Raw genomic sequence first — 67345 nt, 5'->3', positions numbered from 1 at the left:
AATGTATTATATGATATTATACAAAGGTTAAGTACAAGATTGCATGTTTTAAATGGGTTAATGATAATGATAGATATCATGCTAATGATGTTGATGTTGATAATGATGGCATATGTACATCCATGTATTTTGTTATATGAAATATTCTATGGTTTCTATTATATGTTTTATATGCATCACCAAGTCAACGACTTAGCGTGTGATTGTTTCACACGTAGGTTCTGAGAAGAAGCAGAATGATAAAAGTTAAGCAGACAGGTTAGTTTCTCCTTTCTAAAGATCAGATCAAAAAAGAATTGAATAGTATGTATTTTGTAATACTGATTGTAGCTGGCATGTAACTAAATATTTAAACGTTTATGCGCTAATAAGTTTTATAAACCGCTTTGAGATAATTTATGTAAATTATTCAGTTTTATTTAGTGAATGTTTAAAATTATTCACTATTTTGTACAAGTAAAATGTTTTGAAAAGTCAATGTGACACCTCATATTTGTATCCGGGTCGGGTACGGGTTGGGGGTGTTACAATTAATGGTATCAGAGCTCTGATATTTTTCATGATGTTGAATGATATTTTGATGTGTTTTTCAATTTTATGCTTCTTTAACTTATGGTATGAATGTATCGAAAGAGTTAAAAGGGTTAAGAGCACCCGAGTTCAATGGTGAATTTGACAATGATATGAAGATAATGTTAAAAGGGTTTTCACTACTCGAAGTGGAGAAATTAGATGAAGTAGTTTCGTTACTATATGGACAAACTAGAATATGGTGGACAAATATCACCATAAGAATGATTTAAAAGAGTCTTCCAGCCATCATTAAACTCTTTTTCCTTTGTAAATTTGTAACCATAAATTTAGGTTATACGGACTAGTAAGGCGTGCCCACGCCTTAACTGAAGACTTTATCTGCGATAGCTCAGGATGAATAAGTCGTGCCCACGCCTTATGCGAAAACTTCTTCTGGTCTTGCCAACTTCTTGAATTCCAATTTTTCCTCCTTAATTTGAGGAAAATATCATAGAATATATGAGCTTAAAGCAAGGGAATTATACCTTGTATGGGTATGAATGTAAGCTTAATAAGTTAAAGCATATTTGTAGTTGAGTTATTAGTGATTATGAGTTTGTTTGATAATAGATATTAAGTTTTATGGACTTGATAGAGTTACCCTTTGAAGGTAAATTTACGAAAATGGATTGTATATCATTTCATGTTGCAATGAATTATTGTTTAGATTGAGATGGAAACTCAAGAACTTGAAGAGTGTCAAGTTCATAATGATAAGAAAAAGAGTAAATTTGATTACTAGTGTGATTTTAGCATTAACTGCTATGAAGTTATTGATACAAATTGTCAATTCTTCTTATTGAACAACGTGGACATTTAGAGTTTCATTTGATATAGAAAATGTTTCAATTGTTTGAGAATAATTTCTATGGATCTGGAAAAGTTATACAGATTACCATAGGAATGAAATGAGGAATTCTAAAGTAGAGATATTCAATTCAACTTGATAAAAAGTGTTATTATGGCTGAAGACCTATGGGTCATGATACAAATGTTAGTCGGACAAATAGTAAATGTCCGATAATTACCGGTAAATCTTATGGGATTATTATTAATGAGTTTTAGATCATTTTGATCATAAGTTGGTTATCTCTGCATTAAGATTGGGTTAATGGTCGCAAGAAGCGATTAATATAGAAAGATGCGGAGAAAATAAAAATTTTAATGAATGATGAAAAAGTGAAATCATCACTAACGTGATATCAACAATGGTTGTGATTAAGATGATGTGAAAAGGATGCATAGCTTTTCTAGCTAAGGTGATAGATACTCAAGTATCTGAAATAAGATCATATGATATTTTCATAACTCGGGAATTTCCATGTCTTTTTAGATTTATTATTTGGGTTACCTTCATATTGAGAGGTGAAATGCAATATTTATGGTTATCAAGGCATTGATTTGTATCTATGGGTTTGTATCGAATGGTTGTGATTGAGTTAAGAGAATAAAGAACCCATTGCAATAACTGCTAGATTAAGAATTCTTTAGACTGAGTATTTTACCTTGAGGTGCGCGGATGTTGTTTGTGAAAAAGAAAGATGGATCTATGTGATTATGCATAGATTATCTACAGTTAAACAAAGTAACTATCAAGAACAAATATCCTATTTTGAGGATTGATGGCTTGATAGATCAGTTTAAAAGAGCAACAATTTTCTCTAAAATTGATCTTCAAATGGGATATCACCAGTTAAAGATTAAAAAGGAAGATGATTCAAAGATAACTTTTTTAGAAAACGATATGGATACTACGAGTTTGTAGTAATGTCGTTTGGCTTGATAAAGGCTCTGACAATATTCATGGATTTGATGAATCGAGTATTTCAAATTTTACTTGGATTAATTTGAGGTGGTTTGTATTGATGACATTCTGGTATACTCGAAGACAAAGATATAGCATGATGCTTATCTTCGTACTGTGTTCGAGATACTTAAGGGTTAACAACATTATATGTCAAACTGTCAAAGTGTGAGTTTTGGCTGTCAGAAGTTGTTATTTTTAGTCATATTGCCTCTGGAAAAGGCATAAGAGCTAAAAAAAGAAGAAAGAAGAAAAATAAGAAAAAAAGAAGAAAAACAGAAAACAAAATGAAAAAAAAGAAAAAAAAATGGGAGATGCTTAAAAATATTTCACTTATGAAAAGGTGAGACTAAAGATTTTGATGTCAAGTCTGATGGGTTTCTATTTTATCGAGGAAGAATTTGTATTCCTCATAATGATGAGTTGAAGAAATATATTCTTTCTGAGCCACATTATAGTCCACTAACTATATATCCAGGTGGGAACAAAATGTATCAGGATGTAAGAGTCATTTTGGTGGTCGATTATGAAAAGAAACATTACTTAGTTTATTGCTAGATGTTTTATGTGTCAGCAAGTTAAAGCTGAACATCAAGTTCATTTAGGATTATTGCAACCAATCTCTATTCTCCAGTGGAAAAGGGAGAATGCGACGATGAATTTTGTGACGAGGTTACCTCTAACTCTGAATAAAAAAGATTCACAATGTTTTCCACGTTTCGATGTTTCGAAAATATAGATATGATCCTTCTCTTATTGTTGCACCAGAAGAGATAGAAGTTCAAAATGATTTGACTTATGAGGAAGAACCGATGTAAATCTTAACACATGAAGTGAAGCAGTTAAGAAATAAAGTGATTCCGTTGGTTAAGGTGTTATGGAGAAATCATAAAGTTGAAGAAGAAACATGGGAACATGAAGAGGATATGCTTAAACAAACCCCCATCTCTTTGTGCAGTGAAAATTCGAGGACAAATTTTCTTAAGGGGGGATTTTTAACGTCCCAAAAAGCGGGCTAGTAACCAAAATGCAAATTTTGAAAGTTTGAGGATCAAAGTAGAAAATTGTGAAAAGTTTAAAGACCTAAATGGTATTTTCCCAAAAAGAAATTTATTCTATAAATTGATTTAGTTTGGTAACCAAATTATAAGATTTTAAAAGTTTGGTAACCAAAGTATAAACTTTGAAAAGTTTAGGGACCAAAATGGTAATTTTAAAAAGTTACAATTGATTTCGAAAATAAGGAAATAAATATAATATTTTATCATTTATAAAATTTGGAAAATAATATTTAATGGTTTAATTCCATGTTTAATTTGGACCTTTGGATGAAAGTGACAGGATTGTAATTTTTAGAAATTGCAAGGGCAAAATGGTAAAGTGAGAAAATATTTTGTTCATCTTTGACTATTGGAAGATAATAAGGTTGATGTGGCTTGGTGTTGATGTAAATATCAAGTTCATTAAGGGTAAATTAGTATAAATATTTTAATTTCAAGGGTAAATTGGTAATTTAGTATTTAATGAATTTTAATTCATTAAATATTTAAAAAAAGATGAAGAATTATCAAAATTTCTTCATCTTCCCATAAAAGAACGTGAGCTTCTCCCAAACGTAAGAAAAATATTTGTTTTCCATTTTTGAGCAATTTTCTTTGGATTTCGGGTTATGTCGTGAAATAGAAAATTGTTTTACGCGAAAAACGTTATCATTTGGTACCAATATTTCTTTCTAATCTTGCTGGATTTCAAAGATCCCAAATCTAAGGGTTTATGTTCATGATTGGGTTCATGAAATTGATGATTAATCTTGATGATTTAGAGGGTGTAGATCCATTTTCAAGCTTGATTTATGGTTAAAACATGATCAATCTTTCTAGAAATTATTCTTTAAATTCGGCCAAAAGAGGAAATTATAGAACCTTTTTTCTGATGAGAGATGATTAGGGATTTTATTTTCGAGATGTTAAAAGGTTGATTGAAAGTTGATTTCATGCTTGAATCGAATCAAAATCGAGCAAAATCATGAAATCATAGTTTTAAAGGATAAAATATTCGGCCATGATGTATTTGATTAAGAAAAATTATGGAAAAATTATATAAGGTCTAGAAATGATGTAGGAAGTATTCTACAAGACTTAGAAAATTTGGGGACCATTTTGTAATTTTTTAAAAGTTAGGGGACCAATTCGATAATTTTGGAAAAAGTTGTGAATGGTTACATAATTGTCTAATAGTTGATTTATTATGCTGGAAATTTCTGTTTTGGGATTGAAATGAGCATTTAGATGGGAAATATGACCATTTCAAAAGTTTAAAAAGATTCGTGATTTAAGTTCAACATTCACATAGTTGGGGTGCTTAAATGTAATTGTACCTTAGTAAAAGTACTTGTTTGGTAATAATTTCAGTACTAGAATTTTTTGTATTTAAAATTTAAGTGATAAAATGGTGAATGAACATTTTGTGTAAATTGAAAAAGTTGATGCCAATATTAAAAGGAATTATTAAGTGTTAAGTATTTTGATAGTAAATGAGTTTCAAGTATCATATGGATTTTGTTTTGGGGATGTGTTTATGTTAGTACAATACTAACATATGTATCGTTATGAAATTGTGATTTGTACAGATCGTGATTGATTTGTGACTAAGACAATTATAAAAGGGTTGTTGTGGATTATATTGATTTGTTTTCCATTTTTGAGAAATTTTCTTTGGATTTCAGGTTATGTCGATTTTGATGTTTATGTGTGCAGGAGTACATGAAAATGCGTATATGTCATATGTTATTATATGTGACATGATTTACATGATTACATGTATATGCGATATGTGATACTAAACTACATGAATATATGATATTAGTTGTGTGATTGTCTGACATGTTATTTTATGTGACATGATCGATGTGAACATATGAGAATAAAATATGAGATACGTGAATCTAATATGTGTGAATACATTCATATGTGAGCAAGATATGTCATACGTGTTTATATGAACACATGAGAAATGATATAAGTTATATGATACAATCTACATGATTACATGCACATATGATATATGTGATATGATATGAACCTATGTGATATGAGTTATATGAAAAGGGATCTATGAGATCATACAAGAATGTTACACAATGAGCTATGAGATCATACAAGAATGTTATACAAGCTACATGATAATAAGTTATGAGATTACATGTTTATTTGATACAAGTGATGTGAACTGTTATAAATGATAATGCCCATGTTATGTGATATGAGAGCTAATGGTATAGTTGGCATGCCAAGAGTCGAGGGTTACATATGTCCTTCGAGACATATGATAGGTCCTTCGGGACACAGATGACATCCTTCGGAATGATAGGTCCTTCGGGACACAGATTTCACATGCCACTCAGTGGATTATTATATGAGCTGTGGTGACAACATACGTGTGCACAACCTCAAAGTACTCGCATACCTTAAGTTCTCAGTAATGTACATGGGCTTATAAAAGATATCAAAAGTATACATGGATTAGTACATGAGTTATTAAAAATATAACATAAATACACTGTATGTGATGTGTATGCTTTGTTATATGAAATGTATTACATGATTTATGTGCGATATTGTGTTATTGCTTGGTGAAATGTATTATATGATATTATACAAAGGTTAAGTACAAGATTGCATGTTTTAAATGGGTTAATGTTAATGATAGAGATCATGATAATGATGTTGATAATGAGGGCATATGTACATGCATGCATTTTGTTATATGAAATATTCTATGGTTTCTATTATATGTTTTATATGCCTCACTAAGTCAACGACTTAGCGTGTGATTGTTTCACATGTAGGTTCCGAGAAGAAGCAGAATGATAAAAGTTAAGCAAGACATGTCAGTTTCTCCTTTCCAAAGATCAGATCAGAAAAGAATTGAATAGTATGTATTTTGTAATACTGATTGTAGCTGGCATGTAACTAAATCTTTAAAGCGTTTATGCGCTAATAAGTTTTATAAACCGTTTTGAGATAATTTATATAAATTATTCAGTTTTATTTAGTGAAAGTTTAAAATTATTCACTATTTTGTACAAGTCAATGCGACACCTCGGATTCGTATCCGGGTCGGGTACGGGTTGGGGGTGTTACACATAGAATTATAACCATAAACAAAATCTCAATTTCTTCAAGGCCACTGTAATCTCAAGAGACTTTAAAACCTACATTAACATATAATTTTGAGATTAAAAGTGAAATTTGACTTAGAGATTTTATAGTTGAAGCATGAGTTAATACAAGAATTTGAAAATTTGAAAATCATATGACTAAATATATTGAAATTAGAGTATGCACCTAATACAAGGACTATTTAAATAATTTTACCGAAAAAGACAATTAGACACGGGTCGCGCCAAAACAACTCAAACTCCTCTCCATTGTTTTCTTTATCTCACTCTTTATTTCAGTATTAAAAAAGAGGACAAATCAGAAACGTGATCCCCCGATCTTTCCTTACTGAAATTCAGGACTACGATTCCTAACGCTCCCATTTCGCATTTCACTCATTCCTCAATTTCCTCTCTAGTTCTTAGGGTTTCAAGCATTTCTTGGATATGTTTTCCTCCCCAAATATGACTGCGTTGCCGCCGTCTCTCCCTCCCTCTCATTCCCAGACCACTTGCGCTTCTCTCCTTCAAGAATTACAGGTTTTGTTCTCCGACTCTCACTTTTTTTTTGGATTTTTTTTTTGAAAATTTTGACTGAGAAAGTCAAACTAAATGTTGTTTTCGCTATTGATTTTGATACTAGGTAATATGGGATGAAATCGGGGAAAGTGACGTCGAAAGGGATAAGATGATGTTGGAATTGGAACAAGAGTGTTTGGACATTTATAGAAGAAAAGTGGAAACGACGAGAAAGGCAAGGCTGATTTGCATCAATCTTTGGCTCAAATTGAATCCGATATCGCCAAACTCGTCACCGCCCTTGGAGAGCATTCCTTCTCCTTCTCAAGGGTTTGTTCATTTTTCTTTTCTTTTCTTTCTAACGTTGGTATTGTTATGGAATAGTTGTACTTGTTTTTGCAATAAATCACTTTCTCAACATAGATATTATTAAGAAAAAAAATGTAGTATTGCATAAAAGCAGAGGATCTAATGCTATGGCTTTTATTTTGCGTTTTTGGCTATCTTATGTTGTGACTAGATATCATGGTTGGTTTTTTTGCAATTGACCACAGTAGCATTTATCATGTCCACAACCGCCATAAACATGATGAAAATATGTCTATGAGAGACTGAGACTCCTGCAATTTAAATCCTTATATTTTAGGCACAGAAGCTTTCATTTTCTAAGGTTATGTTTGGTTGCTGCTTTGAATGCAGAAGCTAATAATATTATAGTAATTTTTTAATGATAAACTGCATAATTTGGCTTTTATATAAAATAATTATGTTCAGTTTGGTTTGACCTTTTAGTTATTTACTTTTATTAATTTATAATTTTTCTTTCCTCTGTCCTCTAAGAAGCAAAACAAATATTTAATGAAAGTAGCTACAGCTACAGCCATTATTTTTTATTGTTGCTGCTACTTCTCCTGCAGTAGAAAATGGTGCATATTTGACTGTGAAATAAATGAAATTATTGTAAGAAACCAGTAGAGTCACCACTCACCAGAAAAGTTGCTCCTTTTTTTTTTTTTTTTTGCGTAAGTTGAATAGTGTATGGATAGAAATTATTAAAAAAATAGTCGTTATCTTTTACTAAGTTTACTAAGGACATGCTCTGACAACACGCTGGAATAATATCCACCTTAGTGAGAAAAGGTTACAGCATTCTTGTTGTACACGTACAATTGTATAGAAAGAAAATTAACTTCTATATACACTATCTTAGGGTATGTATTTGCCTTATGGTTCTTGTTTGAATTCCTCCTCCTGATTGTGAAATTTGAATTGTAAAATGACACTCTTAAGCAGCAAGTACCTGCTTTTCGGACCTGTTTGGGTTTCTCTGGTACTATTCTTAAATCTCAAGATTCGAAATTTAATTCGTTATTTGGCTTGGAAAGAAAAAGAATATCTTAGAAAAATTGTTATAGCATGGGAAAGATGATGATTTATGTGCACGATAATGTGGGAAATGGATGGAAACTACAAAAGGATCTTTTCTTTTAAGAGCTTATTGAGGATGTGGTGAGCACAGTAGTATAGTATGATCTGCATGACCAGCCCTATGTTATCTGTAAAATTCATTATAAGAAACTATACATTAGCAACTATCTTAGGATATATCCACTTAATAGCATTTTTACCCTTCATATTTTCTGTTAACGTGACTTATTTCTCATTCTGCAATCTGAGAAGGGAAAGGGCACTCTCAAGCAGCAAATATCTTATATAAGACCTTTTTTAGAGGAGCTGAGGTTGAAGACAAAGCAAAGAATGAAGGAATTTACTGAAACCCAGTCACAGATTGCACAGATCTGTGCAGAAATTGCAGGCACTAGTCAATCTATGCTGCCTTCTGATCCAGAAGTATATGAGCGTGATTTGACAGTCAAGAAACTTGGGGAGATTAAGTCTCATCTACAGGAGCTTCAGAATGAAAAGGTTTGTTGATATCTACTGTCTGGATCAATAATTCTCTGGCTTGTCTATTCTACTGAATTTTATTCTTTTAACCAAATCTCTAGATTATCCGGCTACAGAAAGTTAACAGCCATATTAGTACGATTCATGAGCTGTCAGTGATGATGTCCTTTGATTTCTCGAAGAGAGTTAGTGACATTCATACTAGCCTGATTTATCCTGCAAACGGTCAATCAAAGAGCATCAGCAATGATACTCTTGCTAAATTGACAGGTGCCGTTAATTCACTGCAGCAAGAGAAGCAAAAAAGGTTACAAAAGGTGACGTCTTAGGGATTTCATTAATCCTTTTCCTCTATTGGCAGTCTGGCACATTGCAAGTCTCCTTAAGTAGATACCCTTATATGTATTTGTATACTCTTATGCATATGGATGTCTGTACCTGTTGGGGCTTTATATGGATGTTTGTACCTGTTGGTGCTTTATATGGATGTCTGTACCTGTTGGTGCTTAGTCTTGCTTAATAATTAATTTAGTTTTTCTTTCCTTCACATTAAAATTTCTGCTATCATGGTATGCTATGGTGTTTTGAGATGGAAAATCTTATTTAAAATTTGCAACAATACATAGTAACGAGAACATGTTTTTTTCAAAGGATTACAATTATGAAAATTAATTTGCTTTCTGCACTTTGGCAAAGCTTAAGTCTTCTCCAATTTGGATTCAAATTTTTCTTATTATGTATTGCATAAAGTAGAGCAGCCTTCAGCACTAAATTTTAATGCAAGTCAAAATCTCAAGTAGGATTCGATTACTTAAGGTGTGGGAACAGTGCTATACAATGAAAACACCAATGATTTTTTCAAGCTAGGTGCATTTGATCAATTGCCTTTTTTTGTAAGGTCATCGGTGCAAAAAAAAAGTTTGATTGAAGTTCTCTTGCATTTCTTTTATCTAGTGTAGCCATGTTTGTTGGTTGGCCATACAACTTGATGAACTGAGTTTCTTATTAACCTAGTGCTTTTTTTGGAGCTTTTGTTGAGAGTGGATTTCTAAATGGCAAAGGCTCTAGTGTTTTATAGCATTTTAAATGGGAAAGGAGTGTTTCTGGGTTCGTTCTCATAAAGAATTGGATCCGGTCCTCCTAATATGGCATAATTGATGGCAATGAAGAGAGGATTGAATCTGTTTTTGGATTCGGGGTTGTCGGCGAACCAAAGGCTTATTTTGGAATCCAATAGTGCGGTGGCAGTGGATTGGATAAAAAATCCAGCTAGCTCCACCCCGATGTTTCTTTCCATAGTTAAAGATATCGCAGAGTTTGTGGTTGATAAAAGAGTCATTGTACGTCATGTGGCGAGAGCAGCTACTTGTGAAGCGGATGAATTTGCAAAACTAGGGATTGGTTAATTGGAGGGGATTTATTTGTGTTGCTGATTTTGTTTTATTGGGTTTAGGTGGAAGCTTTGGACATTGTATATGTTTGCCTCTGGTTGAGTAATCTAGGAAGTAGTTTTTGTGTAGGGTAATAACATATGTGTGTATGTAGTGCAGTTTTGCACAGTGTTGAGTGGGCTGCCAAAGGTTTTTTGGTGATAGTGTGTTCTTATTGTACTTGGTACTTATACAATAAAACTTCTAAGGCACTCTTTTCCACCTTCCAATGTCCGTTGAGTCTTTGTTGATTGACGGATATGAAGGGGGTTTTTAATGAGACCTTCCTTTTATAAAAAAAAGTCTGAGTTGGGACGATTATTTTCCAGTATCTTATTTGTTTTACTGATGCCTGAATTGCTGCACTTTATAATTGGTTACTATTGAATCATTTGTTAAGGTTTAATGTTGTGATCAATTTATTGATGAAATTCCTTTTCTAGAAGAGCAAGGATGTTTTATCTCTATCTTCTGTAATTTCAATAATTATTGAGAAGGATCATTTTCTGATTTTAGGCGCTGTGCAACTTCAACGGGAAAAACTGTACAATCAATAATTGTGTTGGACCGTAATGTGATTTTAAGGCACATCCAGAGAAGTGCCAACTGGGAGGCGGATAAGCTAGCTAAATTAGGCATTGGTTAACTTGTTTCTCTCTTGTATTGTGGGTTTGTTATTGTTTCTAGTTATTTCTGTTTTTGGCTTGGTGTATGTTCCTAGCTAGGTTATTTCTCTTCTTTGTTGTACTGAATTTGATTCTCTAATAAAATTTTGAGGTACTCTTTTCCTCCTTCCAATGTTCGTTGAAATACTGTTATGTATGTAGACGGATATGAAGGGGGCTTTCAACGAGACCTCCCATTTTTATCAAAAAATCAGTAAAGCTGACTTGTTTAGGTGTCCCTGGTTTTAGTATGATAATGTGTAGAGCTTGCCCACAAGGATGTTTTTACTTTTCTCTTAATCTTCCGTAGGTTCAGACGTTATTGAGAAGGATCATCCTCTGTTCCAGCTATACAGTCCGAAAAATGTTTTTGGTAAGCTGTTCCTAGATTTAGGATGATAACATGTATAGGTTGTGAGAAAGCCAGCTGCTAAGAATAGGTATAGATGGCAGAATTTGAAGCTCTCTTAGTGCAGTTGGTTTCTTCATACCTTACAAGTTAAGTCGTTAAGCAAGAGGCCTTGCTTGCAAGTTCTTACAAGTCAAATTTTGGTTTTCAGTGTTAGGTGATTAGCTGCCAAAACAAGCAGTATAGTGTAGTTACTTTTTTTTTCCTTGAATGCTTTTTGTTGCTTGCTGAAAGACTTAATCATCCCATGTCATAACATAGAGTCAAGGAAATATAAAACAGTCTTCATTTTAGCTGTTCTGTTCTACCAGGATTATTGTCTCTTTTATAGTGTAATTTCATTGTATTCTTTTGAATAGTTGAAGAGAAGTTGAGAACTGAGGCTCTCTCTGTAAGCTAATAGTTTTGACTGTCCTCCAAAAGCTTATAATATTGGCTCTCTTTTTCAGTTTGCATGAGGGATGGTTTGTTTCTATTCCTGCATGTATATGAGCGTTAACAATTTGTGTTATTTGTATGTGGACCTCCCTAAAGCTTTATTTATTTTTCATATCTTTTTGTTTTACACGTAGCTTCAATATCTTGGGAGCACTTTGATAGAACTATGGGATCTCCTTGATACACCACCTGATGAGCGAAAGAGATATAAGCATGCTACTTCATTAATTTCTTCATCAGTTGATGAGGTTTTGAGACCAGGATTCTTGGTCTAGATATCATTGAGCAGGTACCACCCCTTCTTTTTTAATTAGAACTGTCAATGTTGCAAGATTATTGTATTTTTCCCTTAATGCTAAACATTTATTATTACGTTCAGGTTGAGGTTGAAGTTCAAGGTTTGAATGTCCTGAAGGCTAGTAAAATGAAAGAGTTGGTATTTAAGAGGCAAAATGAACTTGAGGAAATCTATAGAGGAGTCCATATGGATGTAAATAGTGATGCAGCACGGCAGATTCTTATCAACCTCGTAGAATCTGGTTCTACCAAATTATCTCCATTTTCTAAATTATCTACATCTTGAAACTATTTAATGTATCTTTGTTAGCATTGCTATAAACATCCAGTCTTCATCTTCATTTCATATATTGATTCATTTCTAGTTACCCACAGTTTTTCTTAATAACTATCGGGTGAGGTGTAATTTTTTGGGCATCTTTGATGTTATGTGCTTCTTTGGAAAAAAATATTTCCTTATGTAATTTTCTTTTTGTTTTTTGTAATAATGGATTCAATTGTTGATGTGTAAATATTTTCTTAATATATTATGTGATTAGTCTTCCAACATGTGTATGCAGATAATGTTGATTTGTCTAATCTGCTTTCGAGCATGGATGATCAAATTGCAAAAGCCAAACAGGAAGCTTTAAGCCGGAAGGATATTTTGGACAAGGTAGATAAATGGAAACATGCATCTGAGGAGGAAAAATGGCTTGATGACTATGAAAAGGTAAATTTTATTTGAGGAACTATTGGAATCTTTTCTGCTGCATTCAGTCTTCAAAAGAATTTCTATTTAGAGATCCTTAACGTTGCCTACACCAAAGATGCTCTACAAAATTTTAACCATTATCCCAAAATTATAGGAGCATTTTAACAGTGTTGTTAAGGTGTTGGGTGAGGTGCATTTGATCAAGCACGCTTTTCTGCGGTGCTATGAGCACACAAAGAAACTTGCATTATTGAAACCCTCTTAGTTTTTTTTAATTGTTAACTGTACCTTTACTGGTAAGAAAGGAGATAAAATCAAACTATGCAATTCTAAATGTTAGAGTATTTAACAACAGACACCGGAATCATAAGGAAATCATGCATAATGATCAACAAAAGAAAATTAAAATTTTAAATTAAACCACTCTTAGAGTATCATAATCATACATCTTAATGTTTCTGTCACATATACGTTTGGCAATGTCTGGTGTGTCTAGGCATGCTTTTTTATTCTCTGTACATTTACTAGTAAGAAAGCGGATAATATTAAACTATACTTAAATATTTGAGTATTCGGTAACAAACAAGGGACCATAAGACAATCATGCATACTGGCCGACGAAAGAAAAATAAAATTTTACACTATTTGTAGATAGTGTCCGTTTCATGTCTTAAGCTGATTTTATTCGCACATGGACACACATATAAAGACATGTACACGTATTGCCCTTTGTGTATGGCAAGTGCTTTTTTGCACCTTGCGTCTTAAGTAATATAAAGGTCTCTAGTACCTAGAATATATGTAGTGCTCTTGACAACATTTGGCTTGCCCTTCATTTCTTTTTTTTTTTTTGGTGGCTTCAAGTTTGTATTTCTTGAACTGTCAGCTTAGAGTTATATTTACTGGAAGGGAGCTTATTCTTTCTAGAAGAATTAATAATAGTTTTATTTTGTTCTTTTTTCTGCTATTAGTCAGTAGCTACTGGTCCTATAATAAAGAATCAAATTGTCGTTGAGTCAGTGTAGTAAATAACTTTGAATCAATTATCCTTGAGATAGAACTGTATCAATTTTCCTCTTTGAAATGGTTGCTTTAAACAGTGAAATGTTCTGATAATTTGTCATCTGTAAACTACTCAGAGATGGTGCAAGTTATTGATGTTCAGTTTGGACTTTGGAGCTATAACTTCCATTTTTATTTTATTATTTTTCTTTTATACAGGATGAAAACCGGTATAGTGCAGGAAGAGGAGTGCACAAAAATCTGAAACGTGCAGAGAAAGCTCGTAGTCTGGTCAGCAAATTGCCATGTAAGCTTATAGTTATCTTACATCATGAAGTATGTTGCCAAAGTGAGTGCTGTAGTTCCACGACACATGTATGATGTTTATAACCATGTGCACAAACATGATAATTTCATGGATTGTCTATTAACTAAAGAAAATTATATTGAAAATATAAGTTCCTTGGTCATGTGACTATTGTGAAACTTTACCAAAAGATAGGCTTGCATTGCTTATTGTATGCATATGCTCTAATAAGGTTGAACGGCCATCATATAATAAATTAATAATACTCGATCTTCTTTTTTGTTGGATAGCTCTCGTTGAAAATTTGATTGTGAAAGTAAAAGCTTGGCAGGTCGAGAAAGGAATCCCTTTCCTATATGACAAGGTACATTGGCTTGTGATTCTTAGTTTTGTTTTAAGGGCAAAATCGATAAAAAAAAAAAATGTGTCTTCTGCTTTGTTACTTTGTTAGCCTTGGCGTTCCAATTGCATGAAATATGGGGAAGATGCCAGGTGGTCCGTGCGCCTTTCTCGGCACTGTAGCAATCATCCCATCTCAAAAAATATTTACCCCCACCCTGTACGAGCCAATTTTTTTTCCAGTGCCCCATTTGATCGATTTTGCCTTGTTTTAAGCTCTACGCTGGTTTATAATTGTTGGTCAGTCTCAGCTTGTTTATCATTGCAGACTTCACTCTTAAACATGTTGGAGGAATATACGGTGTTGCGCCAAGCAAGAGACGATGATAAACGTAAATCTCGGGTACGCTTCCAAATTTTACTTTTTTTATGTATTGATTTGTAAAACTTGAATGAAGAGCTACCTCGTCTCATCCTCTGTCGCTGCTCCTTTCGAACTCTCGTGTTCGAATGAAGATATACATATATGGACATGACACTCATCTCTGCCATGAGATCAGATGTTATTCAACTTGCTATGGGAATGTGGATATGGCATGAAATGACCTTTATATCTTTGCAGGAGCAAAAACGGCTGCAAGAACAGTTTGCTGCAGAACAAGAGGCACTCTTCGGTTCAAGACCGAAGAAACCGTTGGGTCCAACCAATGCCATGGTTGGAACACCAACTGGCCGCCGGATTTCTACTCCGGCAGGTAAGCATGCTGTTTCGGGTTTAAAGGAACGTAGAGAAACTGGTAGGGCTAACAATGTAATACCATTGAATTTCGTTGCCCTCCCAAAGTAAGGCCCCCATGTCTCGGGGCAATTAGGGTTGCCCCAACACCCTGTTGGTAGGACGACATCGTAAATGATGCACAGCAGAAGTTGGAACTCTTTATCCCAGTGCATTTTCATATGATAATATGATTAAATTTGATTTTTGGTTTGATTCATAAACATCTCTATTATAATATGATATATTTAACAAAGATCAAAATCTGAATAAAATTTTGAAGATGATATTATTGGACCACAAGTCAGGTCAATTCGAGATTGATTCGGTTAAAGTTCAAGTTCGAATTCATAGTGAGCCGAAATGAATTTTTTGATATTATTTGATTTTTAATATTCGAGATTGTTTTTTTAAATTAAATTATTAATAATATTAATATTTATGTGTTATTTTTTTTCAAAAATCAATATAAAGTTTTCATGTAATTAAGTTTAATTTCAAGTTTGAGGTTGTAATCAAGTTAAGTTTAAGATTTTTTCTCACTTTTTCAAACCTCAATTTATGATTTTGATTTGAGTTGGGCTGGGTCAAACTTCATTTTAAAATTTTTGAATCGAACTCAACTCGAAAATTGATTTGAGTTGGACTGGGTCAAACTTTATTTTAAAATTTTCGAATCGAACTCAACTCGTTTACAGCCCTACCTCAGATGGTGATGCGTTTAGAATATACTCTGATGTATAAAACTTTATATAAAAGCATACTATCAGCATATTAATATACATAAAATGCAAACTAGTTTAATCGACCATTTGGGACTAATTTATCTTTGCCTCTAATTGTTTGAAGTTTGTCAAAAACCTAAAATTATTGTCGATACCGTTTTTCGCTCGGGTGAAAAAAAACTAGTTCGATTAAGGGGTTTCTTTGAAAACGTTTTTGAAATGATTTTATGAAATGTTGGAGTCGCCACTAATCATTTTAAGGTGTGATTGGAACACTATAAAAACTAGGCAATTTTAATAAAATATTTTTATTTTTATTAAAACACTAAATTTGGGGTATGTAAAAACCAGAAAACAGGTTCTGAAGTCAGTTAGTGCGGGGAAGGTTTAGCACCCTCACAGTGCCCAAAAATTGGTACCTAGTTGATTACGCTATATTTAAAATTGGAAGTTTTGAGTTTGAAGTTTTATTTAATTTAGAAATCAATATGGATGCATAGTTGAAGAGGGTGCTCGTTTATTAAAGCCAATAATATTCACCTCTAGCATGAATGTGGGAGATCAATTATTGTGTCCAATAACCAGATATTGCCTCGAGATTTAAAAAATGAAGGGGTTTTAAAAGGATGTTAACCTACTTTAGGAATCACCAGTGGTAGCCCCAGATGGCTGGGACTATACTATTGATTCACTAATAATCAACATTACCTTGTATTTGAAAAAGAAATGCAATCAATCAACATATTTAAAAACCTAATTATGCTAGGTGAGTTTATTAAAGGGTTACCTAACTTAAAGTGTCAAGTTATGAAATTAAAGAACCTAATGGACTAGTCCTAAAGTGAGGTTTCTAATATTAATCCTACCACTTTTATTATCCAATTATGAAATCGAATAATTGATTTGAGAAATCAGACAGTTTCATGTGAGAGCCCAAATGAATCATCCCCTAATTAAGGGACTAAAATGGAATTAAATAAGGTGTAGGCTCTAATACTTAACCTAATCAATTATGTCAAAAGGATAATCTAATTAAAGTTTAAGGGCTAAAATGTGAAAAGTCTAAAGTCTAGGGACTAAAGCATAACTAAGGCTCTAATTATTAATCGAATTAATTATTTTAATCGGAAAGTCAATTTGAACCCTTGAGCATGAAAGCAAGGACCAAATTAGAATTTCCCTATTTTAAAGGACTAAAGTGTGAAGAATCTAAACCTAAAGGATTAAACTTAAAATATAATTATTATCAAGGTAGATAAAATAAAATAAATTAAATTAACAAGAAAATACCTTAAGGAACATACATGAAAAAGAAATAAAAAATGGAAATTAGAATGTTTATTAAAACAATTAAAATAAATATTTAAAGGAAAATAATAAATAAAATAAAATAAACAAGACTAGAGAATTAAATCAATAAAGTGAATTAAAGTAAATAAATAACATCGGAATTTTGATTTGAATAACCTGAAAAGAAAGTAAAATTGATAAATTAGTAAAATAATATAAAATAAAGACTAAATTGAAATAAAAAAAATAGGAACTGAATTGCAATCAATTAAAATTATGGACTAAATTGAAAATTATAAAAATGTTTAGGGTTAAATATTAACTACTAATATAGTGACCTAATTGAAACAAATGCAAAATTAATCATGAAATTGCAGAATTAAAACAAGGATGAAAATGTAAAATCGTGCATAAACTGCAAGGACCTGAAAGAAAGTAAGCCAAACAATTAGTAATAGAACACAAAAATGGAAAAAATCAAAGCAAAGACAATAAATTTTTAAAAAAATGAAATATATTGAATTTGTGGACCATATTGAATTAGAAGGAAATAAAAAGGACTGAGCGTGTAATTAGCCCATGGTTGGTGTCGTTTCGATCGGCTGGACAAACCCGAAAACGAAATCATTTCATTTGTTCATAAATGCCCCATTTTAAGCCCAAATCCTTCATTTTATGCCTTATGTTTATCTATCTGCTCTCAAATTCTCTGCATTCTCTCTAGCTTTCTTCCAGAGTCCGGTGGAGTGCTGTCGACGACCGCCGCGTCGGTCACCGCTATTGTCATTGGTGGTAAATGTGGACCAAAATTTCAGGGCTGGCTCTCCTCGACACGGTGGTCACGGATTTGGGCTTGATTTTGTGAAAAACGACCCCTAACATCGAGAAATAGGTTGATAACCTATCGGCTTCCAATACTATGATGTCCACCGTTGGATCGTGATGTATTTAAAGGACGTTGCTCACCTCCTCTCTGTGCTCCTCCTCACCGTATGGATTAACCATTGGAGACCTCTAACACCGGTAAACAACACTAGCTGAGAGGTAAAAAAAACCTTTATTTTCTTTTCATTTTTTCTCTTATTGCTTTAAAAATAATATAAAATAAAAGGGGTGCTTGTGCTATTGATTGTTTCGAATATGGGGGAAGAGATGCTTGGTTAATTTCTCTAATTTTTTGAATGGAGGGGAGTGATTACATTGCTTATGTAAAAAAATGAAAAAGGAGCCGAGGCTCCTATTGTTTTATTGCTTTCGAATGGAGGGGAAATGATAATTTTCTACAAACTTTTTTTTTTCTTTGAAATGAGGATCCCATAACCCATAGGTCCTAGGATCGAAACCTAGATTTGATACCACTAAGTGTAACCCCCTAAACCCGACTTGAACGTTATGCCCTAATCTAAGCGGTTACATATCTTATTCAAAACAAATTTCATATTTAAAATAACGTTCAAATCCATATACGGTATAATATAACATTAGTCATAAAAAAGTTCATACGATAAATGTCCATAAATCAATATACATGTATAAGAAACACCGTATAAAACATATACATAGCAAAATACCAGTAGTACATATATATATAGACGAAAGCAAAAACAAGTGTCACCAAAGTATAACAAAAATGTATATAGAGATATATAGTAGTACAAAAATAGGAGTAGTCAGTCATCCTGATGCTAAGTCTTCTAGCCTAAATGTATGCTACTATCTAAAAGGTTTAAAATTTACAGAATGAGCTAAAAAGCCAGTGTGCTCTTTGCAGTGTATATAAAAACATTCAGATAAAAATACTTCAATATAAATCAGTTTATCAAACATGTTTTAAAAATATGAACACTACCCCCATCCAATCAAAAATATGTGTAGGTTCCCTATACCCGTACACCCATCTGTACACCCGGTAAGGGCCTTGTACATATAACATAAGGACCTGCGATAAGGACTTACCCTGTGCACAAAGTAGATGAGCCTACGGTAAGGTCTTACAAGTCATAGACTAAGTACAAATTAGATAAAATAAAAAATCATACAATTTTCCTTCTATTTTTTTTATCTTGAATGTGATATTTTCTTATGAGTGGGGAGGGCATGTTCTCTGTTATAACCATTTTTTGTTCATTTTATCAATTGTAGAGGGGTTTCCTGGTTGTATGAAGTGATTAGGGTTGTAAATGAGACGAGACAGATCGCAAGCTATTCGAGATCGACTCGATCAAGGCTCGATAAATACTCGGATCGAATGGACTCGACTCGAGCTCGAGCTCGACTCGAGTTCTTAACGAGTTGAAATGAGCTACTCGATATTCGACTCGAAAAGCTCGTGAGCAGCTCGAAAAAAAATAAATTAACAATAATATTAATATTTATGTATTGATTTTTTTTTAAAATATAGTAAGATTTCATGTATTTAAGGTTCATGTTCGAGTTTGTGTTTGAGGCTTCAATCGAGTTAAGTTTAATATTTTTTTTCATTTCGAGCCTTTTCGAGCTGCTCACGAGCTTCAGTTCAGGATTTCGATTTCGAGTCGAGCTTGAAAATTTTAAGCTCGCGAGTTTTCGAGTCGAGTCGAGCCCCATTTCAGAGTTTTCGAGTCGAGTCGAGCTCAACAATACTCGAGCTCGACTCGGCTCGTTTACACGCCTAGAAGTGACCCTGTTGGAATTATTATTGTGGCAGCAAACGGGGACCACTAGGGGCACAAGGGAGATTTGAAGAGGGAATATACGATGAGGCCGTTGGTGCACGAGCATCATTGGAGGATACCAACTGCTAGCGTTGTATAGGGTGGCCAACACATGAGCTGGGCAGAGACGTGCTGCTGAGGGTGGTTGAAGCATTAGGTGCGGCTGAATAGGAACAACATTAGGGTTTGCCCTAGACATGTTGGGTGAACCTGGGTCTGGGTTAATTTGGATGATGGGTTTAATTGGGTTAAAAATGGGCTACGGTTTGGCTTTGTAAGATGGTTTGGGTCATTTGGTCATGAGTGATATGTAAGGTATTGGGTGTAATGTAAATAGGTTGTGGGTAATGGGTAAATAGTTGTAAACGGGTATTCAGTTTTTACTTGGATTCGACTTAATTTGGCATTTGAGTATTTGTAAACGTGTGAATGGTGTCTGAAAATGGGTTGTGGAAATGGACTATGAAAAATGGGCTTTAAAAAGGTCTTTGATAGCCTTCAATCCAATTCATCCCCAAATAAATCCAATTGCATGTCTCCTGAATTAATTAATGCATGAACACCCAAAATTGTTCTTCAATCATGCGTGACCCAATTTGAATTGAACTACCCGAACAAAATTAAGGTAATACAACTACCCCTCTTTGCCTGTTAATGTGGAAACAGGAACAAAACAAAGATAAAAAACGGCCTAATGTTTTCTGGTCTGAACGCAACTTCATCTTCTCTGCACCAACATCTTTGGTTTTCTGGTGACTTGTCCTTTCATCTTTTAACCGAACAATCTGCCACATCTGTGTCTGAAGATCTTCTCGCTTGATTTGTCCCAATTTGCATGCTAGTCCTTTCAGTCAATTGATTTGCTCCTCTTTATCCGGAAGTCCTCTCACTTGCTTTGCACCAAATCCATATGTTGCCCCCGCCAAAAAACCAATATTGTCATTAATTAACACATCTGAGGTATTATTTATTTTATTATTATTCTTTTTCCCTTTTTTTTCTTCTTCTTCTTTTTTCATTTCTCATTTGTATTCTATCAACTAAAAAGGATAGCGATGATGTTCCAACTCCTTATGTGATGGAAATGAGCAAAATGGTGACACTAATCCAACTCCTTATGCGATGGATGAGATAAGAAATGTGAGGATGATCTGACTCCATATGCGACGGATGGGACAAGAAAGGTAAAGCTGATCTGACTCCTTATGCCATAGATGAGAAAGGGAAAATGGTGATGATCTAACTCCATATGCGATGGACGAGCTAAAAAATATGAGGCTGATCCAACTCCATATGCGACAAATGGGCCAAGAAAGGTAAAGTTGACCTGACTCCTTTTGTTATGGAATCGAGTGAAATGTTGATGTTGATCCAACTCCATATGTGATGGAATCGAGCAAAATATTGATGTTGCTCCAACTCCTTATGCGATGGAATCGAGTGAAATGTTGATGTTGATCTAACTCCATATGCAATGGAATCGAGCAAATTGTGATCTCAAACATTAAAAGAGAAACTTTGGAAATAACTTTCTCATTTTTCAAAAATCATATGAAAACATCATGTCCATAAGACTTATAATCTCGCTCGGAAGACTTACAGATGACCTAGAGATTTAATCATCATGCTCGAAAGACTTACTAATGGCCCGAAAGACTTATCAAGTAAGAAACTTTGAAAATCGCTTTCTTACTTTTGAAAAATTATTTTTCAGAAAAGGTTTAATGAGAAAATTTGAAAATTGCTTTCTCATTTTTTCATATATAATATCACATCAAAACATCATATATCTCGGGCAACATGCCCCACTTCAAAGTAATGATTCTTCTTGATTGGGTTCCTCGATCCTTGAGGCTTAGCCACTCTGAACAAAATCCCCTCAACTCGAGGCTTGAATTATGCTCTTTCTTCGCTCTTTCTTTTCTTTGAACAATATGTAAAAATATACCTTGATGCATGAAATGTGAATGCAATAAATGTGCATATATATATAATGCATGAAGTTCTTGTATGCAGAACTGTTGATTATCAATTCTTCTTCTGGCTTCAAATTGAAAAACTCAATATTCCTTCACTTGATCACTCTTAAATGGATCCTTCTTAGAATCAACATGGCAACTTGTCAGCTTAAGCTTGCATCTTCTGAGGAACGGTCTGATCATCTTGTGCAATCATGTCTTTCATATCTTTTATCCTTTGGTTTCTTCGTTACAGTCTTAGAAGAAGTGCTCTCTTTTAATTCTTCCTGCAAGCAGACATATGGTATTGATGCCTCTTTATAGCTCTAATTCAATGACTCTATCATAAATGTTTCAAGGAAAATTCTTCTTGTCTTCATATTCTGCCCTTGACACTCCAAACGATAAGGCTCATTCTCGATGTCTGCTTAATTTGAATATGGTTATCTCAACATGATCTGGGATATGGTAATACCCCAATGTGGATACTCATGGCTCTTTTTGTGCCAAAATATTTCAAATTTAAATAGTTTCACTCCTATGTCACTAATCAATAATCACATGCCATCAACTTGGGAAAGAAGAAGTGTTATCAAATAGTTTAAGGGCTTCTCCTAATGATGCCTCATAACCCGAATGGATACTCAAGGAGTGATAAATTCTTATAACAGAAGTGCCTTGAATCTTTATTATGATCTGAAATATTAGAAAATCTCAAAATGAATTGTTCACCATCTGACTAGATTGATCATCTACTTCATGATAGATTACTGATCTTGACAACACGACAAAGAAATGTGAGAGGTTTTCTCTCTAATTCTTCTGATCTTTCAGACCTTTTAGCTTTTGAAATTGGGAAATGTCTTCATATCTTTCCCCTTGCATTATTGGTTTGTTTCACTTCTGCAATCGAGGTAGAATATGTTTCATCAGTTTCAAGGACCCTTCATTTTCAAGAAATTATCATGTTTGGAAATGTTTCTCTTTTCTTCTATTTTTGTAATTTCAAAAGAATAATTGAATTTGGTAAAACAAAATGGTTCCCTTGCTTCAGGCTCACAATTGAAATAAATCATAAAACAAGAGTTCATTCAATATCAAATAAATCAACCTCTTTTAATATCCAAAAATCATAGCCATTTTTTAAAGTGTCAAGATTGAGGCTAATTTTAAGGCTCAAGTTAATTTGGGAAGGTGAAGTATTTCGGATTGGCTTCTTTGGTCAAGATATGCCATTCTTGATTCTGGAGTTTGGATGAAGTAATCTTCATATTCGAGTTGCCTTTTCAAGTTTTCAACTCGAATCCTCCTTTAGCTTCAACACGTATTTCAAAATTTACGTCTTTAACCCCTTTATTATTTTTCTCTATCATGCATTAAAGATTTTAGAAAATATTTTTTTTTCAAATAAATAATTAACCCTGAGAGGTGGAATAAAATATGAAGATAATCTCTTTCACTTAGAAACCTGTGTATGATTAGAAGGGACTTTTCAGGCACATAACGTAGGTCAGGGCTCACGGTTATGAAAGAAATGGAGAAATAGGCCCAGACAAGTGTTTAAGTGTGATCGAACCAATGATCAATTTGCTTTGATGTCTTCAATATTGCCTTGCTTGATTTGAATCTGCTCACAATTTTTCTTTTATTTTCTTTCTTTTTTGGATCCCTCTAGACTGCCCATTTTTGGGTTTCTACCCTAGAGTTCATCTCCACTTTTTAATATCTAGTATTTCACGATTTTCTTGTCGAATTTGGATCTTTGTATTTGATCAACCTTGTGGTTTGAGGACCGTTGAGTCATTTTATTTGTAATGACTCTTTTCTTGTACTTCTTATTTTCTTTATTATTGAAACTTGAACTTTTCTTTAATTTGAACACATTATTTATTCTCTTTCTTTGGAGAATTCTTTATTTCCATTTGAACTTCATTTATTTCTTGTACTTGGAACATCATTTGTTGCTTTCGACTTGATTTTCTTCTCGAGCATTTTGTATTTGATCCACCTTGCGGTACCTTTTTATTTCTCTTTATTTCCCAGAGACTTGTCTTTGTAATGAAATCTAGACTGATGGTCTTCACTCACGCGAGCAGATTTGCTTTACCTTGCCCCCCCAGTGTGGAGGGTGATCCTTGGTTAGGGTTGAATCAAAAGAAAAATATTCTAGGCTCAAATGGGGATAAAAAGGGATACATTTTCTCTTTCCGAGAAGGGATAATGAAACAAAGTCGTTCATCATTTCATACACAGAAGTCTTTGTAAAAAGGTATCCCCAAAGGGAGTAATATTCAGGATTAACTTCTATTCATATGAAAATAATATAATTAATGCATGATTGAATTATTTAAATTATTCCCTTTATTTCTTCTTCTTCTCTTTTCTCCTGGTATGCCCTAATTACTTGAGCTTATCTTTGTAAAGTTGAACCACAATGCCCCATCTTGTTTCTCTTGCAAGAATGGTTCATGTGCAAATGAGTGTCTTGTACTCAATGCCTTCAGGTTTTATTGTGGTTGGTTTTTCATCTAAGGAGGTGGATGCGTGATTTTGAAGTCATATATTTGGATAAAGGCAGTGTTAGGAAAAGATTTGCTTGTATGACAGGGTAAAGATAAGAATTTGGTGGATCAAAAAAGATAAGGGCGTAACTTTATGGAGAGGTAATATCCAAATTCGACTTTTCGATAGTGGTAATAAATTATTTGAGGTGAATAGTTGGGTGAATGTACTTTTAGATTTGGGTGGGATACAAAAATATCTAATCTTACCACTTGCCAAAGATCTATAATTATTAAAGGATTAAAAAAATCCTTAATTTATCAATATTCAAAGAACTTCAAGATTAAATTTTTTTCATTGCTCATAGTCCAACAAAGAGTAATATTTATTTAATTAAAAACATTCTAAAATAGAGAAATAAAGAAAAAACAAATGCAAACAAAACATGTTTTTATGAAGGTGAATATGATATGTAGTGGATGGTCTCATATGTTGGTCTCTGAACGTCCTCAATGTTGAAGTGCTTGATCTGACCAAACTCATCGTCTCGTACTTTAATGCTCCATTTGGTTTGTTGTTCATTGCTCAACCAATTATTGTGTCAATGCTCCATTTTCAACAAGCACCTCCATCTCTTTCATCGGTGACCCACAACTCCCAGTGAAATGTCCAGATGCTCTTAACTTTTATCTAGGTACGAACGGGGTGGCTTCAATTTACTATCAAGATTTTTGTCACGGAATCATCAAAGACTAATCTCTTCTTCTAATGGTTCAATGCATGCAAAATGATTGAATGAATGCAATGTATAATGTAGAGCTATGAATACACGAATGCAAAGATGCAAATGCCATACAAAATGCAAATATGAAAATGCAAAATACATGTATGCAAAAGGTATTGATCCCAAAAATAACTGTTCCTAGAACAATTCTCGAAGAACTGACAATGTCTCGGTACTATAAGAAATATAAAATCTGGTCCATCTTCTAGTTTTCCAACTCCTATGAGTGCTTGGATATTACGTCGTCTTTCAGCAAATTATGGTACTTCAAGAATCTTTAAAGCATCTACTTTTTCTCCTATAGTGATGGTTTGTCAATGTGGTTTGTGATCTTCAGTTACTATCTTCAATGTTGAATCTTCTTGAGTCTAGCTCATATCCTTAGTAGGTAGACTATCTCTTGATGCTACTCGATCTAAGGGAATCTTTGAAATGTCATCTAGCTCAATGAAAGGCATTGTTGTAGGCATTTTTTCAATAACCTTCTAAATGACCAGTTATTTCAGGGATCAATACCTTTGAATGATATGTCATGTTCATGCAAAAACTAAAAACCCAAAACAAGACAAAATGTAATCAGGTTAGTAGAAATGATAATTAAAAGAAATGTAAGCTAACATAATTAGATACAATTATTGATGAGACTAAAAAATAAAGCACACAAAGAAAATTAAAGTGCTAACTGTATGCGTTCTACTTCTTTTATGTTATCCACATAGCTATAGAGGGGTAGGTTTACTAAATACTCTATGTCATAACCATTTCAGTTTTTTTTATATTTTAAAAAACAATTTTGACTTATTTAATGAAAATTGGGATTTTGAATTAGTTTGAATTATTTTGAATTGGATTCACCATCGAACTTTGGGTAAGGTAGATCGAATACCTAAAAACGTCTTTAAAACAATTTAAAAAATCATTTTAAAGACAAAAACCAGTATGCTTTACCAAAACTTTATTTTCAGGATTTGGGAATCAATTACACGTGGGGAAGGATAAGTACCCCCACAACGCCAAAAAGGTTGGTATTTAGTTGCTTACATATTGTTGTAAATGGTGGACGTTGTAAAATTGAATCAATATTTAAAGTATGATCCTTTTATTGAATATTGATTAATTTGAATTAAATTATTAATTAGGGAAAATCCCTGAATTTGACAAGAAATCATAGGATTTGCACATCCTATGATCCTATCTATTTCTCATCTTTACAAGAATATTCCCTTCTCATATTATCAATAAATATAAATTAAAAGTCGATAATTGCATAAAATAATATACTAATAAAAGAAAACATAAATTAAAGTTAAATTAAGAAATTACAGCAAATTTTAGTAAGTAAACGTTAAAGGACTAAAATAAAATAAACAGAAAATAAAACACAATAATTAAAGGAATAAAATTAAAGTAATGAAAAATAAAGAGACAGAAATAAAAGATTAGAACATTAAAGCAAGTAAAATGTAAGGACTGAAATTAAATAAAGAAAATAAAAGGCAGAAATTTAAAAGTGCATGAAATTAAATAACATAAATAAAAGAACAGTAAAAACAAAATGTTATTGTTAATTTTTAATATTTAACCCAGACCGTAAATAATGCGAGTCGTACCCCGGGAAAGTCGTTGCAAGGTCGTACATGGTTCGAATATAAAATAGATCAAATAAATAAATAAAAGGTTAGCATTTAGTAATTAGCTATTAGAAAGGTTAGCTGTTAGAAAAGTTAGCGGTTAGTAGTTAGAAAAGTTAGTGGTTACAAATGTAGTACAGTTCGGACCATAATAATGTAGATCGTACCTCGAATCGGGTAACCACAAGGTCTAATTGAATATTAGAAATAATAAACAAATAAATAATAGTGGTTAAAGAAAATAAAATAAGAGTCAGTGGTTAATTCAAATAATAAAAACATAAATAAATGACGAAATTATAATAAAATAGAACATGGGCCAAAATCATAATAAATAAAATAACAAATGCATAGTGACCAAGATGTAAAATCGAGGCTAAAGATGGGGGACCCTAGCATGATTTTCCCTTGGAATAGTTAAAAAAATGAAGACACTCTGAAACTGGGGACTAAGCATGCAATTTACTCGCAAATTTGAAAACAAAAACTCATAATTTTCCTCTATTCTCTACCCGTGCAACGCTTCTAACCAAACAAAAGCCCAAAGTTCAACGCATGCCACCGAAAGATGGTGACCACCTCCCTTTCCAAACAATGACGGTGGCCACACAACAACCCACCCCTTCACCGGTCAACCAGCACCATATGGGAGCCTAAAAGGCCACTCGACAAATTAAAAAAACTGGTCACTTCTCACTCTCTCCAAACGAGCGGCGGTGGCTCTCCAAAGACCCAAAGCTCACTTCCACCATCAGCCACCGATTCAATGGTCGTTCCCCACACCAACCGACACAGGTGACATGACAAAACACCGGCGAGAACAAACTGAGGCATCTATTTCCATTCTAGCCTTGGCTCCTCCTTTAACCGAAGCTCCCACGACCCCAACCTCACGGTCGACCTCCACGACAATAGTCAAACCTCAACCCGATCTAGATGAAGCCCTACTCTCATCTCTTCCTCACTATCCTTTTCATGCTTACATCCAAAAAAGAGGAAACATGGAAAAAGAAAAGCTTTTCTCATAGTTTTTATTTGCTTTCTTTTTTGGTCCACAAAATCCAGGGGGTCCTGTTTTGTGCTTTTTGTTTGGTTTTTAAACTCCTCTCAAAGTTACAAATGTTAAAATAAAAGTTTGGTCCTTAATCACCACCAAATTTACAAATTGGAATTTTTAGATTCCTTGAATAAATATATGGCCACTAAAGAAACTTAAATATTGATAGGGTCTTAATTTGGTTATTATTTTGCTTTTAAATTGCTCCTTAATCGTTGGTTTTTGTGGTTTATTTGTTCATTTTGATTCATTTTCTGTTCGAGACACTAGATTATGGAAAATGCACTTAAAGGGCAGAATTTTGCAGTTTTTTTATTTTCGGAATCAAAGCTGGATTAGTGGGCATAATTTTGGGTATGATGCATCTGACGAGGCGATAAGTCAACACCTTCTAGAAGGTCCAGTCAGCACTTCTGGAAGGACGAATGGATCATCCACATGTTTCTACTATTCAAATTTGAATTAAACTCATGTTTTTAGGATTTTAGTTTAAATATTTTAAGAATTATCTTTTACTTTTAGGAATTATATTTCCTTGTTTTTAGGATTTTTGAAGGCTATGAATACCCTCTCAGGGTAAGCCTATAAACACATCTCTATAACTCAAAATTTACTTTTCTTCTTATTTGTAGTTTTATAAAGTTTTCTCTTTTCTTTTATTTTCAAGATTTAATTTAATTTTTATTTTATTTTATGTTTTATTTTTAAACATGCTAAGTATGACTTTTTTCATGCTTAGCTAATTTTCTTTTAAGCCAAAGGCTAAAAGCGATGTCTCAATTCCAAGCGTGAGAATTGTAAGACACTTAAATCGCTTCAGATATCTCTTTCTGTTTTCTGAGTTTATTTTCAAATCAAAACAATTTTTGAAAACCAAAATGTCAACGTTGGTCTGGATGTTGTTATGGTTAACGTGGTAGGAAGGATTAGCTTATTGAAGCACATTCGACTTCCTGGGAACACACTTAGCAAAATTGTTTGCTAAGAGGAAACTAAGATCGGAATCAATTATTTTTGAAACAACATAATTCGAGACGACAACTTTTTAAACCTCAACATTTTTAGATCTAGAACAATGTTGTTGCTTTGACCAATTCACAAACCGATATTAAAGATTGCACTTGGTTATTCGGTATACAAAGCATAGTCACGAAGATTTGTCCTTGTAGACAAGTAATCGGTATGAACCTGAAGTAAAGATCTATTTCGATGATCCGAGGAAACTGAATCAAAGTTGAAAGCCTGATGCTACTTTTACAATAAGTCTTCTTTTCAAACTCCAATTACTATTTTATTCTATTTTTTATTTTTTATTTTCCCTTGTCTTATCTTCAAACAGTTTTTCAAAACCCCTTCCTTATCTTATTCTTATCTCACTTTTTTTTTATATTTTTTATCTTAAATTTCGTCTCTATCCAAACTCTATTGTTCCAAAACAAAAAGATAAATCAGAAACTACATAGTCTCTGCGGGATCGACCCTTACTTTCCACTTGCTATATTTTCTTTATATTTCTTTTGGGATTAAGAAATTATTTTGACGCGAAAATGACAAATGTCATATTGGCACCGTTCCGGGGACTAAAGGCAAGTACTCAATTATTTTTCTTTGTTTTTGATTTATGACCAGAAGAAATTCGGGAGAATTAGTAGATCTTAACTAGGAGATGGAAGCACGAGCACGAAGAATCCACACATAAATGCTTCGAGAAAAAAATAAAAATACAAGAAGAACAATAGCAGAGTTTAGAAACGAAATCAAATTTGGAGACAAACTTTTAAACAAATGCATATAATGAATATCAAATCCCGATGGTGGAAGAAGAAGAACAAATGATCCGAGATCTAGCCACAGCTCCTATCACTCAGATGCCAATATGCATCACTTTTCCTAATGGTGGACTCCATTTTAATTAAAGACGAGACTTATTCATCTTCTTCCCACTTTCCACAGCCTTACCAATGAAAATTCGTACAAATATTTATTAGAATTCCACATGGTTTGCACTAGCATGAAACCATAGGGAGTTACCGAAGGTCAAACTAAATTGAAGCTTTTCCCTTCCTCTTTAACCGGCTTGGCTAAAGATTGGTTATTTTATTTACCTCCATATTCAGTTAATTCATGGGGTGACATGAGTCAAAATTTTCTTGACAGGTTCTTTCCATCGGCTAAAGCAAGTGAGTTACGAAGGAGCATTCTCTCCATTCAACAAAAGAGCAAAGAAAGTCTTTATGACTTTTGGGAACGATTTAAAAAGCCTTGCGCAAGTTATCCGCAACACAGATTAAGTGAGAAAACATTACTTCAATACTTTTGTGAAGATCTTTTACCTATGGAAATGAAAATGGTAGATGCCGCTAGCGGAGGAGCATTAGTCAACATGACCCCAACAACAACAGGAGAGTTGATTTCAACCACAACTGCCAACTCTCAACAGTTTTCAAGTGAACCCAACTGACTTGTTCACGAGATAAGTACATTTTCCATTCAAAATAAATTAGATAAATTAACTGAAGTAGTTAATTCACTTGTTGTACGAAAATATGAGGTAACAAGAGCATGTGAGATATGCACAAAGTTGAACCATCCGACGGACTGCTGCCCGATGATACAAGAAGGAGGCAATGCAGAAATCAATGCCACAGGAAACTTTCTAGGTCCTCCAAAGAGACCATACAACCAATATAATAATACTTATAATTCAGGATGGCAAGATCACCCAAATTTCAGCTATGCGTAGAATCAAAGGCCAACTTATAAACCAAGACCTCCTCCTCAACAACAAATACAAAAGCCATCATTGGAGGAAATCATAGAAAAGTTAGCAATTTCACAAGAAAAGCTAGTTGCATCCCAGGAAAAATTCCAAAGCCGAACCGAAACACATCTCCAAGATTTGGATAAACAAGTGAGTCGACTGGCTGACACTATGGGGAAATTGGAATCATAAGGAAGACTTCCTTCTCAAACGGAGTTAAATCCAAGAGAGAACGTTAGTGTCGTCACACTTCAAAGTAGAACAATCATCTCACCCGAAGTTCCAGAAGAAAAGTCACACATTTTGAAGAACAAGAAGAAACTCCACCTCCAGGAATACAAGGTACATCTACAACTCATCCTCCTCCTTCTTCTCATGAAATCGTACCACCCTTCCCATTAATATTGTTAAAGCGTGATAAATGAGCTGAAGAAAGAGAGATCTTACAGATGTTCCAAAAAGATCAAGTTAACATACCTCTTCTTGAAGTAATTCGACAAGTACAGAGGTATGATCGATTTTTAAAGGAGCTTTGCAATACAAAGAGGAAATTAATGGGACACGAAAAGGTAAATTTGGGAGAACATGTTTTCACAATTTTTCAATGAAAGCTCCCACCAAAGATGAAGGATCAAGGTATGTTTTCCATACCTTGTAATAGGTAATTTTAAAATTAAATGTGCAATGTGTGACTTAGGAGCTTCAATCAATGTTATGTCATTTTCTATTTATAAAATGATTACTAACGAGCCATTGAAGGAAATGGGAGTAACCATACAGTTGAATGATCGGTCCGTGATCTATCTAGTGGGAATGATGGAAAATGTCTTAGTGAAGGTCAATGTATTATTTTTTCCTGCAGATTTCTATGTCATTGATATGGAACATGATAGGCCGAATACTTATTCTGAAATACTTTTAGGCCTACCTTTCCTAAGCACTGCACCTACAAAGATTGATGTTAGAAGTGGTATACTGAGAATGAAATTTGATGGTGAGATCATTGAATTTGATGTTTACAAAGAAATGAAATACCCAGATTGAGTTGAAAGAATTAATTCTATTGATATTTTAGATCCTTTAATTGATGAATATATTGAAAATAATTTTTCTTATAATCTTTCCATGGATCTTGAACTTTGCCACAAAGAGGAAAAAGGGAGTTTGAAAATATTTTTTCAATCAATTCTGATTTATTTTTACCTTCCTCTAAAACTAAAATTTTACCTTCTGTTTTGCATGCACTAATCAGTTACCGAAACACTTGAAATATGCCTTTTTAGGCGAAAATGGAACCTTACATGCAATCATCTCAAATAAATTATCCGAAAAAGAAGAGGAAGCTTTGGTAATGATGTTACGTATGCACAAAGAAGTCATATGATGGACCATTGCCGACATTAAAGGATTAAGTCCCTCGACTTGCATGCACAAGATCAAAATTGAAGAAGGAGCAAAGTAGTCACGAGAAGGACAACATCGATTAAATCTACCTATGATGGAAGTAGTAAAGAAGGAAATTCAAAAAATCCTCGATGTTGACGTAATCTATCCGATATCGGATAGTAATTAGGTAAGTCCGATTCATGTGGTTCCCAAGAAAATGGGAGTCACAGTGGTAAAAAATCAAGAAGAGAAATTAGTACCAACAAGAGTTCAAAATGGATGGTGAGTCTACATTTATTATAAGAAGTTGAACTCTCTTACTCGAAAAGATAATTTTCCTCTTCCCTTTATAGACCAAATGATTGAAAGATTAGCTAGGAAAACTTATTATTGTTACCTTGATGGTTTTTCAGGTTTTCCAAATCCAGTAGCTCCAGAAGATCAAGAAAAAACTACTTTTACTTGTCCCTTCGATACATTTGCATATAGATGAATGCCCTTTGACCTTTGTAATGCACCTGCCACCTTCCAAATATGCATGTTGATTATATTTTGACTATGTGGAGAATGACATCTAAGTCTTTATGGATGACTTCACGATTTATGGTAATTCTTTTAGTGAATGTCTTGATAATTTAACTAATGTGCTTAAAATATGCTTAGAATATAACCTTGTTTTAAACTATGAAAAAGGCCATTTTATGTTTGATAAAGGGTTAATTTTAGGTCATATTATTTCCTCAAAAGGGATTGCGGTTGATAAAACAAAAGCATATATTATATGCTCACTTATTTACTCCACAACTGTGAGGGAAATTCGTTCTTTTCTAACCCATGCAGGATTTTACAGCAGGTTTATTAAAGACTTTTCGAAGATATCATAACCATTATGCAATCTTCTCCAAAAGGATTAAGACATTGATTTTGATTCAAAATGCAAGGAGTTTTCGATTCATTAAAGGAAAAGCTTATTTCAGCTCCAATTGTTTAGCCACCAGATTGGAATTACCCCTTTGAACTTATGTGTGATACATCGGATACTAGCATTGGAGCCGTTCTTGGCCAGAAAATAGTCAAAGAGCTATATGTCATAGCCTATTCATCCCAAACTTTGAACTCGGCTCAGCAAAATTATTCAACTATGGAAAAAGAACTTTTTGCTATGAGTTTTGCTTTAGAAAAATTTAGATCTTATTTGCTTGGCACTAAAATTACTGTTTTTTTCTGATTAAGCAGGTTTAACGTATTTGATGAGAAAAAAATGAAGCAAAACTTAGGCTTATTCGATGGATCTTACTTTTATAATAATTCAACTTGGAAATTAAAGACAAAAAGGGGTGTGAAAACTTGGTAGCTGACCACTTAAGCCGAATTCCCCTTTCCACATTTGGCCCACTACTTAGAGAAGAATTTCCTGAAGAAAAACTAATGGTGGCGCAAAGCATAACTCTATGGTTTGCATATATGGTAAATTATTTGGCCACAGGTAAGTTACCATTAGATTTGTCGAGAGCTAAAATAAATAGAATTAAATGAGAATCCTGATATTATATTTGGGACGATCCTTATTTATAGAAGCACTGCTCGGATCAGGTAATTCGACGATATATTGTCAAAAATGATATGAATTCAATTTTACAATTTTTTCACTCTTACTCTTGTGGTGGTCATTTTGGGCCAAAACGTACATCTCATAAAATTCTTGAATGTGCCTTCTTTTGACCTAACATCTTTCGGGATTCTTATTTGTTATGTAAAACTTGTGAGAGATGTTAACGTACAGGTAATTTAAGCCGTAGGAATGAAATGCCTCTTATTTCGTCATTTGTAAATACTTATATTATTTTAGTTGTAGATTATTTTTCTAAACGGGTGGAAGCTAAGGTTACCCGAAATAATGTTGCTAAAACCACAGTTAACTTTTTGAAACATTCTATTTTTCCAAGTTTGGCATGCCATGGGCTATAATAAGCAATATAGGAACACATTTCATAAATCGAGTGATCGAATCACTGATGAAGAAATTTGGAGTGACTCAAAGAATTGCCACAGCTTACCATCCACACAAAAATGAGCAGGCAGAAGTATCGAATTGAGAAATAAAAACTATTCTTGAGAAAATTGTTAAATTAGACCGTAAGGATTGGAGTCTACAATTAACCGATACATCGTGGGAATATCAAACCGTTTATAAAAGACCCATTGGTATGTCACCATATCGGCTTGTTTTCGGTAAACCATGCCATTTACCAGTTGAGTTAGAACATTGGGCTTATTGGGATGTTAAACAGTGTAACATGGACATGGATACGGTTGGTGAAGCTCGGAAATTACACATTCAAGAACTTGAGGAAATTCGAAGAAATGCCTATGATAGTACTCGAATATTTAAAGAAAAAATAAAATGATTTCATGATAATCAAATTTCTTTTAAAACATTTTCTGTCGGTCAAAAGGGTTTGTTATTTAATTCAAAATTTAAACTTTTTTCCCGGAAAACTCAGGTCCAAATGGGTCGGACCATTTACAGTGACTCAAGTATTTCCTCACGGTGTTATTGAAGTTGAAGATAACTCAAGAGTTTGATTTAAAGTTAATGGTAAAAGGTTGAAGCCATATTATGAAAATGCTCAATTTGGTCTAATCAAAAAAATCAATTTAGAGGAACCCGCAGTCTGAAAAAATCAGGTCGTCGAGCTAATGACGTTAAACAAAGGCGCTTGATGGGAGGCAACCCATTTCGTTTCAATTTCATTTTATTATATTATTATTATTAGCATGCTTTACTTCATTTTTAATTTATTTCATTTCATTCCATTTTATTTTATCATACGCTTAATTTTATTTTATTTTTCTCTAAACAGATTCAAATTCGATCAAATATATAATGAAGGAATAATGTCTCACGTATGGAGACAAGAAGCAGACGCACGTTAGAATAGCCCCCTACTTGGCGCATGATAGCAACTACCAAAGCTAATTTTGTCCTCTTCTTCTGCCAACTCAAATTCCGAGGGAGTTAATGTTTTGTTTAAAAATTTTGACGGTAACCACCTTATCTTCTCACCTATCACTATCCTCCCCTTTTAGAATTTTGAACCAATCCCAATACCCAATCTCTTTTGACTGGCCAAACTTCTCCATCCACCCAACTTCTTTTTATTTTCTTTTATTATAATATTCTAACCTTCCATGGACCCTACCAAATAAAACCTTTTAATCTTAAACCCCATGTGCCATTTAAATCCCCAAAATCTTTCTTGTTCTTCTTTATTTTTTTTTTCTTTTAGCCTTGCTTTTAGCCTTGCGCCACCTTCACCACTTTCACGAGACTAAACAAGCCTTCACTGTTGCACCTCCTCCGCTGCTCATTCACCATCGTCATTTATGGCCATGGCCACCGTTAAATCAGGGGAGTAATTTGATTCCCTCTCTTGTACTTTAATATTCATATTGGGACAATATGGTCTAAGTGAGGGGTAGAATTTGCTATCAAAATTTTTGCTTGCTTATTTGATTGTTTGGAATTAAGTTGTTTTGATATTGATGTGTTGGAATCTTTAGTTGCTTATCTTGAAATTTACTTTATACTCTTGCTTCATTTTTAATTGTGACAATGTTTTGATCGAATTTAATTTACATGATGGTGATTGGTATAGCTGGTGAAATTTTTGTTGAGTATAGTTATTTCATTCTTTTAATTTACATATAAGCCTTTTCTTGTGAGATTCGAGCCCAACGAGCATACATTTTCTTTCTTGCTCATTGTTTGACTGGAGTGTACAAGACTAGTTATTATATTATAGAACTTGTAATCACAATACATATCGAGACTACATGTTGGGCATATTGTTTTAATGTGATATGGGCACCTTTCCCAAAAAGCCTACCCATTTATATATCCACAAGTGAACCACATTTGAGCCTATTTGCCTTTGTTTGATTTTAAACTCACCAAATTAAACTTAAAGCCTTTCTTTTTATTTTCCCTCTCTTTTCACACCCTTGCCGAGACTTGAGATCTTGTATCATTCTTGTCCCACGAAAAAAAAGGAAAATGAAAAAAATTCAAAAAAATTCAAAAAAAGTACATTGTTCACTGTTTCGAAAAACAGAAAAAAGAAGAAGAAAGATACACTTTGTTCGAATGAAAAGAAAAAGAAGAAGGAAAAAATCAATCTTTTCAATTACCTTTCATCTATTATTTTTCCTAGTTTATTTTCCATTGTGCTTCATGTTAGTTCGTGGATTGTTCCTAATTATTTTGATATCTTGTTTTTGCATTTCAACCTTTCTTTTAGGCCTTTTCCCCTACCCGTACCTTAGCCACGTTACAACCCATATTAAAGACCCCTTGATTATTGCCTTATGTTAACCTCTAGTAGTGGAGACTTTATTGGATTCCAAGCATATGGTAATATTTTGGTTAGTTCTGGTTTGAGCGATTTCATTTACCCCAAACACTTTAAGCAGATATGTGTGAATCTATGTGAGGTATTGAGTCGTGTTTCATTGAAGTTGAAAATTAATTGGGATATCTTGCTTGCTTTAAATTTTCTTAGTTGTGTCTTTGCTTGATTATACCTTTGAATTCAGAAATTGTCATTGACTTAGTTCGATTGGAAGTTTGAGGAATAAATTGAAACTGAAGATGGCAACTTGTGATTTTGATGTGTTAATTGAGGAATGCTTGGGGACAAGCATTTAATAAGTGATGGGAAATTTGATAGGTGCTTAATTTTGTTATTATTTTTCTTTTAAATTGCTCTTTAATCGTTGGTTTTTGTGGATTATTTGATTCATTTTCTGTGCAAGACACTAGATTCTGGAAAATGCACTTAAAGGGCAGAATTTTATATTCTTTTATTTTTGGAATTAAAGATGGATTAGTGGGCATGACGCATCTGACGAGGTGATGAGTCAATACCTTCTAGAAGGTTCAGTCAGCGCTTCTAGAAGGACAAATGGACCAGTCGCAAGTTTCTGCAATTTGAATTTGAATTAAACTCATGTTATTAGGATTTTAGTTTAAATATTTTAAGAATTATCTTTATAAATTATCTTTTATTTTTAGAAATTATATATTTCTTTCTTTTAGGGTTTTTTAAGGCTATGAAAACCCTCTCAGGGTAAGCCTAGAAACACATCTCTACAACTCAGAATTTACTATTCTTTTTATTTCTAGTTTTATAAAGTTCTTTCTTTTCTTTTCTTTTCAAATTTTCATTTTTATTTTATTTTAAGTTTTATTTTTAAACATGCTAAGTATGAGTTTTGTCATGCTTAGCTAATTTTCTTTCAAGTCGAAGGGTAAAAGCGATGGCTTAATTCCAAACATTGCAAATCCATCTTCGGACACCAATATCCCTCATCAGTCTTCTATTTGATTTTTGCCTCAATCTTTCAACTGAATGATTTATCTCTGTGTTTCCAAAACTATTCTCGTTCAGTTTGTCCCCATTTCCTCAAGTGATAAGTCTCTTTCTATGATGAAATCTAGTGAGAATGACAATGTTGATCCACCTTTTTCTACGATGGATTTGAAATGAAATCTTCTTCTTCAAATGGAATTGTGAACCGAAGTCTTTGGTATCTTTGAATTTAATATGCTTCTTCATGTTGAGGAGATCTAGTTTCCTTAATAATTCCTTCTCTCGGGAAATTTGAAAACGACACCGTTCTTTTGCGTTGAGGAAGTCTAGTCGTATTTTGACGACTCAATTTGACATGGTTCCTTCTCGATAAGGACGATTAGTTATTTTGAGTCAAGAGACAACATTGTTCTTTTTTGCTGAGGAAGTCTAGTTATCTGGAGATAATTTATCTTTGAAAATTACATTACTCCTTCGTGTCGAGGAGAACTAATCATTTCGATGTTAAATCCAATGACGACATTTCTCCTTCTTGTTGAGGAGATCTAGTCACCTTTAGAAGATCTGAGCATTCACTTTAGGATGTTAAATCTGTGAATGACATTGTTTCTTCGTGTTGAGGACGTCTATTCATCACTAAAATTTTCTTTCCTGAAAGATCTTTGGAAAATGATTCATTTATGAATGACTATCTTCGATGTTTTTATGGATGTCAAGATGATGTTTATTTCATGTATTTGATTTGATTTTTATTTTGATGAAAATGCACTTTTGAATTTGTCCTCAAGAGAGGAGAAAATGATCTTGAGAAAAGAGAATTAGATGATGTCCTTGTGAGAAGAGAAAAATTATCTTTGAGAAAAAAATGAAATAAGGATTTTAGTGAAAAATGTCTTAGGAAAGACTAGATTGATGTTTTTAAACGAACAATCTTGAGAAAGACGAAATTAGTTTGTCAAAAGAGCTTATTAAGGCATCCTCACGAGAGAGGAAACTAAGTTTTTATATTGCATGATGATGAATATACGATGCAAAGGTGCAAATTCATGTGATGCGTATGTTTATGTTGATGCATGTTTCTATGCAAATGATATTTGCAAAAATGTTGTTTTATTTTCTTTTTATCTTCAAAGTGGAGAACTCAATCTTCCTTTACTTAGCCAATCTTGGCTATAGCCTACTCCAACGTTAGAGTAGAAACTTGTTAAGTTAAGCAAGCATCAATCTGACCAGCTCGTGTCATTAAGCCTTCTCTCTTGCTTTTGTTTTTTTTATGAAAACCTCAGAAGAAATGTTTTCTCTTTAAATCTTGTTGCGGCCAGATATATGATCCGACGCCTTTTGTCTCTGACCCAATTGTTATATTAGAGTTGTTTCTTCAAGATTCTTCTATCAACTAAAGCATTAAGGGTTTACTTTTCAAAATAAGCTCTTTTTATTTCTATATTCTACCCCTGATACCCTGAGTAGTGAGGTTTACACTTAATACATTCTTGATTTGAATCTTGTTATCCCCACATAATTTGGGTCTTCGGTCTTGCCCCAATGTTGATACATTCGACAAATATGATTGGTGTGGAACTGGAAATCAGCTGCTAAATGTTCTATCGTATCAGACACGATATTTTCAACACTTGGCCGATTCCAATTTCGGAACCTCCATAGCCGGATCTGTGTTTGTTATCAAACAAAATATTAAGTGGGTTGTTACCTAGAGGACTGGGAATAATGAAGACAATATGATATGAATCAATTTCCTTTTTTATACCGAACTCCACAAAGAATTATATCCTATTAGCTAGATAAACATTGTCCTTAGTTCCTTATTAAGCTTTTGAACGTCAATGTCAACTTCAGTTATGGAAAATATTTCTTATTTTCAAATCATTCCAGAAGGTTGATAAACTATGATGAATACAAGAGTGGCTTGAATTTTTGTTATGACTTGAGATAATGAGAATCTCAAAACAATACATGCCTCTTCTTATTAAGATGATTGTATGCTTCTTGGTCGGTTATTGATGATGTCATTAAAAAGTGTGAAAGTTTCATCCTTGAGTCTTCTAATCTGTCAGAATTTATGGTTCCAAGGATTAGAGAATGTCTCAACTGCTCTTTTATTTCATTTAAGGCAGAATAAGCTTCACCCGTTTCAAGGATCTCTTATTATTCTTGAGCAATCATCTTATTTATTTGCCCCATATCAAAACATCTTGAAAAAATATCTTTGAAGATGATCGAATAGCTATCCTCATGAATTCAGTTCATACATCTTCTCTTGTTATAAACACTTTTACAAATGAACACGAGTGTCAAGGTTTTGGATTACTTTGCATTCCCTGCATTTGAAGATTAGTTCAAAGTAGTACTAAGAAATATTTTGTTTTCTTTTGAACTATGTTGATATACTTATAAGATGCTTGTAAATAAACAAAAATGGGTTTAAAATGAGAAAAAAAATAAATTTTTAAAAGTCATGGCAACCATGGAGAGGATAAACATCAAGAAATAAAGTCAAACGCCTCAAGCAACTCTAACATGAATGTTCATGAACCAATCGACTTGTATAATTTGAAGTACTAAGGTAAGCTTTTGTTTAAAAGATCTAAAATGTTGCCAAAATGTTTGTAGACCTGAGGCTTCCCTCAAAATATCATTCTATTTAAACCAATCAATTAGAAGCAACCCCAAAGCATAGAGGTAAACTTGTGTCTAAAGGACCTAAAAAATTGCCAAAATGTTTGCAGACAAGAAACTCACCCCAAAGTACCAGACACTTGAGAGGGTTTTACTTTTCGGATGCCTAATATCAAAAAGCATTTGAGTCGCCCTTACAGGTTTTCAACTCAAATCCATCATTTGGTTTCAATATGACTTTGTGGATTCTCATCTTGAACCCTCTTTTCAATTTTCTTTTTTATTTCTTTCTTTCTTTCTCTTCTCTCTTTTTTTTTCTTTTTTTTCTTTCCTTTCCTTTCCTTTCCTTTTTCTTTTTCTATATTTTTTCTTCTTTTTCTTATTTTTTTTAAGTCTTTGAGTGTAATACTTATTAACACGAATTTGACTTTATTGGATCACTTAATTCAACAATACTCCTCCAAAAACGACCTTTATGAATTAACAAAATATTTTCAATCATCAGATCACCCTCTCAGATTTCTATTGGATGAACTTTCTCATCACGAGCTAGCGCCATTTTCTTCTGACACCTTTTTCCATTGCAGATAACTTTCAACCTTTTTTCCAACGAAGTTCAACTGATCACATCGTGTTTTAGCTTTGTATCAGTTCTACTTTTGTCGAAACTTGAAGTAAAAAAATCTCAACTACGATGAGTAAGACTATTTTTATAACATAACCAAATGGAAATGGTGTTGCACCTCATCAGGGTACATACTGAAGTTGGACATGTATTCGATGAAGGATAGTTAATGTGGAAATTCTCACTATATGTGTAGTTTACAGACTTCTCATTGAGGAATTTCCACATATTTTAAGCATTGACATCTTCTTTCCATTACTGCTCTTATCCTCAAAGTGCAAGCCTTAAATTATGCCACATTGTTAGTGTAAAAGAGTTCTGGTTTGTTTGTTAAAGGGTAACAAACATTAACACTACACCAATTCCTCTTCTAAAAGCATTGAATGCCCCATTAAAGCTTCCAGTATTTTTTACCTGCTTTAATTTCTTTTTCAGTAAAGATGCAAAATAAATCCTTATCTAAAAAAATTAAAACCCAAGGGCTCATAATCATATGATACCCATCTTGCTAGAGAATCCATTATGGCATTCCTTTTTATTTTCTTTTGGCTCACATACACAATTTCATATTCTGATAACACTTGTTGTTGAGCTATTCTTCTGGTAAATGTTTGTGATTGTGTTAAGCACTTTAGAAGATCAAGTTTGGATTTAACATGTAATGCCTAAGTATTCAGGTAGCCCACAACAAAGCACATCATGCCCCCTAGATTGACAGGTATTGGATCTAACAATCAATGAGCTTCTTGCTAAGATAATACATGGATATTCCAATCTTTCTAGACTCATCATGCATCTTCAACGCATATCTCAATGAATTTTCAAAGACATTTGGGCTATCAAGAACTTGTGCCACTATATATGTATTCAATTCTTGCATGTTTTGGTAAGACCAGAAAAAGATGTCTTTGAAATCATGAGGTAACTCTATAAGTTCTTGATAAAGTAATGCAAATCTTTAACGATCTTATTTTTTCATTCGTCTTCATATCTGGAATCTCGATTTCTTCATTGTAATATAAGATCAATCCATCCTCTTTTTTCACCAGCCTCAATGGTTTGTTAGAAATATCACATTCTACCTTATTTTTGAACTCATAGATTTCTACTAAACACAAGCCACTCGAAATTCACCTCATGATTAAAGTTCAGAAACAAACATGTTATTAATGATTAGGGCACCTGCAAATAAAATTTGGAACAAATATTTGCACTTGGAAGAATAATAGACATTCATATGGAATGAATAAAATAATAAAAAATGTCAAAAATGAAATAAAATAATGTAAAGTATGATAAAGAATATGAAAATGTATAAAATGATTGCCAGTTGAGAAATGAAGGAAATCATCTTCAATTGAAGAAAAATTAGAATTAATGTATAAGCCCTTCACAAAAGATCCCTTAATGCTCGCTGACAAAAGCATAAGGGTTAATTCCGAGTATTACTATAAATTTAATCTAAAAACTAAAATGATATCCTTTTTAGTCCATTTGTTCAGTTCTGCTTCAGGGAAACATGGCCAAATTTCAGTGTGAATTTTCCAACCTCAACATCTTCATGTCTCTCGCTGACAAGCTCTAGATCTTTTATGTGTTTTTCTTCATCAGTTGCTTTCACCAAATGTAGTTCATCATTAACATTTCCAAACTGGAAAACATTCTTCATATGGCCCAAAAGACTATCATCTTCTTTTAGGTTGACCTCTTTCATTTTTTTTGCTTCTTCAGCTCCTTCTTCCCTGGTTGGAAATTAGGCCCAAATTGGGATCCAAAACAATTTTATTTGAGGATGACAATCTTAGCTGGGTTTTGAGCATTGGTTGTTGCAGTGATTGGTGGAGTATTTTTTAGACTCTGAAATTTCTAATGCCTCACTTTCTATCAGAAAATCTGATATAGGCGTTTAAGATGCTTTGAGGATTACATCTGACCAATTCGTTCCCAATCCTACGGGCAAGTCTCATATTACATCCTGAAACCTTCTTGCTTAGATTTCCTTTCTCATTCTCTTGTGCTATGTAGCCTTTACAAGACTGCATTAGTCTCTGTTGGAAAAGAAATGTTTGGGCATTGAAGTCTAACCTTTTCCTTCTTTGCCTTGGATCTCTTAATTTGTCGCTCGAGAGGATCTTGAAATTTTCCTTCAAGATTACTAGAAACCTTAGTTGAACTTTCTGGGTTTCAGACTGGTCCATCAAAGAAATCTCCTTATAGGACCATTTCTTCTTCGGAGGCCATTGTAGAAGAGTCTAACAGTTTTGGCTTTCTTGATCGGTATTCAGGTTTCTTCTATCCCCCTTTGTCTTGAGTAATGCCTATCCCTCATTATCAATTCAACTAAGCCTTCTAGGACCACATCTAATTTTAGGAGCTGGCTCGAGTTATGATGTTCTTTAACAAGTCCTTGATCATATTTTAGTGCCATATTGGACATACCACTATCATTCGGAGTCTCATTGAAAGCCTTTACAGTAGGATACTCTAGTGGCTTCTCTCCATAGATAAAAAATAATCATTATATGCATCAATTTAGACATTTGTTCTCTTGACTCATCTTGGAATTTCCTTGCTTGACCAGCCATTTCTTACTGAGTTCTAACATGTTGTTCTTGGAGTTTCTCGATTCTTTCTACACGTGCTAAGATCTCATTCATGGCTCTTGTCTTTATCTAGGAAGTCCAAGTTAACTCTAATTTTCTTTTTATAATTTCTGTCATGGAATACTCCACGAATTACTCCAAAATTTTCATGATTGAATGTATGTAGAAAAGATTTGAAACAAACAAAATGCGAGTGCATAATGCAAATGCAAATGCAAACAAAAATATGCAAAGATGTGAATGCAAAAAGTGTTGTTCACAAAGATGAATATCATAGAACAAGTTTTATTAGTGACAGAAGTCTTCACTATTACAATATAGTCCATCTTTACAGACATGCTCTTTCTTGGTCTAAAGTAGGTTGATGCTTTATCTTTGTTCTCTCTGAACTTCCTTTAGCCATCAGTGCATGTCTGTGTATGTGACTATTTGATTGAAACTTTTTTATCCCATTTATGAAACATTTCTATTCGATAGTCAATTTAGGATCAACACATTTCTGTTATGTCATCACGATACAATGCAAAAAGGCGATAAATAACACAAAAATGAGAAGAAATGAATTAGTACAAGCAAGATAAATGTTATTTAAAGATAAATATAAAACCTACCCAATCATGATATCTGCCCAAATATGCTTTTATTAAATAACATTCCTACCCAGACACGCTTTCTGCCCAAAATGATTTACTTCAAGAAATTAATCCTATCTGCAAGGTATCTAATTCACAGGTTTCAAAATAAATTTATTCTATGAATTTAAAGCAAAATGTAAAGGTTTAGAGTCATTACTCCTTCGTGTATGCTTATTTCGATACCTACTAACAGACAGAGGTTCTGTATGGCTCTACCTAGAGTGACCATTCTATGGTTCACTACATGCATGGTTTTGGCTCTATCAGAGAAATAATACTCGAATTATCCTTGTTGTTGGTGCTCCTTGGGCTATCAAACCTTCAATCCTCACCCATTATAGGTTTAAACGTATAAAGTTCAATTCAATGGGATTCACTTCCATATACCCATACGAAGAATCCCTACAAAGGTATAAGGTATGTGTACCCCAGAGGTTATTTGCTAAAGCTCATACAAAGAATAAATTCTTATGATAACAAAGCGTTCACCCATACTTAATTGGGAAAGAGCTCGTGTAACACCCTCAGACCAGTATCCAACCCGAATCGAGTCTGAGGTGTCACATTGACTTTTCAAACTTTGACTCTTAACAAAATTCAATGAAAATTTAAAACTTTCATTAAAGTAAAAGCGGTTTATTTACATAAATTAACCACAATAACCAAAATCGATCAGAACATATTTAACTCAATCAATTAGTACATGCCAACTATATTCAAAATAACAAAACACATTTAAATCATCTATTTTCTTATCTGAAATTTTGAAAGGGAGATGTTGACCTGTCTTGCTCTTCTTCGCTTCTCTTCTCGCTTCTGTAACCTACATGTGAAACATTCACACGCTAAGTCTATGACTTAGTGAGGCATTAACATTCAAATATGAAATCTCAACTCTAATTACTATTATGCACACTTCATAGAATTATTGTAATTTAATTAAACTCATAATACCTGCAAAACATAAATATATACATATACATATACATATACATATCATACCAAATTATATATTCTTTGATGTACTAGTTATACTTAGACACACATATCATCATTTATATTCATAACATTTTTATATGTTATCATCGTTTCTCCCTTTTTATATTATCATGTTCTTCTTAGATTTAATACATACACACATCATATAATATCACATCACCAAACAAACATGTAACATCACATAGAATTTTCGCATATTATATTTTTAATGGCCCATGTACACATGTGAGAACTATAGATATGCGAGTCTATAGAGGTTGTGCACTAATGCTGTCACCACAGCTCGTATAAATGCACTGGAGTGCCACGTAGAATTGCACCGAAGTGCCGTGTAGAAATGCACCGTAGTGCAATATAAGATGTCCCTAAGGACCACGTAGAAAATCCCTTAAGAATCATATACATATGCCAAGGACCAAATATGTGTCTTAAAATACCTCATACATGTTCCAGAGAATACATATATGTCCCAAAGGACCGCGTAGACCCTCGACTCTTGGCATGCCAACTATACCCCTAGCTCCCATGACACATATCATGGGCATTATCTTTTATATTTTTTCCATATTCATGTAAACATATCACATATTCATATAACTCATAGCTTCATTTACATATACATGTAATTACGTAGTTCATGTAAATTCTCATATCATTTCGTATTCATATATCTCATAGCATATAACATTTCTCATGTGTTCCTATAAACATCTCATACATATCAGGGATGTTTACACAACTCGTTTCTATATAACTTACATGAATCTATATTCTTTTTCATATACTCATATAATCATACAATATAATATTTTATATAACCTCATGTATCACATCACATAGATACATTCTCCAGTACTCATAGTTACATATCACTTAAATTATTCACATTTACAAAATTCATGGTCATATAACTTCTATCACCAAGTCACTTATCTTATCTCTTATTCTCATATGTTCATATTTATCATATAACACATAAGATTTATTGCATATTTATATCGCATTCCTACATCACTAATTCATAATATAATTTATATCGTATCGTCTATCCTATTCTTTATTTCTTATTATGCACTTACATTACATAACCTATATTATACTTATAAACATATATATATATATATATGTATTACTTCTATTATTTATTTTATATACAAATTAATCTATTTACTTAATTCAATTCCATATAACTCCTATAATCTTCTCATATCACTACATAGCTTTTATCATACAACTAATGTATCATAATTTTATTTAAGCATATGAATCTTTCTCATCTATCTTATCCTATATGTTCATATTATCACTTAATTGATCATACTACTATGTACTTGCCTAACTCACCTTCTTATTATTTATGTAACATTTTCCTTTGCTTATTTAGTTCATATCATTTCTCATAAACTCCATATTCTCATATTATTACTTAAGTTATCTCATATCATGTATTCACGTAGTTATATTTCATTTTTATATATATCTCAAAGATCTTATCTTTTATATTCATATAATTTATTATCATCTAATATGGTTTATATCATCATAACATAGCATATATTCACATCAACCATATAATACATATATACAATAACATGTCAACACATATACTTCTATTTATGAATTCATTCATTTTACTATTGGAAATAGACTTGTCGCAAGTCTTATTTCCATTTAACATCATATACTACTAATATGCACTCACCTTGACCTCACTAAGTTCCAATCCACTTTTATGCTTTCCTTTCTTCCGATCGAATCTTAACTTGATAATCGTTCCAGATCTTGTTTGTGCTTGATATCTACATAATCATGTATTTATACTATCAATATCCAATTGATATACTATAATCTACCATTTCTTAGAATGAAAGAAAGCTTTATTCCATTTCCCATTGAAGTGCATCGGTACATTCTACAGTGCATCGATGCATTCTTTAACATGTGCATCGATGCACTACTCATGCATCGGTACACAAATTACCTTCGATATTTTAATCTTAAGGGGGTGCATCGATGCACTTCTTATGCATCATCCATGCACTAATTGCATTCGATGTTCATTTATTTGAGAGTACATCAATACACATTGAAGATGCATCGATGCACACTACCCAGAATTACATTTTAAGCACGAGAATGTCTTTTTTTGACCCCAAATTCTACTTATTAATCCCTCCTTATACCTTAAAACTTATATATACATATTTAAACCTTCTTATAATACTATAACACTTCATCATATCTCATAATTCACCATAATTCTTGAATCAAAGAATTTCATCAAATTTTCCATGTGTTTTAAATTCAATTCTATCACCTCTAACTTCTTAATTAATCCTTTGACAATTCAAATTCATCTTTAGAACTTCAAAAACCTTTCTATAACAAAAGTTCATTTCTACACCCTTCATATAATTTCCTTTTTAATTCTCTATTCTTGATGTTTAAAGCTTATATAAGCTTTCCTTAAGCTTATATAATACTAAAAGAATCAAAATCAACTTATAAATCCAAGAGTTAAACAACTGAAATTAAACTCACCTTTAACTGAGGCTTACGGGGAGAAGAAGAAGCTGAAGAAGAAGACTCTGGATAGATTTCCTTATTTCCCACGTTTTTATATTCCTTAAAAAAAGAGAATAAACATATTCTCTTAGAAAAGACCATAATACCCTTATTACTTTCCAGCTTTACTATTAAATCCATGAACTTTTAACTTATTCCGAAATCAAGCACATAGTTTTCAAAATTTGCACTTTAGTAATTAACCCTGAATTTTGGAATGTTACAAATCTCCCATCCTTTAAAGAAAATTTATCCTCGAATTTTCACTGAACATAACAATAAGAACATATCTTCTAATCTTCTCATGCTACCTCCTTTACTTAATCTTTCCTTCATTTATTTCTTCAACTACTTTTTTCCTATATACACTTATTTACTGTCACTTATTATATACACAGTAACCAATAACCTCAAACCATTCATGACTTTTCTCTCATTCGATGCTGCATTTTCCTCTAACCTTTCTAAAATTCCATATAATGTCACTCAACACGTAGAAAGTAACATCCATCTCTAATTACCTTATAACCATAACCAAACTCTTTTTCCATCATCATTTAACTAAGAACACGACCTTAAATCTTCTTTAAATATGATTCAACATACACTTTAAAGAATCTTTTCACATCACCTTGCATACTTTTCTTATTTCTATATCAAAATTATCATCTACACTTCCATATAACCTTTATCGTATCTGATCCTTTAGTTTAATCTCTTTCATTTCTTTATTCCATTACCTTACATTTCTGTGATCAACATACATAATCATGTCTCAATTCACACTATACTTAGTTAATTTACCCTGACAAAATCTTCTAATCCTTTAACTTAATACACTTATCATCACATAATTATGTTAGTCAGCACCAATTATTCCAATCTAAAACATAAACCTTCATCGAACAATTCATATATATTCCTTTCAGTCGGAATTATCTCAGCGGTAGTTTACTTAACTTATCAAATCCACATTTATTCTCATACACCATGTAATTTCTGTTGTTCCAACTCAACATTCTAACTTCCTTTATTTTATAAACTGATCACTGATGTACCCATTCTTAAACTCTTCTTATCAATCCTTAGTTTTACTCAAACATAAGAATCCTCATTTTCTTCACTATGTCACATTATTATGATAAAAAAAATATACAACTGTATCCCAATCCACCTCATCTTTTGTTGTCTTATCCTGACAACATCTCAAAATTTTATATTTCTGTATATTTTCCATCACATAATCTGGTTAGTCAACGCTAACTCTTTCCATCTAAAATACAAACCCTTATTCTATCCACATTCTTGCTTATACACGGTACTATTCCTTTATTTCAAACTCATAAACTCTGGCTGTATATATCTTATACGCTTGTCACTGATGCACTTATTCTCGAACTCTCTAAATATTCTAACCACATCCTTAGATCATTTAACTTTCTTATGGTGACACTTTTTCACCATATTCTATCGTATCCATGAAATAATAAGAATACTTCATATCACTTTTCCGATTCAAACCTGTGAAAACTTTCTATCACTATTCTAATATGATTTCAACTTTCTGAAATCAGTCTTTGATCTTATGAGGCACTTCCTGAGGTGTCCGCTCTTCCTCCTGCCTGGCCAGGGCAGGTGAATTGCTACTACCATCTGGTTCACCCTCGCTTTCTTTGAAATTCTCATAATCAGATTTCTACTATATTAAACTAATCTTATTCTATTAGCAAGACAACATACTCCTTACACTATCAGATCATAATATTTTTCACTCTGTGTTCGCATGTACACATTTTACGACACTTTGGACTTCGGTTTATGCCGAGAATCGACTAAACCTTAGCTCTGATACCATTAAATGTAACACCCTAAGACCCATATCCAACCTGAATACGAGTGAGGTGTCATATTGACTTTTCAAACTTTGATTCTTGACAAAATTCAAAGAAAATTTAAAACTTTCATTAAAGTAAAAGCGGTTTATTTACATAAATTGACCACAATAACCAAAATCGATCAGAGCATATTTAACTCAATCAATTAGTACATGCCAACTATATTCAAAATAACCAAACACATTTAAATCATCTATTTTTTGATCTGGAATTTTGTAAGGGAGATGCTGACCTGTCTTGCTCTTATTCGCTTCTCTTCTCGCTTCTGTAACCTACGTGTGAAACATTCACATGCTAAGTCTATGACTTAGTGAGGCATTAACATTCAAATATGAAATCTCAACTCTAATTACTACTATGCACACTTCATAGAATTATAGTAATTTAATTAAACTCATAATACCTGCAAAACATAAATACATACATATACATATCATACCAAATTATATATTCTTTGATGTACTAGTTATACCTAGACACACATATCATCATTTATATTCATAAAATTTTTATATGTTATCATCGTTTCTCCCTTTTTATATTATCATATTCTTCTTCTCTTTAATACATATACACATAATATAATATCACATCACCAAACAAACATGTAACATCACATAGAATTTTCGCATATTATATTTTTAATGGCCCATGTACACATGTGAGAACTATAGATATGTGAGTCTATAGAGGTTGTTCACTAATGCATTCACCAGAGCTCGTATAAATACACTGGAGTGCCACATAGAATTGCACCGAAGTGCCGTGTAGAAATGCACCGTAGTGCAATATAAGATGTCCCTAAGGACCACGTAGAAAATCCCTTAAGAATCATATACATATGCCAAGGACCAAATATGTGTCTCAAAAGACCTCATACATGTTCCAAAGAATACATATATGTCCCGAAGGACCGCGTAGACCCTCGACTCTTGGCATGCCAACTATACCCCTAGCTCTCATGACATATATCATGGGCATTATCTTTTATATTTTTTCCATATTAATGTAAACAGATCACATATTCATATAAACTCATAGCTTCATTTACATATACATGTAATTACGTAGTTCATGTAAATTCTCATATCATTTCGTATTCATATATCTCACAGCATATAACATTTCTCATGTGTTCCTATAAACATGTCATACATATCAGGTATGTTTACACAACTCATTTCTATATAACTTACATGAATCTATATTCTTTTTTATATACTCATATAATCATACAATTTAATATTTCATATAACCTCATGTATCACATCACATAGATACATACTCCAGTACTCATAGTTACATATCACTTAAATTATTTATATTTACATAATTCATGGTCATATAACTTCTATCACCAAGTCACTTATCTTTCTCTTATTCTCATATGTTCATATTTATCATATAACACATAAGATTTATTGCATATTTATATCGCATTCCTACATCACTAATTCATAATATAATTTATATCGTATCATCTATCATATTCTTTATTTCTTATTATGCACTTACATTACATAACATATATTATACTTATAAACATATATATATATATATTACTTCTATTATTTATTTTATATACAAATTAATATACTTACTTTATTCAATTCCATATAACTCATATAATCTTCTCATATCACTACATAGCTTTTTATCATACAACTAATGTATCATAATTTTATTTAAGCATATGAATCTTTCCCATCTATCTTATCCTATATGTTCATATTATCACTTAATTGATCATACTACTATGTACTTGCCCAACTCACCTTCTTATTATTTATGTAACATTTTCCTTTGCTTATTTAGTTCATATCATTTCTCATAAACTCCATATTCTCATATTATTACTTAAGTTATCTCATATCATGTATTCACGTAGTTATATTTCATTTTTATATATATCTCAAAGATCTTATCTTTTATATTCATATAATTTATTATCATCTAATATGGTTTATATCATCATAACATAGCATATATTCACATCAACCATATAATACATATATACAATAACATGTCAACACATATAATTCATACACACATATACTTCTATTTATGAATTCATGCATTTTACTTCGTAGGTCTTATTTCCATTTAACATCATATACTACTAATATGCACTCACCTTGACCTCACTAAGTTCTAATCCACTTTTATACTTTCCTTTCTTCCGATCGAATCTTAACTTGATAATTGTTCCGGAACTTGTTTGTGCTTGATATCTACATAATCATGTATTTATACTAACAATATCCAATTGATATACTATAATCTATCATTTCTTAGACTGAAAGAAAGATTTATTCCATTTCCCATTAAAGTGCATCGGTACATTCTACAGTGCATCGATGCATTCTTTAACATGTGCATCGATGCACTACTCATGCATCGGTACACAAATTACCTTTGATATTTTAATCTTAAGGGGGTGCATCAATGCACTCCTTATGCATCATCCATGCACTAATTGCATTCGATGTTTATTTATTTGAGAGTACATCGATACACATTGAAGATGCATCGATGCACACTACACAGAATTACATTTTAAGCACGAGAATATCTTGTTTTGACCCCAAATTCTACTTATTATTCCCTCCTTATACCTTAAAACTTATATATACATATTTAAACATTCTTATTATACTATAACACTTCACCATATCTCATAATTCACCATAATTCTTGAATCAAAGAATTTCATCAAATTTTCCATGTGTTCTAAATTCAATTCTATCACCACTAACTTCTTAAACTGATCCTTTAATTCAATCCATTTCATTTCTTTATTCCATTACCTTACATTTCTGTGATCAAAATACATAATCATGTCTCAATTCACACCATACTTAGTTAATTTACCCTGACAACATCTTCTAATCCTTTAACTTAATACACTTATCATCACATAATTATGTTAGTCAGCACCAATTATTCCAATCTAAAACATAAACCTTCATCGAACCATTAATATACATTCCTTTCAGTCAGAATTATCTCAGCGGTAGTTTACTTAACTTATCAAATCCACATTTATTCTCATACACTATGTCTCAATATTCTAACTTCCTTTATTTTATAAACTGATCACTGATGTACCCATTCTTAAACTCTTCTTATCAATCCTTAGCTTTACTCAAACATACGAATCCTTATCTTCTTCACTATGTCACATTATTATGATAAAAAAATATACAATTGTATCCCGATCCACCTTATCTTTGGTTGGCTTATCCTGACAACATCTCAAACTTTTATATTTCTATATATTTTCCATCACATAATCTGGTTAGTCAATGCTAACTCTTTCCATCTAAAATGCAAACCCTTATTCTATCCACATTCTTGCTTATACACGGTACTATTCCTTTATTTCAAACTCATAAACTCTGGTTGTATATATCTTATACGTTTGTCACTGATGCACTTATTCTCGAACTCTCTACAAATTCTAACCACATCCTTAGATCATTTAACTTTCTTATGGTGACACTTGTTCACCATATTTTATCGTATCCATGAAATAATAAGAATACTTCATATCACTTTTCTGATTCAAACCTGTGAAAACTTTCTATCACTATTCTAATATGATTTCAACTTTCTAAAATCAGTCTTTGATCTTATGAGGCACTTCCTGAGGTGTCCGCTCTTCCTCCTGCCTGGCCAGGGTAGGTGAATTGCTACTACCATCAGGTTCACCCCTCGCTTTCTTTAAAATTCTCATAATCAGATTTCTACTATATTAAACTAATCTTATTCTATTAGCAAGACAACATACTCCGTACACTATCAGATCAGAATTTTTTTTCACTCTGTGTTCGCATATACATATTTTACGACACTTTGGACTTCGGTTTATGCCGAGAATCGGCTAAACCTTAGCTCTAATACCATTAAATGTAACACCCTCAAACCCGTATCTGACTCGAATACGAGTCCGAGGTGTCACATTGACTTTTCAAACTTTGACTCTTGACAAAATTCAAAGAAAATTTAAAACTTTCATTAAAGTAAAAGCGGTTTATTTACATAAATTGACCACAATAACCAAAATCAATCAGAGCATATTTAACTCAATCAATTAGTACATGCCAACTATATTCAAAATAACCAAACACATTTAAATCATCTATTTTCTGATCTGAAATTTTGTAAAGGAGATGTTGACCTGTCTTGCTCTTCTTCGCTTCTGTAACCTACGTGTGAAACATTCACACGCTAAGTCTATGACTTAGTGAGGCATTAACATTCAAATATGAAATCTCAACTCTAATTACTACTATACACACTTCATAGAATTATAGTAATTTAATTAAACTCATAATACCTGCAAAACATAAATACATACATATACATATCATACCAAATTATATATTCTTTGATGTACTAGTTATACCTAGACACACATATCATCATTTATATTCATAACATTTTTATATGTTATCATCGTTTCTCCCTTTTTATATTATCATGTTCTTCTTATCTTTAATACATATACACATCATATAATATCACATCACCAAACAAACATGTAAAATCACATAGAATTTTCGCATATTATATTTTTAATGGCCTATGTACACATGTGAGAACTATAGATATGTGAATCTATAGAGGTTGTGCACTAATGCTGTCACCACAGCTTATATAAATGCACCGGAGTGCCACGTAAAATTGCACTGAAGTTCCGCGTAGAAATGCACCGTAGTGCCATTTACGATGTCCCTAATGACCACGTAGAAAATCCCTTAAGAATCATATCCATAAGCCAAGGACCAAATATGTGTCTCAAAAGACCTTATACATTTCCAAAGAATACATATATGTCCCGAAGGACCACGTAGACCCTCGACTCTTGGCATGTTAACTATACCCCTAGCTCTCATGACACATATCATGGGCATTATCTTTTATATTTTTTCCATATTCATGTAAACATATCACATATTCATATAAACTCGTAGCTTCATCTACATATACATGTAATTACGTAGTTCATGTAAATTCTCATATCATTTCGTATTCATATATCTCATAGCATATAACATTTCTCATGTGTTCCTATAAACATGTCATACATATCAGGCATGTTTACACAACTCATTTCTATATAACTTACATGAATCTATATTCTTTTTCATATACTCATATAATCATAAAATATAATATTTCATATAACCTCATGTATCACATCACATAGATACATACTCCAGTACTCATAGTTACATATCACTTAAATTATTCATATTTACATAATCCATGGTCATATAACTTCTATCACCAAGTCACTTATCTTATCTCTTATTCTCATATGTTCATATTTATCATATAACACATAAGATTTATTACATATTTATATCGCATTCCTACATCACTAATTCATAATATAATTTATATCGTATCATCTATCCTATTCTTTATTTCTTATTATGCACTTACATTACATAACCTATATTATACTTATAAACATATATATATTACTTCTATTATTTATTTATATACAAATTAATCTATTTACTTATTTCAATTCCATATAACTCCTATAAACTTCTCATATCACTACATAGCTTTTATCATACAACTAATGTATCATAATTTTATTTAAGCATATGAATCTTTCCCATCTATCTTAACCTATATGTTCATATTATCACTTAATTGATCATACTACTATGTATTTTCCCAACTCACCTTCTTATAATTTATGTAACATTTTCCTTTGCTTATTTAGTTCATATCATTTCTCATAAACTCCATATTCTCAAATTATTACTTAAGTTATCTCATATCATGTATTCACGTAGTTATATTTCTTTTTTATTATTATATATATCTCAAAGATCTTATCTTTTATATTCATATAATTTATTATCATCTAATATGGTTTATATCATCATAACATAGCATATATTCACATCAACTATATAATACATATATACAATAACATGTCAACACATATAATTCATACACACATATACTTCTATTTATGAATTCATGCATTTTACTTTTGGAAATAGACTTGTCGCAAGTCTTATTTCCATTTAACATCATATACTACTAATATGCACTCACCTGGACCTTACTAAGTTCTAATCTACTTTTATGCTTTCCTTTCTTCCGATCGAATCTTAACTTGATAATCGTTCCAGAACTTGTTCATGCTTGATATCTACACAATCATGTATTTATACTATCAATATCCAATTGATATACTATAATCTATCATTTCTTAGACTGAAAGAAAGATTTATTCCATTTCCCATTGAAGTGCATCGGTACATTCTACAGTGCATCGATGCATTCTTTAACATGTGCATCGATGCACTACTCATGCATCGGTACACAAATTACCTTCGATATTTTAATCTTAAGGGGGTGCATCGATGCACTCCTTTTGCATCATCCATGCACTAATTGCATTCGATGTTCATTTATTTGAGAGTACATCGATACACATTGAAGATGCATCGATGCACACTACCCAGAATTATATTTTAAGCACGATAATGTCTTGTTTTGACCCCAAATTCTAGTTATTAATCCCTCCTTATACCTTAAAACTTATCTATACATATTTAAACCTTCTTATAATACTATAACACTTCACCATATCTCATAATTCACCATAATTCTTGAATCAAAGAATTTCATTAAATTTTTCATGTGTTCTAAATTCAATTATATCACCTCTAACTTCTTAATTAATTATTTGACAAGTCAAATCCATCTTTAGAACTTCAAAAACCTTTCTATAACAAAAGTTCATTTTTACACCCTTCAAATAATTTCCTTTTTAATTCTCTATTCTTGATGTTTAAAGCTTATATAAGCTTTCCTTAAGCTTATATAATACTCAAAGAATCAAAATCAACTTATAAATCCAAGAATTAAACAGCTGAAATTAAACTCACCTTTTACCGAGGCTTACGAGGAGAAGAAGAAGCTGAAGAAGAAGACTCTGAATAGATTTCCTCATTTCCCACGTTTTTATATTTCTTAAAAAGAGAGAATAAAAATATTCTCTTAGAAAAGACCATAATACCCTTGTTACTTTCCAGCATTACTATTAAATCCATAAACATTTAAGTTATTCCAAAATCAAGCACAAAGTTTTCAAAATTTGTAATTTAGTCACTAACCCTGAATTTCGAGATGTTACAGCTCGGGTGTAGAGCTATGTCATGTAAATGCACGTGAGGTGTTTGAGGAGGAACATATAAACCTTTGGCCAAACAAAACAACAACACAATGAGTACTTTCGAGAGATATTTTGGTGAAGCTGAAAACATGAATTTGAACCTTAGTACAACTATTTACATAAAGAAATACTGCAAAATTAAATAAAATGATCATAAGCTAATAATAGACTCGAACTCGTAATTTTTACCACTACAACAATGTATAAGCGACTTACAACTTAACTCTCTAAAGTGTCCCCAGTGGAGTCGCCAAACTGTAATAACCACTTCAAAAAAATTTATATTTTAAAAAACAATTATGACTTTCATAAAGAAAATTATGACTTACAATTTAAAAAAATCATTTTAAAGATAAAATTGGTGTGCTTTACCAAAAATTTATTTTTAAGGATTCGGGAATCGATTACACGTGGGGAAAGATAAGCACCCCCACAGCGCCTAAAAATAGGTACTTAGTCGCTTACATATTGTTGTAAATGGTGGAAGTTGTAAATTTGAATCAATATTTAAAGTACGATCCTTTTATTGCATATTGATTAATTTGATTTAAATTATTAATTAAGGAAAATCCCTGAATTTGAGAAGATTATCAATCGAATATAAATTAAATGTTGGTAACTGTATAAAATAATAAACTAATAAATGAAAACATAAATTAAAGTTAAATTAAGAAATTAAAGCAAATTTTAGTAACTAAACTTTAAGGGACTAAAATAAAATAAACATAAAATAAAACACAATAATTAAAGGAATAAAATTAAAGTTCTGAAAATAAAGAGACAGAAATAAAAGATTAGAACATTAAAGCAAGTAAAATGTAAGGACTGAAATTAAATAAAGAAAATAAAACGCATAAATTTAAAAGTGCATGAAATTAAATAACAAAAATAAAACAACAATAAAAATAAAATGTTAGTGTTAATTTTTAATATTTAACCCGAATCATAAATAATGTTAGTAGTACCCTAGGGCGGATCGTCGTAAGGTCGTACATGGTTCGAATATAAAATAGAACAAATAAATAAATAAAAGGTCAATTGTTAGTAATTAACTGTTAGAAAGGTTAGTTGTTAGAAAAGTTATCAATTAGTGGTTAGCAGTTAGAAATATAGTAGAGTCCGGACCATAATAATGTGGACTGTACCCCGGATCGGGTCACCACAAAGTCGAATCAAATATTATAAACAATAAATAATTAAATTACAGTGGTTAAAGGCAACAAAATAAGAGTCAGTGGTTAATTCAAATAATAAAAATATAAATACATGACGAAATTGTAATAAAATAGAACAGGGGGCCAAAATCATAATAAATAAAACAATAAATGCATAGTGACTAAGATGTAGAAACAAGGCTAAAGATGGGGGACCCTAGCATGATTTTCCCTTGGAATAGTTACAAAAAATGAAGACACTCTAAAATTGGGGGACTACGCACGTAATTTACCCATAAATTAGAAAACAAAATTCTTATCATTTTCCTCTCTTCTCTACCCGTGAAGCACCCCTAACCAAACAAAAGCCCAAAGCTTAAAGCCGACCACTAAAAGATGGTGTCCACCCCCTTATCGAACGACGATGGCGACCACAGGACAACCCACCCCTTCACTGTTCAACCAGCATCGTATGGGGACCTAAAAGGCCACTCGACCAAGTCAAAAAATGGCCACTTTTCACTCTTTCCAAACGAGCGGTGGTGGCTCTCCTAAGACCCAAAGCTCACTTCCACCATTGGCCACTGATTTGGTGGTCGTTCCCCACTCCAACCGACACAAGTGACACGATAAAACATCGGTAAGGCCAAACTGAGGGCTCTAGTTCCATTCTAGCCATGGCTCATCCCTTAACCAAAGCTCCCACAACCCCAACCTCATGATCGGCCACCACGACAATGGCCAAACCTCAACCCGTCCTAGATAAAGCCCAACTCTCCTCTTTTCTTCACTATCATTTTCATGCTCATATCCAAAGAAAGAAGAAATATTGAGAAAGAAAAAAATTTCTCACGTTTTTTATTTAATTTCTTTTTTGGTCCAAAAAATCGGGGGTCCTTTTATGTGCTTCGTGTTTGGTTTTTAAACCCCTCTCAAAGTTACAAATGGTAAAACTAAAAGTTTGGTCCTTAGTCATCACCAAATTTACTATTTGGAATTTTTAAATTCCTTGAATAAATATATGGCCATTAAAGCAACTTTAATATTCGCTAAATATTCATCATTCTCGGTCAAAGTCTCTCGACTCCTCAAATAAATAATTTCATGAATTTTTGTTTCGTTCATGTCGCTAGTGCCACTTGAGCCAATCGATGCATGACCATCTTAAAAATAATTCTCATGTGTCTTCAATCCAATTTTAATTTTAGGACAAAATTAGGGTATTACATTCTATATGGTGTTTAGTTCTAGAAAAGGTTTCTAAATTGTCCTTATAACCTGCTAAGGTTAATAAATACTCTGATTCTGGCCCATTATAGACTTGCGAATCAGATTCATCTTAAAAGATCATACCACTAATTGTGTATCTCAGAATTGATATCCGGATAGGCAACTTATGATGCTTTCCAAAGGTAATTTTTTAGACTGACACGAGGAGGCCCAATGCTCCCTAAGGTGTGATGTTGCCCCTACTTAGGTAAAACGGGACGAAGCTTGTAATAGCGCTTTGATATGCAATTCAACATTCCTACTTTTGTTCAATCAAGTGAAAATATTAACCAGAGAGAAAATATTTTTTAATTTTGAAAACAACATAATGAATCATAAATTAAATAAATTCAAACTCAAAATTTCCAAATTTTAAATATAAGGTAATCAACTCGTGGCTCGACTCTCAATTTGCTTTAGAAAACAAAACATCCCCAGCATAGTTGCCAATCTATCAACATTGTTTTTCACTTGGGTGGGGAAAAACTAGTTCTACTTAGGGGGTTTCTTTGAAAAGGTTTTTGAAATGATTTTATGAAATGTTGGGAGTCACCACCAATTATTTTAAGGTACGATTAGAACACCATAAAAACTAGGTAATTTTAGTAAAACATTTTTATTTTTATTAGAATATCAAGTTTGGGGTCTGCGAAAACCAAAATATAGGTTTGGGAATTAGTTACACGTGGGGATGGTATAGCTCCCCCACAATGCCCAAAAATTGGTACCTAGTTGATTACCCTATATTTAAAATCGAAAGTTTTGAGTTTGAAGTTTTATTTAATTTAGAAATCACTATGTATGCAAAGTTGAAGAGGGTGTTCGTTTATTAAAGCCAATAATATTCACCCCCAACGTGAATGTGGGAGATCAATTATTGTACCCAATAACCAGACATTGCCTCGAGATTTCAAAAATAAAGGGGTTTTAAAAAGATGTTAATATACTTCAGGAATCACCGGTGGTAGCCCCTAGAGCATGATGGCGGGGACTATACTATCGATTCCCTAATAAGTCAATATTTCCTTGTATTTGAAAAAGAAATGAAATCAATCAACAGTTTTAAAAACCTAATTATGCTAGTGAGTTTATTAAAGGGTTACCTAACTTAAAGTGTCAAGTTGTGAAATTAAAGAACCTAATGGACTATTCCTAAAGTGAAGTCTCTAATATTAATCATACCATTTTTATTATCCAATTATGAAATCGGATAATTGATTTGAGCAATCGGGCATTTTCATACGAAAGCCAAAATCGAATCATCACCTAATTAAGGGACTAAAATAAAATTAAACCTAAGGTGTAGGCTCTAATTATTAACCTAATCAATTATGTCAAAATGATAATCTAATTAAAGTTTAAGGGCTAAAATGTGAAAATATAAAGTCTAGGGACTAAAGCGTAACTAAGGCTCTAATTACTAATAAATTATTTTAATCAAAAAGTCAATTTGAACCCTTGAGCATGAAAGTAAGGACCAAATTAGATTTCCCCTATTTTAAAGGACTAAAATGTAAAGAGTTTAAACCTAAAGGATTAAACTTGAAATCTAATTATTAACAAGCTAGATAAATTAAATTAAATTAAATTAAAATTAACAATAAAATACCTTAATGAACATACCTGAAAAGAAATAAAAAAGGGAAAATATAATGTTTATTAAAACGATTAAAATAAATAATTTAAAGGAAAAGAATAAAATAAAATAAACAAAACTAAACTAAACTAAACTAAACTAAAGAATTAAATAAATAAATAAAGTGAATTACATTAAATAAATAACATCAAAAGTTTGATTTGAATAACATGAAACGAAAGCAAAATTGAGAAATTAAAACAAGGATGAAAATATAAAAAAGCAAGTAAACTGCAAGGACCTGAAAGAAAGTAAGCCAAAAAAATAGAATTAAAACAAAAAATGGAAAATAGCAAAGAAAGGACACTAAATTTTAAAAAAGATGAAAAGTGTTTAAATTGGGGACCAAATTGAATACATAAGGAAATAACAAGGACTGTGTGCTTAGTTAGCCCCTGGTTCTTTAAAACGCGAAGATTAGGATGAAACGATGATGTTTCGATCGGCTGGGCAAACACCAAAATGACGTCGTTCCATTTGTTTATAAATGCCCCGTTTTAAGCCCAAATCCTTCATTTTATGCCTTCTATTTCTCTCTTTACTCTCAAACTCTCTGTTTTCTCTCTAGCTTTCTTCCAGAGTTCGATGGAGTGTCGTCGGTGATCACTGCATTAGTCACCGTCAATCACCATACCGCCACCGTCGTTGGTGGTCAATCGGGCCCAAAACTTCAGGGTTGGCTCTCCTCGACACAGTGGTCACGAATCCAGGATCGGTTTTGTGAAAAACGCCTCCAATACCACGAAATAAGTCGAGAATCTCTTGGCTTCCAATGCTCTGATCTCCGTCATCCATCGTTGGATCATGCTGTCTTTGAAGGATGTTGCTCCCTTCCTCCATGTGCTCCTCCTTACCGTACGGATTAACCATAAGAAACCTCGAATGTTGGCAAACAACACTGACTGAGAGGTAAAAAAACCTTCTTTCATTTCATTTCATTTTTTTCTCTTCTTGCTTTGAAAATAATATAAAATAAAAAAGGGTGCTTGTGCTATTGATTGTTTTGAATATGGGAGAAGAGACGCTTGGTTAATTTCTTTGATTTTTTTGATTGTAGGGGAGTGATTTCAAGGCTTATGTAAAAAAATGAAAAGGGAGCTGAAAGACTCCTATTATTGTATTGCTTTCGAATGGAGGGGAAATGATCTCTTTTTACAAAATTCTTTTTTTCCCCCAAAATATGGGTCCCTTTATATGTCTCTGTTGTGGGTTTATATAACCCTAAACTACAAATTAGAAAAAAAATGAAAAATCATTCAATTTTTCTTATAATTTTATTCTTATATGTGATATTTTCTGATGAGTGGGGAGGCTTTGTGCACTAATATACCTTTTCTTCCTTTGGTCTATTGTCAAGAGGCTGGCCGGTTGTATGACTGTTACCCCTGTTGCAATTATTATCGTGGCAGCAGACGTGGACCACTAGGGGCACAAGGGAGATTTGCAGAGCGAATATATGATGAGTCCATTTGTAATACCCCAAACATCGGGTCAGTAACTAAAGAGTAAGGATTTAAAACTTAGTGGTTTAATTTTGATAAATTGAAATGTTCAAGAATTGATTTGGAAATTTTGTTTTAGGACTTATTATTAAAGATTGAATGATGGAAGGGAAAAGAGGTCTTTTGGCATGAACTGAATTTAAAATTCATTTTTATGTTAATATAACATGTGGGAAATAGAGGAAAAGGAAAAAGAAAAACCTAGAAGAATTACCTTCATATTATTTTCTCCATTCCACCGTGAACTCCATTTCCAATGTGAGAAAATTTTAAAGTTAGTTGTTTCTTGAATTTTTTGTTTGGGTTTGAGTCCTTGGGTAGTATAGAAGCTTAAGAAAGTGTTGAGTTAATCGATCGATGGAATCGGCCAAGAGGGGGGTGAATTGGTAATAAAAATGTTGGTGGAAGCTTTTGCAGAAAATTGAAAGTAATTGCACAGTGATTTAGAGTGGTTCGACTTTATCAACCAAAGTCTACGTCCACTACCTTAGCTATCCACACTAAGGATTTTCCAACAAATTCACTAATTTGTTCTTTCTTTTGAGCTCAAAGGGATAACCTTACAACTCCCTCAAGAATATACCTCAATTCTTGAGAACACTCTTTTCTCAAAGAGAAGATTACAAATTTGCAAACTTACAAGAAAAACCTCACAAGGCAAATATGTTTGCACAATTCTAGAACAGAGAACGAACACTCAAGAATAAATACAATTGAGCACAATAAGTGTTCTTGAAAACAAAATGAATATTGAATGAAAAATAGGCTTGAAATGCTCAAATTTGAGGTTTGATGCTTTCTCTTTGAATCTATCTTGATTCTAGTTGCTTGTTGTTTCTTGTTATTGATCAATGGCTTCTAAGCTTGTTTAAATGCACCTTGAATCAATTCTGAATGTTGGGGATAATTAGTGGAGTCAATAGATCCATTTAAGTATGAAAACAATTAATTAAAGCAGTTAGGAGCGTCAGTGCATCGATGCATACCCATGGTGTATCGGTGCATCAGTGTAAAATTCAAATATTTTGACCGTTGGACCCTTAGTGCATCGGTGCACTAAGAGTGCATCGATGCATCAAGTGCATTCGATGTTTCAAAATAGCCAGAGTGCATCGATGCATGGCTGGTGCATCAAATGCATTCGATGTTTTCATAAAATATTCAGTGCATGGTAGGTGCATTGATGCATGAAATGCATTCGATGTTCAATTTAATTAATGGTGCATCGATGCATGGATTGGTGCATCGGTGCATCACTCTAAAAAATTGATTTTAGGCTTGATTTTGGTTCAAAATACTTTGTGAAAATTGTTTCAAAAATATATCAAGTATAAAACACAATTTTACACATTTAGTAAGGTTTGAAATTGATCTTAAAAGACTTGGAGTAATAATTTGATATTCGATTAATTGAATTGAATATACTTAGAAAATCATTTGTAAAATCTTAAAATTCATTTAAACTAATTTGTTATATCGAAACACAAAAATGTTTTCAACAATCTCTCCCTTTTTGATATAAAAAAACATTTGTGTTAATTTAATATTTTCTAAAAATTTGAAATCAATTTTGAAAAATTACTCCCCCTTACTAACACTTCTCCCTTTTAAAAACATTTTTAACACTCATTTCTCCCCCTTTTTGTTAAATCAAAAAGACTTAAAAACCGATTTAAACAAGGTTTTTAAAAACATAGCCAATTGATTAAATATATATATAGCTTAAGCTGCTAAGATCACAATCAAAAGAGAGATTAGCCATTAGTTTCATAATCAATATTCATAATAAAAATGTGAAATGGTAAATTGGTCATATTTCAACTAAAAAGTAAATTATGCATATATTGAAACAAACCAAAATATATATGAAATAAAAGTTCAAATATCCATCAAAAAAACATCCAACAATTAAAGAAAGACAATCCAAAATGTTTTAACAATTTAAATTCAAGTTCAAACCCAAAAACAATCAAAGCAAGATAAATTTATTCATCCATCGAAGGATCGGGAGGAGGAGGAGGGTAACGAGCTCTCATCTCAAGCGTGAGTGCATCCAAACGATCATTCATATCTTGTTGTCGAGCTCCCAAGATAGAGAGCTGGGACTCAATGAATGTGAAGCGCGAATCCATGGACGAATACCGTAAATCAAATGTCTCCAAAAACGAATGAAAATATGGAGGCATTTGATCTTCTTGTGGAGATGGTTCATGTGCAGGCTCGTCATCAGGTACGTGATCATTGATGTCTTGCATAAGTTGTTGAAATTCAGGATCATCGTCAGAAGCCGGAACCGGAGGAGGAGGAGCACGAGAGGAGCTAGGAGCAGCTCGTGAGGAACTAGCTCCCGGAGTTTGCTTTCCGGGTCTAAAAACCCATTGACCGATTACCTCGTCTTGTTTTCAATCTGATTTCTTCAAGGATATGAGATTGATTTGATTTTGGAAAACGATCATGATGAGATCGTAGAGTACTAACACTGGAGTTTGGAACATAGGGATATTCCACATTTTCACTCTCATTATATACACCACTATCATCTAACCCAAATCAGAAAACTATAGTCTTGGGGTCAATATTAATATATTGGCCTAAAAGATAGGATCTAATGGCTATAGTTCCACATTGAGTTTCATTTTGAATACACACCACATTGGAATAGAAAATGCGGACCAATTGTTGATAGACGATAGGTTTAAGCTGAAACAATTTATCAAACTTTCAAGCTTTAAGAATTAGAAGGTACTCGAAGTCAATGTCAACCATGGCTTGAAGCGAAGGAATACGCTCTTCACGAATTCTATAAGTTTGGAAAGAATTTTTGTACCTAGAGTACAATTCGTCTCTACGATGCTCAGACATGTTAAAACAAGATCCTAATAGAGATGAAGGTGGAGGAGGAACGGGATTAGGAGGTTGGTTTGAACGAGAACGATTTGACGAAGTCCTAGGGCGTTTGGGATTAGACATGGTTTAAGAATCAAAAAAATATAACCTGCAAATTGAAACACATGTATGCGCAATAATCAATCCCAAAACTCAATTGAGTCCTCAATAATTCAAGGTTCTCTAAACCGAATCCTAATGGGTAATGTTTTGAAAAACTATTTGAAAATAATATGTATAGTTTTTCATGAAAAACAACATAATTAAATCAAAAACATCAAATTTAGAAATTAAATTTAGATTTTTGATTTTTTTATTTCGAAAATTCATAAATTCATTGAAAATTTGTGAGTTTTTGATGAAATTAGTTGTAAAAACTAGTTTGTAATCATCAAACTATCAATGCCCGATATAATGTTCATCCTATAACTAATTAAAACTAGTCTTAAGATTAAAAATTAATAAAATAGGGTTTTTGAAATATTACCTTGAAAATTTCAGATTTGAGAGGAAAGTGATGTTGTTTTGTATGATTTGATGACAAATGCAGGATTAGGAGTTGAAAAACTCAAAGATTCCAACAATATTTCGTTGATTTTAAGCAAAAGGAGATTTTAGAGAGAGAGAGAGAGGCGAACGGCATGAGTGTTTTAGAGTTAGGAGTTTGAGAAGATGAAGAAAATTAGGGTTTTTATCTAACAACCCGACGGATGCATCAATGCATGACCCCGTGCATCGATGCACATTCAAGGCGTGCATCGGTGCATCAACATGATGAATCGATGCACATTCAAAGGGATGCATCGATGCACTGTTAAGTGTATCGATGCATGAAGCACAGAAATGTTAAAAATACATTTAAACACTTAAACTCTAAATTAATTAGCTCTAGTGGTATTGGCAACTCATATATTGAAAATTAATCATGTTTAATCAATCAAATTAATCTTTAAACAATATTTGAACATAAAATTAATTTTCACCAAATAACATAAACTCCCCCTAACTAATAGCAAAGAATGCAATCAAAAATTACCATTATAAGCATTTTTCATTTACTCTTAAAAGTGCTAAAATTATTTTAAACACTAAGTGAAGATAGGTCAGTTAAACCTAATTCTCTCCTAAGTGTCCAAAATCTTTCCTTGTCTAAAGGTTTTGTAAAGATATATGCTAATTGATGCAAAGTATCAACAAATTCTAGAACTACATCTTCCTTAGTGACATGGTCTCTAATGAAGTGATGTCTTATTTCAATGTGCTTAGTTCTAGAGTGTTGGATGGAATTGTCACACTTAATAAGAATAGTACCTACTTCAATTTCATAATCAAAAAGTTGTTGTTTCATCCATAAAACTTGTGCACAACAACTACCGGCTGAAATGTATTCCGCTTCAGTGGTAGATAATGCAACACAATTTTATTTATTTGAAAACTAAGAAATCAACATATTTCCAAGGAATTGGAAAGTACCGGAGGTGCTTTTCCTATCTAATTTGCATCCTCCATAATCTGCATCAGAAAAGGCATGCAAGCTAAAGCTAGAGTCTCTAGGATACCAAAGTCCTAAACTAGGAGTGTCCTTAAGGTATCTAAAGATTCTCTTAACAGCTAGTGAATGTGATTCCTTAGGGCATGATTGAAATCTATCACATAAGCAAACACTAAACATAATGTCCAGTCTACTTGCAGTTAGATACAGTAAAGATCCAATCATTAACCTATATAATTTACCATCTACACATTTACCTCCTTCATCTAAGTCAAGCTTTGTTGAAGAGCTCATTGGAGTGTCATGAGGCTTGCCATTTTCGGTCCAAATTTCTTGAGCATATCTTTGACGTAGTTAGCATTAGCTTAGAAAATTCTTGGCAAAGAACATCATTAGTAGAACCAAATATTACATCATCAACATAAATTTGAACTACTAATAAATCTTTACCTTTATGTTTTAAAAACAATGTAGTGTCAACCTTCCCTTTTGAAAAACCTTTTTCAATTAAAACGTTTGACAATCTTTCATACCAAGCTCTAGGAGCTTGTTTTAAACCGTAAAGTGCTTTTGTCAATTTAAGGACATGATCCGGAAATTCTGAATCTTCAATACCTGGGGTTTGTTGCACATACACTTCTTCTTTTATAAAACCATATAAAAATGCACTTTTAACATCCATTTCATATAATTTAAATTCATGAAAACATGCAAATGCTAATAACATTCTAATTGCTTCCATCCTAGCTATGGGAGAAT

At 32.6% G+C, this 67345-nt stretch overlaps 1 pseudogene; it reads left to right on the top strand.

Moving 5' to 3' along the window:
• The first annotated feature begins 6889 nt into the window (after positions 1-6889).
• Positions 6890-15483, top strand: LOC120129490 (annotated as a pseudogene).
• The last annotated feature ends 51862 nt before the right edge of the window (positions 15484-67345 follow it).

The sequence above is a fragment of the Hibiscus syriacus genome, unplaced genomic scaffold (assembly GCF_006381635.1).
Source record: "Hibiscus syriacus cultivar Baekdansim isolate YM2019G1 unplaced genomic scaffold, ASM638163v2 tig00110500_pilon, whole genome shotgun sequence".
Lineage (NCBI taxonomy): Eukaryota > Viridiplantae > Streptophyta > Magnoliopsida > Malvales > Malvaceae > Hibiscus > Hibiscus syriacus.
The sequence above is the reverse complement of the archived record's forward strand: the minus strand, read 5'-3'. Positions and strand labels throughout refer to the sequence as shown.